This window comes from Quercus robur, chromosome 5, assembly GCF_932294415.1.
Source record: "Quercus robur chromosome 5, dhQueRobu3.1, whole genome shotgun sequence".
NCBI lineage: Eukaryota > Viridiplantae > Streptophyta > Magnoliopsida > Fagales > Fagaceae > Quercus > Quercus robur.
In genome coordinates this window covers 5256411-5328499 of record NC_065538.1, presented here as the reverse complement: position 1 = coordinate 5328499, position 72089 = coordinate 5256411, and the positions used below count along the sequence as shown (strand labels likewise).

At 35.7% G+C, this 72089-nt stretch overlaps 4 protein-coding genes across 4 annotated transcripts; 3 read left to right on the top strand and 1 right to left on the bottom strand.

Moving 5' to 3' along the window:
* Nucleotides 1-15116: 15116 nt before the first annotated feature.
* LOC126727708 (protein SIEVE ELEMENT OCCLUSION B-like) lies at nucleotides 15117-19819 on the top strand. Its single transcript, XM_050433632.1, has 5 exons — nucleotides 15117-15580; nucleotides 15687-15787; nucleotides 15887-15984; nucleotides 17584-18057; nucleotides 18973-19819. The coding sequence occupies exons 1-5, from the start codon at nucleotides 15117-15119 to the stop codon at nucleotides 19600-19602; spliced, it is 1767 nt and encodes a 588-aa protein (XP_050289589.1). The 3' UTR covers nucleotides 19603-19819.
* Nucleotides 19820-31683: 11864 nt separating this feature from the next.
* LOC126727707 (uncharacterized) lies at nucleotides 31684-32679 on the top strand. Its single transcript, XM_050433630.1, has one exon. It carries the CDS (start codon nucleotides 31684-31686, stop codon nucleotides 32677-32679), a length of 996 nt encoding a protein of 331 aa, XP_050289587.1.
* Nucleotides 32680-41930: 9251 nt separating this feature from the next.
* LOC126727706 (protein SIEVE ELEMENT OCCLUSION B-like) lies at nucleotides 41931-47686 on the top strand. The gene is made up of 7 exons (XM_050433629.1): nucleotides 41931-42101; nucleotides 42488-42574; nucleotides 43021-43463; nucleotides 43570-43670; nucleotides 43770-43867; nucleotides 45465-45938; nucleotides 46840-47686. The coding sequence occupies exons 1-7, from the start codon at nucleotides 41931-41933 to the stop codon at nucleotides 47467-47469; spliced, it is 2004 nt and encodes a 667-aa protein (XP_050289586.1). The 3' UTR covers nucleotides 47470-47686.
* An 8227-nt stretch (nucleotides 47687-55913) lies between these two features.
* LOC126727704 (uncharacterized) lies at nucleotides 55914-56834 on the bottom strand. The gene has a single exon (XM_050433628.1). The coding sequence runs from the start codon at nucleotides 56832-56834 to the stop codon at nucleotides 55914-55916; it is 921 nt and encodes a 306-aa protein (XP_050289585.1).
* Between the last annotated feature and the right edge of the window lie 15255 nt (nucleotides 56835-72089).

Here is a 72089-nt window from a genome sequence, read left to right as displayed (position 1 = left end):
TCTTTGCTTGTTACCTTAATCCAGTTCTGATGGCTATAAATAGGAGAGATTATTGCACAACACCACACACCAACATTCTCTCTTCTGCCCTAAACCTATTCGAGTTTCTAAAAACCCTTCTCCCTTTTTTATACCATGGCCAAGAGTAGTGATCTGAGCGTGTTAAACATGCCCAAGGAACTGATCATGACTCAAATTTTTGAAACCCATGCTCATGCAGACATAAAGTTTGATGTTTGCCCTGTTTTCACTATTGTCAAAAAGATTCTCAACCGTGCCAGTGATGTTGTTCAGCATGTTGTTATGGTATATATTCTTTTATTAGAAAACCATTTTTATCATCGTTTTCTATTAAACTTTTTTCCTTTGGAAGTGAAGATTGAGATATATTTATAGTGGTAACTCTTCCTTTATCAAATTATCAATAACATTCTCTGTCAAGCTCGTCTCTATGGCCTTATCAAATGGCATTGAGTCGAGCAGATGATGATATTTTTAATTTCAACTCAAGCAAGAAACAATTAGTACTTGTTTTTATGTTATTGAAATCCAACAATTACATTTCTTATCACACCATTTTGTAAGCGTTACATTATAATACTAGAAGTAGCATTACTACATTAGTGTTTTCCATATCTTCTGAAGGTTTTTTTTTTTTTTTTTTTTTTTTAACAATTACTAATTATGACTTACCGTAGGGTAATAAACTGGAGAACATGGAGGAAGAACCCCCAACAGCCAGTTTGGGTATATCATTGTGTACACTCAAGCATCTTTACTGCGAGGTAATTAATAATTTCAAAGAATAACACTCCAACAAACAAAATAATAAATATTAAAATTAAATATCTTGTACATTCATTAAATAATAAGAGTGAAAATTCTACATTTCACTCTTAGATTTACACTTTATATTCCATTGATTGTAGTTTATCAAATCTCTTCCCCTTCATATGAAATAACCAAATTTAAAATAAGGAAAAAAAAATTCCAGAACCATTTAAGGTAATCATTTTTGTTTATTGTTTTTGTTTTATTTGTGGGTGGCATGATTAAGGACTAAGATGAATTACACATGCGAAACAATAACTAAAATTATACTCCGTAACTTGAAGTCACAATTTCAAATTTTGTATAAATTTGTGTAACAGTTTTGAATATATATATATATATATATATATTTATGTTAGCATTCTTCATAATAACAATTATGACATATACATATTTTCAGATGGCATGCAAGCCTCCTGGTCAGGAAAGTAATACAGGGAAGAAAATACTTGAAAAACTCACAAAATATTCATGGGATGCAAAGGCAGTGTTGACACTTGCAGCTTTTGCTCTTGACTATGGAGATTTTTGGCTCCTTGCTCATCTTCACGCTTCAGACAAAAGTGCCAAATGGGTGGGTATCTTGAAGGGGGTACCAACCATTGTCACAGAATCATGGCTTCAGTCCACTATCCTGAGTGGTTGGCTAATGTGGTCATGGTAAAAAAAGCAAACGGGAAGTGGAGAATGTGTGTCGATTTCACAGATCTAAATCAAGCCTGCCCGAAGGATATTTTTCCCTCACCCAGAATTGATCAGCTGGTAGACATAAACTTCTCACTTTCATGGACGCATTCTCTGGATATAATCAGATACAGATGGCCGAAGAAGATCAAGAAAAAACTGCTTTTGTCACCAGTCAAAGACTTTACTGCTATAGGGTCATGCCCTTTGGATTAAAGAATGCAAGGGTCACGTATCAAAGATTGGTAAACCAGATGTTCAAAAAACAAATTGGAAGAAATGTGGAGGTGTATGTTGATGATATGCTCGTCAAGAGCAAAGAGGAGGAGGATCACCTGGATGATCTCAAGGAGACATTTAACACACTCAGACAGTACAGCATGAAGTTAAACCCGTCCAAATGTGCTTTTGGGGTTTCCTTAGGGAAATTCCTCAGGTTTATGGTGTCGCGAAGAGGAATTGAAGCAAATCCCGAAAAAGTGAGGGCTATCCTCGAGATGTCCTCACCAAAGACGATCAAAGAAGTATAATCCCTCATAGGAAGTGTGGCAACCCTCAATAGGTTCGTCTCCAAGGCAACAGACAAATGCCTTCCTTTCTTCAAGACCTTGAAGAAAGCGTTTGCTTGGACGGAGGAATGTGAAATAGAGTTTCAAGAGTTGAAGCGCTACCTAAGCAACCCCCCACTTTTAAGTCCATCCAAAGAAGGAGAAGACTTATTCTTGTACTTGGCAGTATCTGTCACGGCAGTCAGTGCAGCTTTGATCAGGGAAGAAAACAAAGTACAACTCCCTGTGTACTATGTCAGCCAGGCTTTCCAAGGTGCTGAGGCGCGATATCCGTGCATAAAGAAGATCACCTTCACCCTAATAGTGGCTTCAAGAAAACTTCGTTCGTACTTCCAAGCTAACCCTATCATAGTAATGATAGACCAACCCATCAAAAAAGTGATGAACAAACCCAATGTCACAAGACGAATGGTGCACTGGGCCATCGAGCTCAGCCAGTTTGATATAGTATACCGTCCACGAACGGCTATAAAAGCTCAAGCATTGGCCAATTTCATAGCAGAATTCACCACCCCCGAGAAGGCAGGCGACCAAGAAGACCTTTGGACGATAAACATTGATGGATCGTCCACTCAGAAAGGAGGCAGAGCGGGTGTTGTTGTCACCTCCCTTGAAAAGGATGTTCTCAAGTATCGGGTCCAGCTCAAATTCCCTATAACTAATAACGAAGCGGAGTATGAGGCCTTGCTGACAAGGCTAAGAATAGCTCGGGCACTTGGAGTTGAAAATATCGTGCTTAAGAGTGACTCACAACTCGTCATAGGGCAAGTCAGAGGAGATTTTGAAGCAAAAGATACAAGAATGCAGAAATACCTCAAATTGACGAACCGGTTAGTGAGTACCTTTCATCGTGCAGAGTTTGTTCAAATCCCACGGGATCAGAATGCAGAAGCTGATGAGGTAGCCCAGAGTGCCTTAGTAGATGACCAGGATAAGATGAATGATTGGAGGCTGGAAGAACAAAACTCCCCTAGCATCAAGGAGCTTTAAACTTTCCCCACGCACACCCGCTCAGGATGGATGAGTCTAATTTTGTCATTCCTTTGGGATGGATGATTACCACCAAACCCTGAAGAAGCCAAGAAAATCCAGAAGCGTGCTGCCCAGTTTACAGTTCTAAATGACGAGCTTTACAAAAGAGGATTCTCCCAGCCTTACTTGAGATGTATAGAAGAGGAAGAGGCCAGTTATGTCCTGGAGGAAGTACACGAGGGGGTTTGCAGAGATCATATGGGGTCAAAATCCTTTGTTAGGAAGATCATGAGGGCAGGTTACTTCTGGCCCATGATGCTGCAAGACACAGCAGATTTCGTGAAAAGGTGACAGTTGCTAAAGGTATGAGAATGTTCAAAGAGTTCTAGGAGAAGAAATGGCGACCATTTCCTCGCCCTGGCCGTTCGCACAGTGGGGGATCGACATTATGGGCTCCCTACCATAGGGAAAGAGACAAATGAAGTTCCTACTCGTCGCAATTGACTACTTCATGAAGTGGGTCGAAGCGGAAGCTCTTACAACGATCACAGAGGCAAAGGTATAAAATTTTGTATGGAAAAATATTGTTTGCAGGTTCGGGATACCAAGGATGATCATTTCAGACAATGGTCGTCAGTTCGACAGTCATGGGTTCAGATCATTTTGCTCGAGCCTAGGTATCAAAAACAAGTACTCATCACTAGGACATCCTCAGGCCAATGGACAGACAGAAGTAACCAACCGAACCTTGCTCAAAATTATCAAGTCCCGGTTAGTGGGGGCAAAGGGAGCATGGCCCGAGGAATTACCAAGTGTCCTGTGGGCTTACAGGACAACGGCACGAACACCAACAGGAGAAACACCATTCAACCTAACGTATGGTGCAGAAGTAGTCATCCCGGTCGAAGTGGGGCTCACTAGCATCAGGAGGGAGTTCTTTGACGAGTAAAGCAATGATGACTAGTTAAAGCAGAACCTGGATTGTCTGGACGAAGTCAGAGACCAAGCCTCCCAAAGAATGGCCAAGTACTAGCAGAAGATAGCTGAATACTACAATTAGAGAGTGAAGCTAAACAAATTCAGCATCGAAGATCTCGTCCTTCGGAAAGTGACTCCTGCAACAATAGATCCAACACAAGGCAAACTAGGTCCAACTTGGGAAAGGCCCTATAGAGTTGTCCACTATTCACACCAGGGAAGTTACCATCTAGAAGACTTAGAAGGAAAAAGGCTACCTCATCCGTGGAATGTCAAACATATAAAGAGGTATTAAGAAAAGGAGTCATAGCCTGATTGTAAGCAATTAACATAATTTGATTCCGTACTTTTTTATGTAATAAGTGATTTTTCAAAATTTCATAAGTTATTATTCAGCATGTCACAAGTATTATCCAGCAATTCATGCGCTTTAATTATTTCCTCCTCAAAAGACCAAAACGATCGTCCAAATTAGAAAGATGATAAGATTCCTTAAAAGGATGTACATCGTCCTGATCAAAAAGACGATAAAATTCCTTAAATGGATGTACATCATCCAAATCGAAAAGACGATAAAATTCCTTAAATGGATGTACATCGTCCAAATCAAAAAGACGAAAAAGTCAAAGATGACGATAAGATTTCTCAAAAGACCAAAATGGTCGTCCAAACTAGAGAGACGATAAGATTCCTTAAATGGACATCCATCGTCTAGATCGAAATGATGATAAGATACCTTGAAAGGAAGTACATCATCCAAACGAAAAGATGGTAAAATTCCTTGAACGGAGGTACATCGTCCAAATGAAATCCGGTCAAATTTCTTAGCTACATAAACATTGCCCAAATGAAAGAATTTTTACAAGGCATCGTCCTCTAACAAACCAAAATCTTGTAAGTCCATAAAAGGACGAGGATAAACAAATATGCCAACAAAATTTTTCTAAGTCCCCAAGGGAGAAGAAGAACATCCAGGAGTAAATTCTAGCAAAATACTGGCAGGAGATATCAACCAACCAGGAAGGTAAAGGCAAATGCATAGACATATTGTATAAAATAAAACTATTCAAAAAGCCCCAAAAACAGGTAGGGCATTCGAATATTAGGTGTCCAGTAGCCCTAAAACAAATAGGGCATAAAAAAATAAAAAAAAAACCTTTTATAAGGGGCAACAGGTTCAAGCTTGAGCGGCATCGTCATCGTCCTTGTTAGTCTGGGAAGGTTCTACACCAGTAGACGTCGCGGTCTAGGCCAATGCCTAAGCTACCTCGTCCTCCTCGATCTCTTTATCAATAACTTCAAAATCCAACTCCTCGAGATCCGTGCCAGGGCCGTGCTTAATCAGCTATCTCCTCAAAAGTTCGAAGCCTTTGAAATACCACGGAAACAATATAGTATTATATTCGTCTGTGGTCTGGAAGGCAGTGACGGCCTTAGCTATGGCAACCTTCATCCTTTGAGCAGCTATTGCAAAGAGTTCATCCTTTTGCTTCACTAACCACTTCTCAGACTCTAGCTGCTCAGTCAAAACTTTGATCTGTTCCTTGGAAGTGTTAATAGCATCCATAGCAGTGATCAAATATTTCTGTAGCCCCGAAGCTTCAGCCTCCAACGCCTCCACCTTTGAATTGGCCACGACGGCCTTCTCCTCATTTGCCAAATACTGGGTAGTGATATGCATTGTTTCTCCCAACACCTTACAATGAAAAGTTTCATCAAAGTCAATAAAGGCAATCAAATGCTTAAGGACGAAGCAAAAAAAAAAAAAAAAGGATGAGAATAAGAAGGATTACCCGCACGAGCTTATGAACGTGACGACTTACCATCTTGTGGGAGGGTACGCTGGAAATCTCTTTCATCTCCCCGGGAGTAAGGAGCTCATTGGCATGGCCCATAGCTGTCTCGGCATCGAACCAAACACTGGAGCCCATCTTGTCTTTTCCCTTGTTCCCTGTCTTCTGCTTCTTCAAAGGACGGTCGACCTCCTAAATAGAAACGCCAGGAGAAGCTGCTTGACCCTCCTCTAAATCCAAGGCAGGGGTGGACAAACCTCTCTCCACCGTTTCTTTCTCTTTCTTTTTTTCCTTGTTTGTAATCCTTAACCTTTTTTGGCTAATGTTGGAAAGGAGCTCGTTCTTCTTCTCCTTGATCTTCTTGTACATCTCCTTGTTAAACTTGGTCTTCATCTCTACACCAAAGAAAACAGAGAATTAAAACGAAGAAAAAGTGGAAAAGATGATCCCATATACCAAGGCAACTCACGTTTTTTCTCTTCTCGATCAAGCGTACTGAGGACGTAAAGAGAGGGCTTCGGCCCTAAGCAATGACGAGCTAACGTGCGTGGATCAACTAACTCATCAAAATCATCAATAGTTCTTGCGTACTTAATTGCTGCTTGAACCCGCTCCTTAAACTTACTCTCGAGCTCAAGACGCTCCTTTACTGCAAAATACAAAACCAAGAAAACATCAGTAGTAATGACCATTATGAACAAGAAGTTAGAAAAGAAAAAAAATCTTATGAAGGGCAAACGCACCAAGCAAAGGGGTTTCCCACCGGCGTAGCAACCTAGGGACGTCCCCCAAAAAATCATCAGAAAGAGTCTCCCAACCGTCGCCCGACACGAAGAAATATCTAGATTTCCAGTAATAGAAGGACGACAAAAGATCATGATAAGACGCGACTTTCTATCCCAAGGTACGAACTCATAATACCCAAAATCCTTGGATTCTTTCAAACGATAGAGATGGATGAACTCATTCAGCGTGATCATGTCCCTATCGGCAATGGTCGTCCAAATCACCATACAGCTTATGACGATTCTCCATGAATTGGGCATAAGCTGCCTTGGTGCAAGGTTTAGGTAGTGAAAAAGCTCCATGATAAATGTAGCCTCGTAAAAACAAACTTCCCCATGAGCAAAGGAACAAGCCTTCTCACCTTTTCTAGGAAAACGAGCCCTAGTCTCCTCGGGAAACTAGAACATATCCCTGAACTTGCTAAAGACCTCTATTTTCAAAGAACATTTCTCCTTAAGGGCATGGAAAGGATGGGGAACGGCCGGAGCAAGAGGATAAGAAGACGAAGGCATGTGAGAAGGCGCAAAGATGGCTGTGTTTACCCCAGCCCCTTCCCTGCCGACATTAGAAGACGAGCCTTTCTCTAAGTCACCTGACCTCACCTCAGACCCCATATTTTCCCTCCTTAAGACCCCTCGAATAGATTTAGACCAAACCTGAGATTTATGCAATAAAGGGTATAAATCACCCAAAACCAAACCTAAGCCACTACCACCAAAAACAAAACCCTTAATCTGTGGGTATAAATCACTGGATGAAAACACACCCAATGGGTCACTAGAAGATTCTACTAAAGCCCCTAAGCGAGCGAAAAGAAATGCAACACAGCGCGCAAATTTAAGATCAATTGAAGTTTACTATGTATGCAGGTTCAATATTCACACGCTAATAATGCCGTGCATGTGTGCTGTTGACAATATATGAAATGCTATTAGCCTATAACCGCATAAAAAAGGACAATGATAATCTTTCTGGTCTTTTTATATCAAAGCTTGAGTTAGTTGTAGTTTTCTATTTGGAAGTATGAACTATGACGTAGTTCTAATAACATCATGATCAACCAAATCTATGGAATTTCCAATTTAATTGCAAAGGAAAAAAAGGTGGTTGTTTGGATTTAAATATTACCATACTAATCTTTAAAATTAAATTTAGTTATAATTTGGCACTAGAATTGAATCTTTTGAAAGAGAGTTAAACAATGTTAATGATGTGGAAAGGCCTTATGATTTATTGAAAAAAGGAACATATGGATAACCTTTTAACTTCACTCAACTAATTTTCTCCCACTCCATCTTCTTCCTCTAATTTTCAGCTCATCTCCGCTCCACCATCGTGTCTCTAAACCAACTCTGTGTGTTTATAAAATAAAAAGTTGGTTGTTTAATTTTAAAGCGCCTCTAAACTATTAAGTTTAAGATGTAATTTAACTATAGGACAAATCTTAGGTAGAGTACCTTAGGTGCTGCTTTTTAAGTTTTTGTCTTAAAATTTAGCCATATATCTACTTAATTAAAAAATACACTTTCATTTTATGAGAAAAAATCTACATAACAGAATCTTAAGAGTGAAATTTAATAAACAACACCTAAGTATTGTACTTAAATCTTACTCTGAACTAAAAACTATAAAAGCTTAAACCACTTAGACTATTAGTATTTGGCGGTGCTCATGTGAAACAGTCAACCCCTTACCTACTAATTATATTTAGTAACTATTGAGTATCTGGTTGCTTTTGGAGAAGGGAAAATGCTATATATTAAGATAAATTCAAATCACTAACCAAATTAATTAACCACGTGCTAACTAATACGGTAATCATATTAGTTGCAATTGCTAAGTCAAGCTAGTCTTTCTTTAATAACAAGAGAGGGAGCAAGGTACGTGAGAATGCATGACACCGTGAATATATATTTAGGATTAATTGAAGTTGAAAATGAAATGCTTTTTTTTTTTTTTTTGAGAAATTTATTTATTTATTTATTTTGGGTAAAAATTGAAAATGAAATGCTGTTACCATATCATCGAAAGACAATGAGAATCTTTCGGTCATTTACTTTAATGGATGCTTTATATCTTATGTGGAAGAATTTCCATTTAGGAAGTATGACGTAATTATAATCACGTCATCAATGATGACTCAGGAATTTCCGAGAAGTACAAAAAAGAAATAAAAAATGTTGCATGTGTGTAGTGTTATCTGTACTTGCCTTTATAATATGATACTAGCTACTTGAAAAAAAATTATTTTTTATTTTTTATTTTTTATAATCGGTACTATTTGAAATTTATGAAAGGGTTTTTTTATTTTTTTTTATTTATATATATATATATAAATTATTTTAACACAAAAGATATATATATATATATTTTTTTTTTTTGGTGTTTATGTTTTTTGAGGACTATGAAAGAGGGACAAAATTTAGTTACAAAATTAGTTATAGTCTAAAATTATAATCTTAATCAATGAAATAAATATTACTGTACAGACTGAATTTTTAAACCTCCAACTTGTGAATAGTTGATGATGGCCCAATCAGCCCAACACAATGTATTTGTTAAAGAGTGGATCTTACAAGAAAGAACGTTTCAGCAAATCAAATATGGGTCTTAATTTAAAAGGGTTAAACTAGTTAGAAAAACACCACAATGTGAGAATGGCACTCCTCGATCAAGTCCGATGATGAGTTGTTCTTATATTGACTCAAGCTTTTTCTAAGTACAAGGTGTTCTTTCTTTTTCTCAAAGATAACATGCCCCATTTTTCATGGAGTCCATTCCCTTGTATAGTCTTACTCTTTTCGATCTCAACCTTCCATTTGTTGATTATGTAGGTGATCTCCTGGATGCTTGTTCTATTAAAACCCTCTTGGAAACTTTGTATGTAGCTGTAAGACTAAACATCACTGTTCAGACGTCATTTCCACATAAATGCGGCCAGTTGGTTAAGTGCAAAACATTTAATATGGTGGCAGCAGCCTTCTTCTTAGATATTTCTTAGTTTACTGTTGACTCCTTTCTTTGAATCTTAATTATACTTAGAAGTATGGTTGCCTCTCGCATGGTATTCTCTAGGTGGTCGGGCTCCAACCTTCCACAACACTTCCTGAGGAAGTTTGGTTCCTTAGGATACACCACTTGTTCGTTACTATCTGTCCTTGTCCTCGACCCATTAACCCACATACTTATTTTACTGTTCGACCATCCTCGGGCTCCCTTATATCCTCGGGCATGACCCATGGCCCAATACTCTTACTTGGTTCTTTATCTCCGCAATTACTATATATTAGCCAATAACCACATAAAAAAAGAGACAATGATAATCTTTCTGGTCTTCTTATATCAAAGCTTGAGTTAGTTGTAGTTTTCTATTTGGAAGTATGAACTATGACGTAGTTCTAATAACATCATTATCAACCACATCTATGGAATTGCCAATTTAATTGCAAAGAAAAAAAAGGTGGTTGTTTGGATTTAAATATTACCATACTTATCCTTAAAATTTAGTTATAATTTGGTACTAAAATTGAATCTTTTGAAAGAGAGTTAAACAATTTTTATAATGTGAAAGGACCTTATGATTTATTGAAAAAAGGAACATATGGATAACCTTTAACTTCACTCAACTAATTTTCTCCTACTCCATCTTCTTCCTCTCTTTATATTCCTTTAATAACGTGATAAAATTTCAATTTATGGTATTTGTTCTATAATAATTATTCTCTATCATCATAGCAAATCTAAATACGAATAACCTTTAGAAAAATAAAAAATGAATAATAATGCTTTGGACAAAACAAAACCTTTTCAATTACATGAGAATCTATAATCCGTATATCCAGCCTAATACAGATTCCAATAACATAAGAATGAGCCATATATATAAAATCTACAAGTAAGATCTATTTTCATATAAAAGGAGGATGTGGTATATCAAGTGTATTAAAAAATTTCATTGTATCAATGTAAAGAAAAATTTTCCTATTATATAAATGCTTTTTATGGTTTAAAGTCTATGAAATAAAGAAAAAAAAAATGTATTTAGAGGTCGCATTCTTTATGTAATAATTTAATATATTTAAAATGACAAAGTTTGGTTACAAATTTGATTATAGCCAATGACTACAATTTCCACTAAAAAAATTAACATGATTATATATTTTGAAAATCTAACCATTGAATTTCATGTTATTTATGTTTTTAACATGCATGTCAAATTTCTTGTTAATTGAATTTTAATTTATTATTCGATATATAAACTTATTTTTTACACATAATTTTAGACATTAAAAACTTGAAATTTAATCCAATAGTGTGATTTCTCAAAATTCACATCCAATAAAAAAATATGAATTGAAGTTGTAGTCATTGGCTATAATCAAGTTTGTAGCAAAACTTTCATTTTTAAATAAAAAATAAATATATTGTCGTAAATTTTGGAAATAATATAATATCCATGATTTGAGATGGACAAAATTAGGCTACAACTGACAATTCGAAAATGACATGTGTATATGTCATGTGCACTACACATGACTTTGTGCATTGCATTGACAATGGCACATGACATCTTCCTATTGTTGGCTACAAACTTCAAAACTTGGGTTCAAAACTTCCTGCCAGTATCATGAGGTCATCCCTAAAGGATTTTACCCTATAATAATCATGTGTGTGTAAGACGGGAGGACTGCATACACCCAAGGAAATAATTAGATATTCGAATAGATATTTGAAGAGCTCTAGATATTCTCATTTCTTTAAAAAAAAAAAAAAAAAAAAACTTATGAAGTGAAAGAGCACCACGTTACCATACTCTAGGAGTATTTAAAAATTACCCATGAAAAAGTATGACTTATTTTTATCCACCACATACTTTCCTTGAAAAAAACACCATGAAGTTATTTATTTATTTTTAGTTTTGGATTGATGAGATATAATTTTAATTTATGCAATTATATGATAATTGTTTTTTTTATCAATAGACTAAAATATAAAATGATTTTTGGTGTAGGTCAAATTCTAATGCTAAATCTCTTATTTGAGGACAAAAGACTTTAGCAATTGAGCTAAGTTAAACCCACACTAATTACAAAGTTTAAAAATGTAATTTAACAAATTAATATAAAATCTATTAAAATTTAAAGCAGTTGACTATTAGTATTTTGGCGGTGCTCTATGGCATGTGAGACAATAACCCCTTATATGTTAATTAGCCATTTACCATATTAAGATCAATGCAGATATCAGTTCAGTGCTTGGTCCTTCTTCTTCTTCTTTTTTCTTTATTTATTTATTTATTTTAAAAAATACTAAGTATTTTAACACACACATGAGAGAGGGAAGAAAGTTTTAAAGAAACTGACAGTGCTGTATATCTAAAAGGGTATAACTCTTGGATACATAGCACAGACTTTAAACCCCTTTTAACTCATACTCATCCCCTTTTAACTCATACTCATTTTTCGATGTAGGATTAACCTACTATTTTTTTTTTTTTTTTCAGAATACCAAGTATTTTAGCGCACATGGGATAAATGCTTGCTTAATTTGAAGGAAAATATTAATTATACCCACATGCAATATATTAAATTATTTCCCAAATATCGAGCTAATTACGATTAACTAATCACGTGCTAAATAATGGGATATATTTCTCCCACTTGCTAAGTCATGCTTGGCTATTTTTTATTTTTAATAACATGAGAAGGAGTAAGGTACGTGAGAATGCATGACACCGCGTATATTTAAGAAATCAAATGCTATGCATTTGCGCAGTTGAAAATGATCAAAATGCTGTAACCATAATCAATGTGATGTTATATCAAAGCTTGAATTAGGTGGATATTGCATTTAGGAAGCATGACGTAGTAATCATGACATCATCAGCGATGACTCAGGAATTTCTGATTTCTCCAAAAATAAATAATTAAAAAAAAAACAGGTTGCATGTGTGTAATGTTATCGGTACTTGCCTTTATAATATAGTACTGAACTACTAATTCAATTTATTTACTTATTTATTTATTTTTTACAGATCCTACACAGAAAGACTTAAAGACCATGAGAATCTTTTACATATTTTATAAATTGATTTTTTTTTTTTAAGGCGGGAGTTGAATTTCCGAATTCATTTTCTATAAGAAAAGATTTTACGAGTTAAACTAATTAGAATTCTAACTTAGTTTTAATTTTTAATATGTCATCAACAATGTCTGTGGATGTGGAGCTTTCAATTTGAAAAATAAAAAGAAGAAAAGGTTAAATGGATTCAATATTATCGTACTTATCCATATTAATAACTATACTACAAAAATTGAATGCTACGGAAGAGAGTTAAACATTTTGAACAGTGTTAAAAGATCTCTTGTGCTTTTGCTAAACAAAACTATGGATAACCTTTTAGAAGGAGGGGGAAAAATGAATGAATGAATGAAAAAGGAGAGTAGCCTTGCAGAGGACAAAAGTTTTCAATATTATAAATGCAACCGGATCAATGATATATAAGCAAAAGAATTGAACAAAAAAGTATCACAGATGAGATGATGACCAGGTTGAATGTTTAAACTACTTCGAATTATTACATAAAATTTCACTACAAAGTTTACACTCGATTTTATTGACGTAACAAGTACACAATTTGGCTTAAACATGGAACCAAACAAACAAACAACTTTCTGATAACATATTAGAACGTAGGAGAAAAGCCAGTGCACATTGTATATTTTACACACATTGCAAAAATACATTGAAAACAATTTTTTTAGTGTATTTTGATAGAGTGTATCTATGATTCTATATACACTGCGTGCAATTAACACTGCCTTAAAACATACAACACAACTTAAGCTATCAGCCTTTCAAAAAAGAAAAACACAATCTTAAGCTATCAGAAAGGATCGAACTGATAGTATATGGACCCATACAGAAATTCATTCCCAAATCAACGTAAAAACCAATGCAATGCTTGGGGTTAGCTATTCTTGAATCCTATGGGTTTTACGGAGGATTATTTTGTGGGTAAAAAAGTGTACCTAGAAGATAATTAAATGTGTAGCTCACGACTACTATATTATACTTCTTAAGTATTTGGCTAACCCTTTTATTTTGTGGTTATTGTACTAATTCTTGAATGCTATGGTTTTTATTAGCCGTTGAATCAGACAAACAAGGAAAGTCATTTTAAAATCATACGAAGTTGACAATCTGATCCATTAACACGCATGTGCATTGATGCATGAGTGCTACCTAGCTAGAGGGACCTCACCTAGATGGAACCTACTTGTGTTCCCTATCCAAGTCTTTGCTTGTTACCTTAATCCAGTTCTGATGGCTATAAATAGGAGAGATTATTGCACAACACCACACACCAACATTCTCTCTTCTGCCCTAAACCTATTCGAGTTTCTAAAAACCCTTCTCCCTTTTTTATACCATGGCCAAGAGTAGTGATCTGAGCGTGTTAAACATGCCCAAGGAACTGATCATGACTCAAATTTTTGAAACCCATGCTCATGCAGACATAAAGTTTGATGTTTGCCCTGTTTTCACTATTGTCAAAAAGATTCTCAACCGTGCCAGTGATGTTGTTCAGCATGTTGTTATGGTATATATTCTTTTATTAGAAAACCATTTTTATCATCGTTTTCTATTAAACTTTTTTCCTTTGGAAGTGAAGATTGAGATATATTTATAGTGGTAACTCTTCCTTTATCAAATTATCAATAACATTCTCTGTCAAGCTCGTCTCTATGGCCTTATCAAATGGCATTGAGTCGAGCAGATGATGATATTTTTAATTTCAACTCAAGCAAGAAACAATTAGTACTTGTTTTTATGTTATTGAAATCCAACAATTACATTTCTTATCACACCATTTTGTAAGCGTTACATTATAATACTAGAAGTAGCATTACTACATTAGTGTTTTCCATATCTTCTGAAGGTTTTTTTTTTTTTTTTTTAACAATTACTAATTATGACTTACCGTAGGGTAATAAACTGGAGAACATGGAGGAAGAACCCCCAACAGCCAGTTTGGGTATATCATTGTGTACACTCAAGCATCTTTACTGCGAGGTAATTAATAATTTCAAAGAATAACACTCCAACAAACAAAATAATAAATATTAAAATTAAATATCTTGTACATTCATTAAATAATAAGAGTGAAAATTCTACATTTCACTCTTAGAGTTACACTTTATATTCCATTGATTGTAGTTTATCAAATCTCTTCCCCTTCATATGAAATAACCAAATTTAAAATAAGGAAAAAAAAATTCCAGAACCATTTAAGGTAATCATTTTTGTTTATTTTTTTTGTTTTATTTGTGGGTGGCATGATTAAGGACTAAGATGAATTACACATGCGAAACAATAACTAAAATTATACTCCGTAACTTGAAGTCACAATTTCAAATTTTGTATAAATTTGTGTAACAGTTTTGAATATATATATATATATATATATATATTTATGTTAGCATTCTTCATAATAACAATTATGACATATACATATTTTCAGATGGCATGCAAGCCTCCTGGTCAGGAAAGTAATACAGGGAAGAAAATACTTGAAAAACTCACAAAATATTCATGGGATGCAAAGGCAGTGTTGACACTTGCAGCTTTTGCTCTTGACTATGGAGATTTTTGGCTCCTTGCTCATCTTCACGCTTCAGACAAAAGTGCCAAATGGGTGGGGATCTTGAAGGGGGTACCAACCATTGTCACAGAATCATGGCTTCAGAAACACAAGCTAGCGATTATTAAACTTGACCAACTGATCAAGTCCACAGTGGAGGCTATTGATTGCATCTTAGTGTTGGAAGGCCTATCTGATAGGTATGCTGAAGAGGATTTACAAGAATTGTCAGAAGCCATGTACTATATCCCATTAGATGTTTACTATGCTATCATAACTGTGGTAGCTTGCACAACTCAGATGTGTTGCCTCATTAACGATGAGTAAGCCTTGCCCCTAAAATTTACTATATATGTTGAATTCATCATTTGAGTAGACTCCACTAACATAAACCAAGCGCTAGGCCTAACTGTTGTTTCGAATTTTCAGGGGCAAACCAGAGGAACTATCACTATCGTCCTTCAGTTTGAAAATCACAGCCACTGTCGACTCATTGAATTTGGTTATAAAACGTACCAAGGAAATAATAGGTTAGCTTAAAAGGAGATATTCTAGCTTGGATATGTTGTTGCGTATAATGGCTTAAAAAATGCTCTGAAATTCTGACCAATGATTCTTGTTTAATGTAGCGAAATTGGAGGATTACGGGAAGCTCGTGAAAATCATGAATAATCCTAGAAAAATCACCGTGGTCTTTAACGAGATGGGCTTCACGTCACTTGTTAAGGTTAGATCTTGTAACATATACCTTTGGAGCTTTTAACTCTACCAGAAGTAGGGGCAAGTCATTATGAAAAAATCTATGATCTTGACCTTTCGTACCATAATTTTATCACAATTTTAATATGATAAACAATGAGTAATAGATAAAAAGTGATATATCTATACGAACGAAATTAGTAGTTAGTTACAATTTACAACATATGATAGTTGTAAGAAATATTGTGATAAATGTCATGGTCTTAAAACACTCAGAAATTATCCATAGGATTAGGTCAAGTTTTGTAAAGGTTCAAAGAAAAGTGGGTTGTTTAAAGAATTTTGAAGACCAAGCTGTATCTGGCAAGAGGCGAAGCTTATTTTTTATTTTTATTTTTATTTTTTTTCCTTTCTCTTAATCCTAAAAAAATGCGAGTAAAAATAATCTTACATTGGGTTACAGTATACCTAAAATAATGTTATATCATCTAATAAATTTTTATTGAATTAAAATTTAAAAAATTCCATTGTTAGATTATATTTTCTTATTATACGTAATATCCTTACAAAATTTCAAGATAATCATAGAATGATGGCTATTTCATTTATCAAATGTTTAAATTTTAAATTCTTTCATTTTAAAATTTTGTATAAAAGAATTGATAATCTGATATATATATATATATATATAGCAGTAGAAAAGGGAGACTTGAATTTTAGTTCTCTTTATAACGAAATGTAAATAATATATAATGCCATTAAATCTGAAACTCTTGACAATTAAAACAATATACTTCAATGAAAATAAAATATGAATAATATTAATTTAAAAATCTTACAAGTTTGTCTTTGGGAAGTTGTTAATCAATCTCGAGCCTAATCTAAATTCATATTTCTTTAAGTAAATAAAAAATTTGTAACCAAACTGAGCTCATAGCTCTTCAACTTTTTCAAAAATTTTAACTTTTTTTTTAATCTCTCTAACTTTCTTAACTTTCTTAATCTAATGATTTATATCAAAATATAATCTTTTAACTTTTTATTTAAACTATTCAAAATGTATTGCCCAGTGCAATGGATCTCAATCCTAACCAAATATCATGTGCATGGAAATGCTAAAAATATTATAAATTTTACGACAGTAAATTTATAATATTGTAATAATGAATGTAAATGATGTGAATTCAAAAACATAATTAATGAAGACATTAATTGGTTACTGTTGATTGGTGACACACAATTTGTAAAGTTTATTTAGTAAAATTTGTAATATCTTTAACCCCACTTATAATTTAATTAATAAATTTTTTTTCTTTAATTGATGACACATGAATTTGTAAAATTTGTAGAATAAATTTTGTAATTTCCTTATTGTAATCACTCTAAGGTCAAAACCCTCCTACGAAAAGTCAGAATTTGGAGCTGGGCCACGTTTGGTCTATGCTATATATGTCTAGTTACGCTTTGCTGTGCTATATATTTTTCAAGCATGTTCGTAATGTTCCCTTCATCGATGTACTTAAATAAAGTTTTAGTAACACCCTTACACTTGTTACAACTGAATATTAGGTATACCTCATCTAAAAATTAGTCCTAACAAGGCTCATTTTGGATAATTGTTTTGCAGCAACAGGTCAACCTTAAAGAAATTGAAACAGAGAATGTCTTTTTGTTCTTTTCCGACTTGGACATTAGCGAAAATGAAATTTCAATTCTCAATTCAATTGATAATAACAAAAGTATGAAGGATCAGTACAAAATTATATGGATCCCAATTGTGGACTGGACGGTTGATCAAATGCAAACAAAGTTCGAGAAGTTGCGGTCTAAGATGCCGAATACTTGGTACAGGTTGCCAAAATTTTCATTCGATTTAGGTATCCAGTACATTAAGGAGAAGTGGGAATTCAAGAATAGGCCTATCGTTGTGGTGATGAACTCGCAAGGGAAGGTGGTTCACCGAGATGCATATCACATGATTGCATTGGGAATAAATCCCCTCCGTCCGATTACTGGGGTTCCAGACTCTCCACTGCCCAATGGAGAGGATTCAGTTGGACAGATTTTGCTTGGCAGCCTCCATATAGATATACTAACTTGGGTAAATTTTTTAATTTTTCCAATAATTTAATGCATAAACATAAAAATGTCCCAGTGGTGATGAGAGGATTAAAGATACCTATTTTAAATAAATGGATTCATTTTATTGTTCAGTAAGCATATTTATAAATAATACCCAAAAAAATTTAAGTTATAATCCCATAAAAAAAAATTATAATTCTTCTAATATATATATATTTTTTGGTGAGTTCTAATATATATATTAAGTGAAGATACACATATATGATAGGTTAATTATATGTTTAGAATAAGTGTGTGTGTGTGTGTTTTTTTTTTTAAATATAAGAATATCTCTAATGTACCTCTATTACATTCCTATTATGTCATTTGGTTTTCCACTAATATTTTATTATTTTGATCACCAACGAATCTTTAAAGAAAGTGTTTCATATAATATTCACGTAGTTTATAAATAGCATATGAAATATGGGTTGAGATAATATATATATATATATATATATACCATTTTATAATAATAATATTTTTTACATCTAAAATTTTTCAAAAAAAAAAATTCAACTGCAAAAAGAATTCTATAGATTTAGATAATGATTTAAAATTTTTATTTATTTATGTGTGTAGTTTTATGATATTTAACGCATACATACTTATATAATTTCATATCTATACGAGTGAGATTAATCATCCTCCCCAAAGAATTTTTTTATTTTTTATTTTTTTAACTCAATCACCATCTGTTTATCTCATGTCATGACATTTAAAATTTAAATAATGTGGCATATATATGCACATTACTAAATACAAAAAAAAAAAAAAAAAAAAAAAAAAAAAATTATCATGCATGCAGCCTACGTAATCATGCATGCAGCCTCAAGCAAATTTAATTGTGTTCAATCAAATAAAATTCCTTCATTGAAATTTCTTGTTCAATCAGATGAAGCAGGAGAAGTACATTTTCTTCTATGGAGGCAAGGATACAGTGTGGATTAAACAATTTAAAGAGCAAGTATATGCCATGAATCAGGTCTTTAAGCCTGCAAGTATTTCCATTGAGTTGTTTTACGTGGAAGATAAAGGGGAGATTACCCTATGGAAATTCTGGAACGGCATTGAGAGCTTTTTCCTCGGCTGGAACTACATCAAGAACATTTTACTCTCTGGGAAAGATAAGAAAACCGAATCGTCCACCGTGATGTCAACAATCCTTAAGTTACTTTCCTACAAGACTGAGAGTACCGAATGGGTTGTGCTGTGCAAAGGGTCTAAATTGGTGGAAAGTGGTCATGGCACAACAATTCTGAAGGTCTTAAAGAAGTATGATCCGCCATGTACGATACCCATCACCCCCACGTTTGACTTTGCAAGTTCATTCTTGAATTACCATAGAGAGATTCTAAAGCTTCCAGCTGAAAAACCTGGTTGCTACCACTTCGACATCGCTGAGGATGCTGGAAAGATCACAGCAGCAGTAATGTGCCCTTTCTGTTCGGACCGCATGAAGTTGTCTAGCAGGTTTAACTGCTGCCACAGTGCTTATCGTTCTACCAAGAACGTACAACACTAGATGTCTGTGCTACTCTCTCTCTCTCTCTCTCTCCACTAGTACTTTTTCTACAAAATAATTGTTTTCTTGTCCAAGTTTGTTTCTAGTATGAGGAAGTTTAATTTTATGATGTGCAATGCTACAATAAAGAGCATCCTGATTTCGTTGCAAATCTGATGCCATCTATGTAATCGTTTAATATTTTCATGTTGTAATTGGAGGGAGTTTTTATTATGTATTCAGGACACTTTGCTTGCATTTGTAGACCCTTTATTATTATTATTATTATTATTATTATTTTTTTTTTTTTAATGATTAGTCTTTTGTTTGCTTTTCTCATGGCATATGCGAATTAGCCAAGCAACGACTACACTCTCTTTGTTTCACGTTTTCAAAACAACTATATCATATATTTTGATAAATAGATCACAATTGCTAAATGCAGTAACTCTTAATCTTAAGAAGAGGTAGATTTAATCGTAAAACATAGTTTGCTTTGACATATGCAAGAGTGGCATCTTCTATAATGAATACCTCAATACATTATTGGGTAATCACATATAGTATTGTGGGAACTATTCTTAAAGTTATAATCCATAATTTTGATAAAAAAACATAAAAATTTCTTTGAAATATATTTATATATTGAAAATTAATTATTCAAAAATCATATAATCATTTTATCAAGGGATTACTAAAATTTATATTTTATGGAATTGGATTCCTAAAATATAAGAGAAATCAAGAGATTAATTAGAGATTCAAAAATTTTAAATACGGTGTGTATAAATTGACAATAACTTTTGACACTGTTTCGTTGTGGTTGTTTTTTGGAGGCTTAAGATGACAGGTTGAAATCATCTTCATGAGTGTCGAAAGTTGGTCAATGAGTACTTCAAAATTACTTTTGGATTAATTTCCATCACATTTATTATTTGTTCTTATCTTTTTGTCTCTTTCTTTGCTAATTTTTTTTCCCTTATCTCTTATTTTCCTTCTTCTTCTTCTTCTTCTTCTCTCTCTCTCTCTCTCTCTCTCTCCCCCCCCCCCCCCCCCCCCCCTTCACTTATTGCATTCTCCATCATCACTTTTTCATTTGTTGTCCCTAGTTTAGGAGTTAATCCTTGATAAGGGTTATTTCGAGATAATAAATAATTGAAGGCCCAAAGGGGTGAGTAACTGAGTATATGGAAAAATGTTTAGGTGCTGGAATGATGACCTCTATTAATCTCAATTTGATCGTTAATAATTTGTGGGCACTCATAAAACAATAGCTACATGTTTAAATTTCATTTGAAAACCGAATGTATTATACCTAAAGTATTAAACTTAACAAATTAATTAACCACGTGCTATAATATGAAGACACGAGATTGAATTTTCTTCTAACCCATTGAAACTGTCCTTCAATTGTTTCAAGATCTATAATTTTATTCTTATAATTCAATATTTACAATAATAAGGGTGAGCTAATTGAACTCTCAACATCTTAGTTGAAATACTATATATAAGATGTTTGTTTAGCTACAAATTTTTTAACAAAGCTTAAAACATGATAATGAAGTACCAAGACATGAGGACCATGGACAAATCAGTAAAATAGGCATGAAAAGGCTAAAAAGTTACAGGTTAAATGGTCATGGCTGCTCTCTTTTGTTGGTCCAGGAAACAAAGATCTGCGGAACTTATTGAAACTATACAAAAGAAAACAGCCATTACATTCTTCAAAAGTAATTATTGCTACTTGCGTAAGAATATAACATGTGAACCAAGTAGTAAATCAATCATACATACTGACAGATAGAAGACATTTAACAATCATATAAGCCTATAAGTTGTTACATCATTCATAGATTTCGATTCGGATTAGCTGAAGTCATTTATATATTGGGATCCATTAGATTCTGGTAGTCTTGACTAATAGACTTGGATGATCGGAGATGGCAACTCATGAAAGTTCTGGGCAGAAATAGAAGAATAGATTTGATCAGTTCTCCTAGATTTTTAATGAGTACCCTTTCAAGTGAATTGAGAAGGAGCTTCAAAAACAAAAATAAAAAATAAAAAATTACTAGACACAACCTTATCTTGAATTCAAATTCTAAATCAGCCACATTTCTTCTTGATGTCTACCTCTACCCATCTTGTTTTGTGCATTTTACTTAAGCTATCGTGTGCTGCCACATGCAGTGATAGTCAATTCAAACTGTTAGGTTCTAAAAGTTTAGAATAATTAACAAATTGTGAGTACAAACTTATCTAGGTATAGATCTTAGAGTCTATAGAGTTTATTAAATAATGCTCAAGGTGTTACAAGTAAGAACACAAGAAAATACAAGCTGAAGAGAGGAGAATTCAAATTTAGTGAAATCTGACCAATCGAAAATTAGATTCGACTGATCAAAAATTGCAAACATGAAATTTCTGCAGAATTCTATTTCGGCCCAAACTCTGTTTAAACGTTTTGGGTTTCAAGTGAAATACTTCTAGTATATAAAGGAAAACTCTAACTACGTTTTCAAAGATTTTCAAGAAAGAAAAGAGTGCATTTTGTGCCTCTAATTGTAGATCTAGGGTTTTGTATCCAAAGCTCCTTCAAGTCTTCTACGGGCAATATTCTTTGAAGAAACTCAAGATCTAGTGTTGTAGAAGTTGCTGCATCAAGATCAATAAGTGAAGGTGATCTGAAACCTTTGAGTGGAGTCTCAAAGTCACAAGTAAGGCGGCTTGTGTTGCTGTAAATCTAAGAAGAGAAGGAGTCCGTGGATTCGTAATTCACATGTGGTCATATCAGTAAGTTATTACATAAGGTAGCATTAGATTTAGGGTTAAATCTTTTGTAAAAACTTCAATTCTCTTATAGTGGATTTGGTTTACCTAGAGAATAGTTAGTTTAAATTCTCCCTAGATTTTTACCATGAAATGGTTAATTTTATTGGTTTTCCTAAGTAATCATATCGTGGTGTTATTTACTTTTTTGCATTTTTCCATGATATGATTTATTTGTTTTTAACCTAGATTTGAAAATTAATCTAAATAATCACTTGATTAATAAATTATGTTAAAAAAATCTAGTTTAAGGGGTCTAAAAAAACTCTCACAAACTCATCAAGTTAAATCATTTTCAGTGTTGCATTAGGAGAGCATAGAAAATCATTAGCAAGTAAACATAAAAAGTACTTGAAAATAAGGAAAAGGTACTCTCTCTCTCTCTCTCTCTCTCTCTCTCTCTCTCTCTCTCTCTCTCTCTCTCTCTCTCTCTCTCTCTCTCTCTCTCTCTCTCTCTCTCTCTCTCTCTCTCTCTCTATATATATATATATATATATATTACTGGGGGTGTTCAAGAGGTGTGTTTGTAACGCCTAGGTTAGGGGAAAAAAAAAAGTCAAATTATTTTTTATGCCTCACATGTGACCCCACCAACCCCATATTTTCCAACCACTCATTCTCCCAAATGATCTCTCTCTCCCTTTTATTTTGCTTTTTCTTCTTTTCTTTTATTTTCACACATCACTCTTCTCTCACACTCCCTCACTCTCCCACCAATACCCACTCCTCACCACCACCTCCACCAACTTTTTCCGGCCAAGTTTACCGGAAAACTCTAAAAAAATAGTTAAAGGCTCACTCATCCCTATTATTTGAGGTAAAAATTCATAATATTTATATTCTTTTGTTAGAGGTTCTTTTAATCTAATTTTTGGAAATGATATACATGTGATTTATGAGCTTCTTGGGTGATATTCTTGTGATTATGTATATGGGTTTTTGATTTGTGGACTTATTTGATGAGTGTATTTATGGTTATTACAAATAGTGGCTAACTAAGGATTCTTATGGTGAAGATTTAGGGGTTTTAGCTCTCTAATGTTGTTAGGACATATGTGATTTAATGTTAGGAACATATGTCAACATTTTATGTAATTAGCTAATCCTTTGACAAAATGCACTTTATTTGTAATTGGGTAGATCTAGGATGTGTTTAATGCTTCAAAAAATAAGGTTTCAAGTTCAAGTGTTAAAGTCATACAAGTTTGTCCAGGAACCAAGTCAGAAAGTATTGTTCATTAAAGCTTAACAGCTAGCATCTATCGAGATTTAAAGAGAGTTGTTTCAGGTCAAGGCTCGACAACTGCTCGACAGATAAGATATCTGTCGAGGTTTATGAAGTTCAGATTTTCAGTTCGGATTTTCATCCAATCCGTGAATGTATGTTTGAGCTTTTTTTTCTCACAACCCTAAACATATATAAGGATTATTTTAAGGACCGTAAAAGGTTACGCACAGCTACACAAGAGCACAATTTCACAAGTGTGAAGAAGAGTGTAATCAGAAACCTAGTTTGCCCTAGTTTTTCATTCTCTTCAAGAAGTTGATGTGTTTTGTACACCGTAGAGTTTTGTGACCAAGTAACTTCATGATTTTCATCGTGTGATGAATAGAAGAACTTTGTAGCCAACATCTTTCTCAAGTTGGTGATCAAGTTTCTAATATATCATAGTATCAAACACTAGAAAATGTAGAAAATATTATTTGCCAAAACAAACAAATCGTATGCTACTAACGTAGCTATTACAGAATATGAGAGAAATGGCTAGTTTCAAGTCCTTTTGGAGTTTTGACCATAGCTTTTCCGAGCTTTGGTCAAAACCTATGCAAATGATGTTCCTTTCTGATTTCCCAATATGTTGTAGAGTGGAAAAAGTATAGATATTGGTGTTGGATCTTTTCCCATGACCAGTCATAAGATAGTCAGACTAGAAATTGTAAGAATGGGTTTTTGAATTTTCTGGATTGATTTTCTTAGTTAGCATCCAACAGGTCCAGAGTTGGTCACTCCATCCTTCTTTTTGCTCCATTTTTCTTTCCCTTTTATTTTACTCAGTCGGCTATAGTTTCCTTGGGTTCACCTTTTTGTGCTTGAGACAGAACCTGGGCCTTATATTTTAGTGGCCCATTTAATTCTTTGGGTGGCCCATTTTATGGGGCCCAATACATGCAGCCATATATATTTTTTTGTGGGTCTTTAAGGCCAGGTTTTGTATTTCGGAGATGTGGGCTCTTACATCCAGTGTGGGAATCTTACCTTAAAAACATTGGAGACACTGTAGAAAGACCTTTGCTGATATTTATCCATATAATTTTAGTACTTTAATTGAGTGGTTTTAAAAATAAATTAAAACAATAAAAGTCGTGTAAGTAATATAATGGCCTGTTTGGAAGTTTTGAGAGGAAGGAGAGTAGAGGGGAGTAGAGGGGAGGAGAGTAGTGGGGAGGAGAGTAGAGAGGAATGATTCCCCTCCACCTTGTTTGGATGTTTTTAAAATTAGTAAGGGGGAAAAGAGTAATTAGCCCTTCCTCTTGTTTGGATGTTTTAAAAATTAAGATGGAGAGGAGAGGAAATGATTAAAATAGATAAATTTACCCCTATTTGAAAATGAACTTGCAACATTGATTTATGATTAATTTGTTAGTATATTTTTTTGTTGATAATTTTTTTATGTGAATTAAATAATCAACATTAGTATATGATTAAATATTTTTTCTACTTTTTTATTATATTAAAAAAAAACCATCTTCAATTGATAATAATTAAAATAAGAAAAAAAATGTTTGGTTTGTTTGTTTACTGAAAAAATCAACAAAATATTGAATTTTGACTATTTCAATAATCACAACCATCCCACCAGGTTGAATATTACGGCAAGGGCTTACAATGACATTGAAGCATAAGAGTTTTGGTTAATAAAAAATATCTATTCTTTATTTTTAGAATCAATTGAATGGTATCTCAAATAAGAAAAATCTGAAATAATAAGCTTTGAAATTGCTTTTAACTGTACTATCTTGACCACACAACCAAGAATAAAATGCAATCATATCTTATATTCTTATGGAATAAATAAATTGTTATCCATTTATTCCCCTGTGTTTTCATAGTGTCTCAAACCATCACTCTTCCTTTTAGTATACACACATTACACAACATAAATAACTGAAAATCCAATAGTGCTAATGCTAATATAACTGCTATTAACGTAAGAAAAAGAGCACATTGGTGGGCTCTTAAAGCCTCACTGTAGAAGCCTAGAGAGCAAGAGCTTGCGGTGATGTGATCCTCCTCCTTAGGCGCTCAGCAATAATGAAGGCAAGCTCAAGAGATTGTGAGCATTGGCAGTACAGCCAATTTTTGAATCAAAGGCCTCGCATGACATTGTATCATGCCTGACAACTAAGAAGTGAAAAGCATAAAAATGAATGTAAGCAGACAAAGTTTTCAAGCCACTGAAAAAAGGACACTGTTACAATGAGCTATGACCATATTTTTTTTTTATAAAATGCAAACAAAAACATTGAATTAACAAAAACACTGTTACAATGAGCTATGACAATGTAAGCAGACAAAGTTTTCAAATTGACAAGCTCTGTATCCAAACTTGGTCCACCAATACCAATTCTTGCCACTATTTTTTTTTTCTTTCTGGTTTCGGGACAAGAAATTTCAAAAAGAAAAAATAATTTCAATACATTATCAACAACCAAAAAAAAAAAAATCATAAAAAAGGCTCACAATTACAATACCAACACAAAACCATACGCGTACACAAATCTTTCAGCATAATACAATTGTTCTGAAATTGCAAACAAACACTTTTTTTTTTTTTTTTTTATAAAATGCAAACAAAAACATTGAATTAACATCAAACTCATGGACTGTTTGAGAAGGAAGTTTAGGAGCTAGACTGACACTCTGACAGTGACGTTGAAGACTCCTGTAAGAGCATTCAATAGCTCCTCTACTTCTGTTTCATCACTGGCTCACTAAATTACTTATAAAAGGCACATAGTTGGTATCAGATTTGAGACATAACATTTTACTAATGGCAAAGTTCCTTCAAGTCACCATGATGGAAATTTTGCAGCTCACAAACTAGCAATTTGGGCAGAAAACTACAAATAGGGAGCTTCCCATTTTATGAGTACTGTTAATGGTTATATGCACCTCATGCTCATAGCTTTCATTTCAATCTGATCTTTAGGATTTACTATTCCCAATATAAGCACGCAATAACAGTTGAAAGCCTGGATAATTGGAATTTTGGATTACCATAATTGGTTTGTTGAAATGCTAATCACACACACACACACACATACACACACTTATCAAATCAAATATCACATGCATTAGAACAAATGTGCCAGAGACCAAATATTAGACAGAACCATTCAAATCTTTGGGTAGCCAAACTCAACCATATGACCATATATACTCAACAAATCATTAACAAACCTTTTTCTGTGAAACATAAACCTGTATTTTCATTGAATTCTTTTTATCAAACACTTTAACCCTAAAACTAGATTTTGATTATAGACACAAAGAATTGTATCATCTTTACAAGAATCAGCATCAAGAAAATGCAATCGATTTTTGTTCTATTACTGCAAAAGCCAAAGCAAGAAAGCAAAGACCAAGAAAGACCCAGCTCTCACGAAACCAGTTTGGTGATTGATGATTCCATTGCACCCACACCCAGAGAACTCGATCTTGTACTTCTTGGTCATATTCGGATACACTAAGCTATAAACACTAAGCTATTATTTATGCTATAAACACTAAGCTATTATTTATGCAAGTTCACAATCTAGACTCACTCAAGCACTTTATCAAACATGTTATGAGCAATACTTTGAAACTTTAAAATTTTTTTAAAAAAGCCCTCAAATTCGAAACCCACCCACAAATAACATGTTATTACCCCATAAAATCACAATTAATAAGAAATTACCCAATAAAATCACAATTTTAAGAACATAGTTATTTGATTCAACTTAAAAGAAACCCATGAAACAGAAATTAAAAATAGAGTTTACCTTTGTGAGAGAATGGTAGGCGTGAGAGAGAACAGTGAAGAAGTTGTGAGAGAGAGAGAGAGCCAGTGTAAGCTGAGAGAGCCAAGAGAGCTTAAGCGCCGAGAGAGCTTGAGAGAACACAGAAAACACAGAGAGCTTGAGAGAACTGAGACCTTGAGGGTTACAGTGTTTTTTTTTTTTAACGTTAAAATGCCTTGTAATATTTTTAATATAATAAGGGTAAATTAGGTAATTTACATATTTAATAATTTATGTGCTTTACTCTCCCTTCAAATCTCTCCAATTTGGGGGAATTAAAAATGAGGGGTTGGAGGTAGTTGAAACCCCTCCAAATCCCTCCCCTTCCTTCCTTAAAAAACTTCTAAACAAAGTAAATGAATTACTCTCCTTCCCTCTACTCTACTCCCCCTCCATTTTTTAACATCCAAACAGGCCATAAAGTTTTTTTCTCTTCTCACTTAAGCAAACGAGGTCATTTGCATCTTTTGCCTTGTTCTTCTAAAATGCTGCCATTTCCTCTGTTTCATTTCTTTGCTTTCCTTCAGTTATAGCAAAAAGTTTCATATATTACATGTCCAATTCGCCAAAAAGATTTTTGTATTTCTCAACTTTAAAAAAAAAAAAAAAAAAAAAAAATTTAAGAAAACTAGATGTTTTGAACTAAGTCAATTTTTATATTATTGTCAAATATTTAGTAAATAGAAGCCGTTTGATATGACATTTTAAACAATAATTTTCAGTTTTTGAACAACATTATACGTATTTTTACACATTTTTTTACTCACACGTATTTCCAAAATATACAAACAACGTTATTAGAACAGCGTTACCAAGGGTTACCAAAAAATTATATCTTTTATCTCGTATGTAACAAATAAGCTACTAAAAAACTATAGGATACCAAACTTATACTATATGCTATAATCTGTCCTGCTTGTGAAATAGAGAGACCTAATACATATATCCATATTAAAGTTCGCTAAAATCCAAAAAATCCATATTAAAATATACGCTCAATCACGTTGGGGCCCGGGGCCAGGGCTCCCCTGCCCCAAATGTCTCCCGCTTCGAATTTATTACAAAGTAAGCTAAATTGTTCAAATTCAGCTGAATTTGATCAATTGCCCCCCTCCTCCCAAACATCTCGCATTTTTTTAAAGCATAAATAGGGCAGACTACCAGTTGGGTCATTTACTACTATGTGGGTTGCTTTATTTTTTGCTAAACTCGTCCGTGGGTTGCTTTATTTCTAACAAGTAAGCTTCTGTTTCATCAGACCCTTTGAGTGTATTGAGAAGTTAGTTTAATTGTGAAAAACTCACTCTTTTGGGTGTTAGACGGTCAGAGCGATGAAAGCCATCCACTACAATTGTGTATGGGCATTTTGAGACAGGCTTCTCCAAATATTCCAACTCTTTTTCTCTACTCCCAAGATCACCTTTCAAAGGCATAGCTGTCACTCCAATGCTTTCTCCCCTAGGGACATCTACCACCATTCTCATATATATTCACTCACATATAATATAATACTCCCACGTGTATCTTGGTGTCATGAATGCAAAATTTAATGTTAGCGTAATATATTCTCTATTAAATAGTAAAAAAATTACACACAATTACCTTTTAACATAAACCAGTTCTTAAAAAAAAAAAAAAAATGCTAGTGGATGCTCTTAAGACAATAATTAATAATCTATTTAAAAAAATATTTTATCGGAAAAGGAAAAAAAAAAAATATATTTTGACAGTTTTTTTTCATTTCTCATAAAAATGATATTAAAATTTTCCTAAAATAGATTGTTAACCATTGCCCTAAGAGTACTAGTTAACTTGACTACTCTTTTATTTGCATTTTAGTTCTTATATGTGCAATGGCAGAGTTAGGAATTTTTTTTTTTTTAAGGTAAAACGGAGAAATATATTTTTGATGCCTTTATACATATTTTAGTACATGAGAGAGAGACTTTTTATCATATTTTTATTTATTAATTAATTATTAATTTAATTTTCGTGGAGGAAAGACTTTGTATCATCTTATGTTTATAGATTGACCCGTATAACAGGCATCTCAAAAGGAAAATGGGTAGTGTAGGGAGATCCCAAGATTCAAGATCAATTCAGATCTCGTATACTAAATTGATATTAATTAAATATCTTCCCAACTATTTTAGCATCTGATATTGTTCCTGGAAATAACGGGAAAGGACAAATTCTTTGTAGGAAATATTTTTATATTAATCACTTGCTATATATTAACATAAATTCAAATAATTGCCCGATTATCATGATAATTGAGATTAATCACGAACTAAATAATAGGGTAATCACATTAGTAGAGATTGACAAATGACAAGTAATGAATACAGTCTTTCTTTATTAGTATTTGAAGTAACCATGCAGGTGAATCACGTGCTATTCATGTAAGTCTGTAACGATTTAGAAAGACAATGAGAATCTTTTCGGCCATTTGTTTTTAATGGAAGCTTTTATTCTTTTTATGTCAAATATTGAATTAGTCTAGTTCCATTCAGGAAGTGTGACGTAGTTATAATAACATCATCATCAACCAGCTGGATCTTCCTTTCACAGGTTGAATAAATAGAGCATTAGATCTACATTAAATAATTACATCAAAATAGGTTACTCTCCCACTAACCTACTTTTTCAAAACAACTATATATTTACTTTTTTTTTTTAATAGAAAAATAATTTAAACAACCCGCGTTCATGTTGTTTCTTTTCCTTACAAAAAAAAAAAAAAAAAAAAAACCCTACCCTTCTAATACTTTATTATTATTTAAAAAAAAAAAAAAAAACACCCCATGTTTATCTAAAAACAAAACTAAATATCAATAAGAAAAAAACTAAATAGTTCTAAAAAACCTACTGTTCTAATATTTAATGTAATTTTTAAATTTGAATTTATCTATTGTCAGTGAAGTTACACATTAAGAGATTTTTAAGAAACTAAAATTTAGGATTTGAAATGGAATAAATTGTTGGGTTTAGTATGTGCTAGTTTTTAGGAATACACACACACACACACACACACACACACACATATATATATATATCTAAATAGAGAATGTGTTAATTTTTAGGAAAAAAAGGTTTCTTGGGTAGTATTTTCTTTTTTATTTTTGAATTTTGTTGAATTGCAATTTTAACCCTATTTTTTATTTTTTAAGAATAAAGATTATCTGCAAAAATCTAATTAGATTAAAGGTATTTTTGACATTTTTTGAAATCATAACTAACTTTCTAAATTCTCTTAACATATAGAGATTATTGTTCAAAAAGAAACACCCCACATTTATCCAAAAACAAAACTAAATATTAATTCTTATAAAAAAAAAACTAAATTGTTATCAAAAAACTAAAGTTATATATATATATATATATATATGTATATATTGATAGACCCGATCATACCGTTGTAGTCCATAATCATGGGCAAGGACGAAGGTGATTCCCAAATTCGTCCAGCCAGTAATGGTCACCAAACAAGGAAGAACTAATCCATCCTCGCTCATTAATGAACCGTTACAAAGTAATGATTAGCCTCCATACCATTGGGAGGATAACCCGCCATTAACAACTTGTAGAGGCGTTACCAGGAGAGAATAAAGTCACCATTAAGGCTCTACCAACGGCTAGAAGGAAACACCTGTGTACATGTATATATAGCCATGAAATCCAAAAAGAGAGATACATATACAAAGAAATAATCTAGCCTTTTCATACTGATTTCTGAACATTCTTTGGCTGATTTTTCTAACTTTGGCATTGGAGGCTCTGTGGCAGGTACCACACCAGTGACCCACATTTCTTCTTTTCACTATTCACTTTTCAAGGTCGGATTGGCTAAGGACGACTCCAATCTGGACGATCACACTTGATTGACGATTCGGACTTCATCAGTTTGGCGTCGTCTGTGGGGAACGATTACTCTTCAACACATGATTTGAGAGTACTGTTCCATTCAACTCACAAGTCCAGATGGAATCCAATACTAGCCAAGATCCTGCTGCGTTGGCCCTGCAAATTCAGTCACTCGCACCCACTGTGGAGGAACTTACCAGGCAAAACCAGGAGATGAGGTAGCGGCTGCAATAGGAAGACAACCGTACAGACGTCAACAGAGATGATGATGAAAACAATAACAAGAGACGAAACAACACTCCAGAAGAGGCGAACTTAGATCTCCTCAGGAAGTTGAGAAAGGAGATGAACGAATTGAGAAACGCCATTAAAGGAAAGACGGACCAGAGTTTGGACAGGATAGTCAGGAAGACAGATTCACCTTTCACCGTGGCCATCCAGGAGTGCCTGGTGCCCTCTAAGTTCCGTCTGCCTCAACTTGAGCCCTTCGACATGCTGAAAGACCCGCTGGATCACCTGAATACATTCAAGACAACTCTGGGTCTTCAGCAACCCCCTGATGAGATTTTGTGCCGCTCCTTTCCCACTACCTTCAAAGGGGCAACCAGGGAGTGGTTCAACAAGTTGCCAACGTCATCCATTGATAATTTCGAGCAGCTAAGCAGCTACTTTGTCCGTCATTTTGTCGGCGAACAACGTCCAAAAAGGACTGTTGACCATTTGCTCACCATCAAACAAGGAGGGAAGGAAACTTTGAGGTCTTATGTAACACGCTTCACCCTAGGAATGCTAGACGTGGATGAAGCTGACGATAAGGTGCAGCTTACGACCTTTAAGGCAGGGTTGAAGTCTAGAGATTTTGTGGCTTCCTTGGCTAAAAATCCTCCCAAGACGATGGCAGAGGCGTTATTAAAAGCACAGAAGTATATGAATGCTGAAGAAGCTTTGGCAGCCATAAATGGAGCAGAAAAAACCAAGGAAAAGAAGAAGGAAAATGAGGAAAATCGAAGAGGACAAAAAAGAGATCGGGCTGATCGACGGAATGACGAAGGAAATAGATGGAGAGAAGACAAGAACCCTCATCCAATGAAGTTCACACCATTAGTGATGCCTGTTGACCAGATTTTGACCGAAATAAGAGTCGAACCATCTCTTAAATGGCCTAGGCCACTCCACTCATCACTTAGTATGCGCGATAAGAGAAAATATTACCGTTTTCATAAAGACCACGGGCATTATACAGAGGATTGCAGGGATCTGAAGGAGCAAATAGAAGAACTTATACGGAAAGGGAAACTACAACAGTATGTGAAAAGGGGAGATTTTGGCAAATACGGTTAAAAGGATCAGCACGGAGGTTCCCGACGAGATGAGGACCACCCACCACCTCATCCACAAAATGCACTAAGGGAAATAAAAACTATCACGGGGGGACCAACCACAGGGGGATCGTTCAGATCCCTCAGAAAGTTACACCAAAGGCAGGTAAACAGTGTTCACAGCCTACCTTCTTTGAAGCAAAGATGGACGAACCAAGACATGTACTTCTCAGAAGAAGATGCCAGGGGAGTGAAGCAACCTCATGATGACCCATTGGTCATTATGGTCATGATCGAAGGGTTCAATACAAGGAGAGTTTTGGTAGACAATGAGAGCTCAGCTGACATTATCTACCTTTCTGCCTTCCAGCAATTAAAAGTAGACCCTAAAAGGCTTCGTCCTTTCGAGTCACCCCTCGTCAATTTCAGTGGAGATAAGGTATACCGCAGGGGGATAGTGACGTTGACAGTCACGGCCGGTTCATACCCCCTCTAGGTAACCAACAAACACAATTTTCTGGTGGTAGACTCACCCTCGTACTACAATGTGTTCATAGGACGACCTACCCTCAACCGCTGGAAAGTTGCTACCTTCACATACTGTTTGAAGGTAAAATTTCCAACAGAACAGGGGGTCAGAGAGATAAAAGGAGACCAGATGTTGGCAAGGGAGTGTTACCAGGCCATCCTGGCCTCAAAAGAGAACCACACGTGGATAATCGAGGAAAAAACACCAGAGATCATCGAGAAGCTAGAAACGATAGAGTTGGTTGAGGGAAGTCCAGCGAAGACAACCTAAATAGGGACAAATCTAAGTCCAAGGACGAAGGAAGGGACCATCAACTTCCTGAAAGACAACCTTGATGTATTTGTTTGGAGCCACGAGGATATGCCAGGGATCCTAGCAAGCATCATCCAGCACAGCCTGAATGTAAATCCCAAGAAGAAGCTCGTCCAGCAAAGAAGAAGAGTCTTTGCCCCTGAACAAAACAAAGTAATAATGGACGAAGTAAATAAGCTGCTTACTACAAATTTTATTCGAGAAGTCCACTATCCTGAGTGGTTGGCCAATGTGGTCATGGTCAAAAAAGCAAACGGGAAGTGGAGAATGTGTGTCGATTTCACAGATCTAAATCAAGCCTGCCCGAAGGATATTTTTCCCTCACCCAGAATTGATCAGCTGGTAGACATAAACTTCTCACTTTCATGGACGCATTCTCTGGATATAATCAGATACAGATGGCCGAAGAAGATCAAGAAAAAACTGCTTTTGTCACCAGTCAAAGACTTTACTGCTATAGGGTCATGCCCTTTGGATTAAAGAATGCAAGGGTCACGTATCAAAGATTGGTAAACCAGATGTTCAAAAAACAAATTGGAAGAAATGTGTAGGTGTATGTTGATGATATGCTCGTCAAGAGCAAAGAGGAGGAGGATCACCTGGATGATCTCAAGGAGACATTTAACACACTCAGACAGTACAACATGAAGTTAAACCCGTCCAAATGTGCTTTTGGGGTTTCCTTAGGGAAATTTCTCAGGTTTATTGTGTCGCGAAGAGGAATTGAAGCAAATCCCGAAAAAGTGAGGGCTATCCTCGAGATGTCCTCACCAAAGACGATCAAAGAAGTATAATCCCTCATAGGAAGTGTGGCAACCCTCAATAGGTTCGTCTCCAAGGCAACAGACAAATGCCTTCCTTTCTTCAAGACCTTGAAGAAAGCGTTTGCTTGGACGGAGGAATGTGAAATAGAGTTTCAAGAGTTGAAGCGCTACCTAAGCAACCCCCCACTTTTAAGTCCATCCAAAGAAGGAGAAGACTTATTCTTGTACTTGGCAGTATCTGTCACGGCAGTCAGTGCAGCTTTGATCAGGGAAGAAAACAAAGTACAACTCCCTGTGTACTATGTCAGCCAGGCTTTCCAAGGTGCTAAGGTGCGATATCCGTGCATAAAGAAGATCACCTTCACCCTAATAGTGGCTTCAAGAAAACTTCGTCCGTACTTCCAAGCTAACCCTATCATAGTAATGATAGACCAACCCATCAAAAAAGTGATGAACAAACCCAAGGTCACAAGACGAATGGTGCACTGGGCCATCGAGCTCAGCCAGTTTGATATAGTATACCGTCCACGAACGGCTATAAAAGCTCAAGCATTGGCCAATTTCATAGCAGAATTCACCACCCCCGAGAAGGCAGGCGACCAAGAAGACCTTTGGACGATAAACATTGATGGATCGTCCACTCAGAAAGGAGGCAGAGCGGGTGTTGTTGTCACTTCCCTTGAAAAGGATGTTCTCAAGTATCGGGTCCAGCTCAAATTCCCTATAACTAATAACGAAGCGGAGTATGAGGCCTTGCTGACAAGGCTAAGAATAGCTCGGGCACTTGGAGTTGAAAATATCATGCTTAAGAGTGACTCACAACTCGTCATAGGGCAAGTCAGAGGAGATTTTGAAGCAAAAGATACAAGAATGCAGAAATACCTCAAATTGACGAACCGGTTAGTGAGTACCTTTCATCGTACAGAGTTTGTTCAAATCCCACGGGATCAGAATGCAGAAGCTGATGAGGTAGCCCAGAGTGCCTTAGTAGATGACCAGGATAAGATGAATGATTGGAGGCTGGAAGAACAAAACTCCCCTAGCATCAAGGAGCTTTAAACTTTCCCCACGCACACCCGCTCAGGATGGATGAGTCTAATTTTGTCATTCCTTTGGGATGGATGATTACCACCAAACCCTGAAGAAGCCAAGAAAATCCAGAAGCGTTCTGCCCAGTTTACAGTTCTAAATGACGAGCTTTACAAAAGAGGATTCTCCCAGCCTTACTTGAGATGTATAGAAGAGGAAGAGGCCAGTTATGTCCTGTAGGAAGTACACGAGGGGGTTTGCAGAGATCATATGGGGTCAAAATCCTTTATTAGGAAGATCATGAGGGCAGGTTACTTCTGGCCCATGATGCTGCAAGACACAGCAGATTTCGTGAAAAGGTGACAGTTGCTAAAGGTATGAGAATGTTCAAAGAGTTCTAGGAGAAGAAATGGCGACCATTTCCTCGCCCTGGCCGTTCGCACAGTGGGGGATCGACATTATGGGCTCCCTACCATAGGGAAAGAGACAAATGAAGTTCCTACTCGTCGCAATTGACTACTTCATGAAGTGGGTCGAAGCGGAAGCTCTTACAACGATCACAGAGGCAAAGGTATAAAATTTTGTATGGAAAAATATTGTTTGCAGGTTCGGGATACCAAGGTTGATCATTTCAGACAATGGTCATCAGTTCGACAGTCATGGGTTCAGATCATTTTGCTCGAGCCTAGGTATCAAAAACAAGTACTCATTACCAGGACATTCTCAGGCCAATGGACAGACAGAAGTAACCAACCGAACCTTGCTCAAGATTATCAAGTCCCGGTTAGTGGGGGCAAAGGGAGCATGGCCCGAGGAATTACCAAGTGTCCTGTGGGCTTACAGGACAACGGCACGAACACCAACAGGAGAAACACCATTCAACCTAACGTATGGTGCAGAAGTAGTCATCCCGGTCGAAGTGGGGCTCACTAGCATCAGGAGGGAGTTCTTTGACGAGTAAAGCAATGATGACTAGTTAAAGCAGAACTTGGATTGTCTGGACGAAGTCAGAGACCAAGCCTCCCAAAGAATGGCCAAGTACTAGCAGAAGATAACTGAATACTACAATTAGAGAGTGAAGCTAAACAAATTCAGCATCGAAGATCTCGTCCTTCGGAAAGTGACTCCTGCAACAATAGATCCAACACAAGGCAAACTAGGTCCAACTTGGGAAAGGCCCTATAGAGTCGTCCACTATTCACACCAGGGAAGTTACCATCTAGAAGACTTAGAAGGAAAAAGGCTACCTCATCCGTGGAATGTCAAACATCTAAAGAGGTATTAAGAAAATGAGTAATAGCCTGATTGTAAGCAATTAACATAATTTGATTCCGTACTTTTTTATGTAATAAGTGATTTTTCAAAATTTCATAAGTTATTATTCAACATGTCACAAGTATTATCCAGCAATTCATGCGCTTTAATTATTTCCTCCTCAAAAGACCAAAACGATCGTCCAAATTATAAAGATGATAAGATTCCTTAAAAGGATGTACATCGTCCTGATCAAAAAGACGATAAAATTCCTTAAATGGATGTACATCATCCAAATCGAAAAGACGATAAAATTCCTTAAATGGATGTACATCGTCCAAATAAAAAAGACGAAAAAGTCAAAGATGACGATAAGATTTCTCAAAAGACCAAAATGGTCGTCCAAACTAGAGAGACGATAAGATTCCTTAAATGGACATCCATCGTCCAGATCGAAAAGATGATAAGATACCTTGAAAGGAAGTACATCATCCAAACGAAAAGATGGTAAAATTCCTTGAACGGAGGTACATCGTCCAAATGAAATCCGGTCAAATTTCTTAGCTACATAAACATTGCCCAAACGAAAGATTTTTTACAAGGCATCGTCCTCTAACAAACCAAAATCTTGTAAGTCCATAAAAGGACGAGGATAAACAAATATGCCAACAAAATTTTTCTAAGTCCCCAAGGGAGAAGAAGAACATCCAGGAGTAAATTCTAGCAAAATACTAGCAGAAGATATCAACCAACCAGGAAGGTAAAGGCAAATGCATAGACATATTGTATAAAATAAAACTATTCAAAAAGCCCCAAAAATAGGTAGGGCATCCGAATATTAGGTGTCCAGTAGCCCTAAAACAAATAGGGCATAAAAAAAAAAAAAAAAAAAAAAAAAAAAAAAAAAAAAAAAAAAAAAAAACCTTTTATAAGGGGCAACAGGTTCAAGCTTGAGCGGCATCGTCATCGTCCTTGTTAGTCTGGGAAGGTTCTACACCAGTAGACGTCGCGGTCTAGGCCAATGCCTAAGCTACCTCGTCCTCCTCGATCTCTTTATCAATAACTTCAAAATCCAACTCCTCGAGATCCGTGCCAGGGCCGTGCTTAATCAGCTATCTCCTCAAAAGTTCGAAGCCTTTGAAATACCACGGAAACAATATAGTATTATATTCATCTGTGGTCTGGAAGGCAGTGACGGCCTTAGCTATGGCAACCTTCATCCTTTGAGCAGCTGTTGCAAAAAGTTCGTCCTTTTGCTTCACTAACCACTTCTCAGACTCTAGCTGCTCAGTCAAAACTTTGATCTGTTCCTTGGAAGTGTTAATAGCATCCATAGCAGTGATCAAATCTTTCTGTAGCCCCGAAGCTTCAGCCTCCAACGCCTCCACCTTTGAATTGGCCACGACGACCTTCTCCTCATTTGCCAAATACTGGGTAGTGATATGCATTGTTTCTCCCAACACCTTACAATGAAAAGTTTCATCAAAGTCAATAAAGGCAATCAAATGCTTAAGGACGAAGCAAAAAAAAAAAAAAAAAAAAAAAGGATGAGAATAAGAAGGATTACCTGCACGAGCTTATGAACGTGACGACTTACCATCTTGTGGGAGGGTACGCTGGAAATCTCTTTCATCTCCCCGGGAGTAAGGAGCTCATTGGCATGGCCCATAGCTGTCTCGGCATCGAACCAAACACTGGAGCCCATCTTGTCTTTTCCTTTGTTCCCTGTCTTCTGCTTCTTCAAAGGACGGTCGACCTCCTAAATAGAAACGCCAGGAGAAGCTGCTTGACCCTCCTCTAAAACCAAGGCAGGGGTGGACAAACCTCTCTCCACCGTTTCTTTCTCTTTCTCTTTTTCCTTGTTTGTAATCCTTAACCTTTTTTGGCTAATGTTGGAAAGGAGCTCGTTCTTCTTCTCCTTGATCTTCTTGTACATCTCCTTGTTAAACTTGGTCTTCATCTCTACACCAAAGAAAACAAAGAATTAAAACGAAGAAAAAGTGGAAAAGATGATCCCATATGCCAAGGCAACTCACGTTTTTTCTCTTCTCGATCAAGCGTACTGAGGACGTAAAGAGAGGGCTTCGGCCCTAAGCAATGACGAGCTAACGTGCGTGGATCAACTAACTCATCAAAATCATCAATAGTTCTTGCGTACTTAATTGCTGCTTGAACCCGCTCCTTAAACTTACTCTCGAGCTCAAGACGCTCCTTTACTGCAAAATACAAAACTAAGAAAACATCAGTAGTAATGACCATTATGAACAAGAAGTTAGAAAAGAAAAAAAATCTTATGAGGGGCAAACACACCAAGCAAAGGGGTTTCCCACCGGCGTAGCAACCTAGGGACGTCCCCCAAAAAATCATCAGAAAGAGTCTCCCAACCGTCGCCCGACACGAAGAAATATCTAGATTTCCAGTAATAGAAGGACGACGAAAGATCATGATAAGACGCGACTTTCTATCCCAAGGTACGAACTCATAATACCCAAAATCCTTGGATTCTTTCAAACGATAGAGATGGATGAACTCATTTAGCGTGATCATGTCCCTATCGGCAATGGTCGTCCAAATCACCATACAGCTTATGACGATTCTCCATGAATTGGGCATAAGCTGCCTTGGTGCAAGGTTTAGGTAGTGAAAAAGCTCCATGATAAAGGGATGGACGGGGAATCTGAGGCCGCACGAAAATGTAGCCTCGTAAAAACAAACTTCCCCATGAGCAAAGGAACAAGCCTTCTCACCTTTTCTAGGAAAACGAGCCCTAGTCTCCTTGGGAAACTAGAACATATCCCTGAACTTGCTAAAGACCTCTATTTTCAAAGAACATTTTTCCTTAAGGGCATGGAAAGGATGGGGAACGGCCGGAGCAAGAGGATAAGAAGACGAAGGCACGTGAGAAGGCGCAAAGATGGCTGTGTTTACCCTAGCCCCTTCCCTGCCGACATTAGAAGACGAGCCTCTCTCTAAGTCACCTGACCTCACCTCAGACCCCATATTTTCCCTCCTTAAGACCCCTCAAATAGATTTAGACCAAACCTGAGATTTATGCAATAAAGGGTATAAATCACCCAAAACCAAACCTAAGCCACTACCACCAAAAACAAAACCCTTAATCTGTGGGTATAAATCACTGGATGAAAACACACCCAATGGGTCACTAGAAGATTCTACTAAAGCCCCTAAGCGAGCGAAAAGAAATGCGACACAGCGCGCAAATTTAAGATCAATTGAAGTTTACTATGTATGCAGGTTCAATATTCACACGCTAATAATGCCGTGCATGTGTGCTGTTGACAATATATGAAATGCTATTAGCCTATAACCGCATAAAAAAGGACAATGATAATCTTTCTGGTCTTTTTATATCAAAGCTTGAGTTAGTTGTAGTTTTCTATTTGGAAGTATGAACTATGACGTAGTTCTAATAACATCATGATCAACCAAATCTATGGAATTTCCAATTTAATTGCACATGGGATAAATGCTTGCTTAATTTGAAGGAAAATATTAATTATACCCACATGCAATATATTAAATTATTTCCCAAATATCGAGCTAATTACGATTAACTAATCACGTGCTAAATAATGGGATATATTTCTCCCACTTGCTAAGTCATGCTTGGCTATTTTTTATTTTTAATAACATGAGAAGGAGTAAGGTACGTGAGAATGCATGACACCGCGTATATTTAAGAAATCAAATGCTATGCATTTGCGCAGTTGAAAATGATCAAAATGCTGTAACCATAATCAATGTGATGTTATATCAAAGCTTGAATTAGGTGGATATTGCATTTAGGAAGCATGACGTAGTAATCATGACATCATCAGCGATGACTCAGGAATTTCTGATTTCTCCAAAAATAAATAATTAAAAAAAAAACAGGTTGCATGTGTGTAATGTTATCGGTACTTGCCTTTATAATATAGTACTGAACTACTAATTCAATTTATTTACTTATTTATTTATTTTTTACAGATCCTACACAGAAAGACTTAAAGACCATGAGAATCTTTTACATATTTTATAAATTGATTTTTTTTTTTTAAGGCGGGAGTTGAATTTCCGAATTCATTTTCTATAAGAAAAGATTTTACGAGTTAAACTAATTAGAATTCTAACTTAGTTTTAATTTTTAATATGTCATCAACAATGTCTGTGGATGTGGAGCTTTCAATTTGAAAAATAAAAAGAAGAAAAGGTTAAATGGATTCAATATTATCGTACTTATCCATATTAATAACTATACTACAAAAATTGAATGCTACGGAAGAGAGTTAAACATTTTGAACAGTGTTAAAAGATCTCTTGTGCTTTTGCTAAACAAAACTATGGATAACCTTTTAGAAGGAGGGGGAAAAATGAATGAATGAATGAAAAAGGAGAGTAGCCTTGCAGAGGACAAAAGTTTTCAATATTATAAATGCAACCGGATCAATGATATATAAGCAAAAGAATTGAACAAAAAAGTATCACAGATGAGATGATGACCAGGTTGAATGTTTAAACTACTTCGAATTATTACATAAAATTTCACTACAAAGTTTACACTCGATTTTATTGACGTAACAAGTACACAATTTGGCTTAAACATGGAACCAAACAAACAAACAACTTTCTGATAACATATTAGAACGTAGGAGAAAAGCCAGTGCACATTGTATATTTTACACACATTGCAAAAATACATTGAAAACAATTTTTTTAGTGTATTTTGATAGAGTGTATCTATGATTCTATATACACTGCGTGCAATTAACACTGCCTTAAAACATACAACACAACTTAAGCTATCAGCCTTTCAAAAAAGAAAAACACAATCTTAAGCTATCAGAAAGGATCGAACTGATAGTATATGGACCCATACAGAAATTCATTCCCAAATCAACGTAAAAACCAATGCAATGCTTGGGGTTAGCTATTCTTGAATCCTATGGGTTTTACGGAGGATTATTTTGTGGGTAAAAAAGTGTACCTAGAAGATAATTAAATGTGTAGCTCACGACTACTATATTATACTTCTTAAGTATTTGGCTAACCCTTTTATTTTGTGGTTATTGTACTAATTCTTGAATGCTATGGTTTTTATTAGCCGTTGAATCAGACAAACAAGGAAAGTCATTTTAAAATCATACGAAGTTGACAATCTGATCCATTAACACGCATGTGCATTGATGCATGAGTGCTACCTAGCTAGAGGGACCTCACCTAGATGGAACCTACTTGTGTTCCCTATCCAAGTCTTTGCTTGTTACCTTAATCCAGTTCTGATGGCTATAAATAGGAGAGATTATTGCACAACACCACACACCAACATTCTCTCTTCTGCCCTAAACCTATTCGAGTTTCTAAAAACCCTTCTCCCTTTTTTATACCATGGCCAAGAGTAGTGATCTGAGCGTGTTAAACATGCCCAAGGAACTGATCATGACTCAAATTTTTGAAACCCATGCTCATGCAGACATAAAGTTTGATGTTTGCCCTGTTTTCACTATTGTCAAAAAGATTCTCAACCGTGCCAGTGATGTTGTTCAGCATGTTGTTATGGTATATATTCTTTTATTAGAAAACCATTTTTATCATCGTTTTCTATTAAACTTTTTTCCTTTGGAAGTGAAGATTGAGATATATTTATAGTGGTAACTCTTCCTTTATCAAATTATCAATAACATTCTCTGTCAAGCTCGTCTCTATGGCCTTATCAAATGGCATTGAGTCGAGCAGATGATGATATTTTTAATTTCAACTCAAGCAAGAAACAATTAGTACTTGTTTTTATGTTATTGAAATCCAACAATTACATTTCTTATCACACCATTTTGTAAGCGTTACATTATAATACTAGAAGTAGCATTACTACATTAGTGTTTTCCATATCTTCTGAAGGTTTTTTTTTTTTTTTTTTAACAATTACTAATTATGACTTACCGTAGGGTAATAAACTGGAGAACATGGAGGAAGAACCCCCAACAGCCAGTTTGGGTATATCATTGTGTACACTCAAGCATCTTTACTGCGAGGTAATTAATAATTTCAAAGAATAACACTCCAACAAACAAAATAATAAATATTAAAATTAAATATCTTGTACATTCATTAAATAATAAGAGTGAAAATTCTACATTTCACTCTTAGAGTTACACTTTATATTCCATTGATTGTAGTTTATCAAATCTCTTCCCCTTCATATGAAATAACCAAATTTAAAATAAGGAAAAAAAAATTCCAGAACCATTTAAGGTAATCATTTTTGTTTATTTTTTTTGTTTTATTTGTGGGTGGCATGATTAAGGACTAAGATGAATTACACATGCGAAACAATAACTAAAATTATACTCCGTAACTTGAAGTCACAATTTCAAATTTTGTATAAATTTGTGTAACAGTTTTGAATATATATATATATATATATATATTTATGTTAGCATTCTTCATAATAACAATTATGACATATACATATTTTCAGATGGCATGCAAGCCTCCTGGTCAGGAAAGTAATACAGGGAAGAAAATACTTGAAAAACTCACAAAATATTCATGGGATGCAAAGGCAGTGTTGACACTTGCAGCTTTTGCTCTTGACTATGGAGATTTTTGGCTCCTTGCTCATCTTCACGCTTCAGACAAAAGTGCCAAATGGGTGGGGATCTTGAAGGGGGTACCAACCATTGTCACAGAATCATGGCTTCAGAAACACAAGCTAGCGATTATTAAACTTGACCAACTGATCAAGTCCACAGTGGAGGCTATTGATTGCATCTTAGTGTTGGAAGGCCTATCTGATAGGTATGCTGAAGAGGATTTACAAGAATTGTCAGAAGCCATGTACTATATCCCATTAGATGTTTACTATGCTATCATAACTGTGGTAGCTTGCACAACTCAGATGTGTTGCCTCATTAACGATGAGTAAGCCTTGCCCCTAAAATTTACTATATATGTTGAATTCATCATTTGAGTAGACTCCACTAACATAAACCAAGCGCTAGGCCTAACTGTTGTTTCGAATTTTCAGGGGCAAACCAGAGGAACTATCACTATCGTCCTTCAGTTTGAAAATCACAGCCACTGTCGACTCATTGAATTTGGTTATAAAACGTACCAAGGAAATAATAGGTTAGCTTAAAAGGAGATATTCTAGCTTGGATATGTTGTTGCGTATAATGGCTTAAAAAATGCTCTGAAATTCTGACCAATGATTCTTGTTTAATGTAGCGAAATTGGAGGATTACGGGAAGCTCGTGAAAATCATGAATAATCCTAGAAAAATCACCGTGGTCTTTAACGAGATGGGCTTCACGTCACTTGTTAAGGTTAGATCTTGTAACATATACCTTTGGAGCTTTTAACTCTACCAGAAGTAGGGGCAAGTCATTATGAAAAAATCTATGATCTTGACCTTTCGTACCATAATTTTATCACAATTTTAATATGATAAACAATGAGTAATAGATAAAAAGTGATATATCTATACGAACGAAATTAGTAGTTAGTTACAATTTACAACATATGATAGTTGTAAGAAATATTGTGATAAATGTCATGGTCTTAAAACACTCAGAAATTATCCATAGGATTAGGTCAAGTTTTGTAAAGGTTCAAAGAAAAGTGGGTTGTTTAAAGAATTTTGAAGACCAAGCTGTATCTGGCAAGAGGCGAAGCTTATTTTTTATTTTTATTTTTATTTTTTTTCCTTTCTCTTAATCCTAAAAAAATGCGAGTAAAAATAATCTTACATTGGGTTACAGTATACCTAAAATAATGTTATATCATCTAATAAATTTTTATTGAATTAAAATTTAAAAAATTCCATTGTTAGATTATATTTTCTTATTATACGTAATATCCTTACAAAATTTCAAGATAATCATAGAATGATGGCTATTTCATTTATCAAATGTTTAAATTTTAAATTCTTTCATTTTAAAATTTTGTATAAAAGAATTGATAATCTGATATATATATATATATATAGCAGTAGAAAAGGGAGACTTGAATTTTAGTTCTCTTTATAACGAAATGTAAATAATATATAATGCCATTAAATCTGAAACTCTTGACAATTAAAACAATATACTTCAATGAAAATAAAATATGAATAATATTAATTTAAAAATCTTACAAGTTTGTCTTTGGGAAGTTGTTAATCAATCTCGAGCCTAATCTAAATTCATATTTCTTTAAGTAAATAAAAAATTTGTAACCAAACTGAGCTCATAGCTCTTCAACTTTTTCAAAAATTTTAACTTTTTTTTTAATCTCTCTAACTTTCTTAACTTTCTTAATCTAATGATTTATATCAAAATATAATCTTTTAACTTTTTATTTAAACTATTCAAAATGTATTGCCCAGTGCAATGGATCTCAATCCTAACCAAATATCATGTGCATGGAAATGCTAAAAATATTATAAATTTTACGACAGTAAATTTATAATATTGTAATAATGAATGTAAATGATGTGAATTCAAAAACATAATTAATGAAGACATTAATTGGTTACTGTTGATTGGTGACACACAATTTGTAAAGTTTATTTAGTAAAATTTGTAATATCTTTAACCCCACTTATAATTTAATTAATAAATTTTTTTTCTTTAATTGATGACACATGAATTTGTAAAATTTGTAGAATAAATTTTGTAATTTCCTTATTGTAATCACTCTAAGGTCAAAACCCTCCTACGAAAAGTCAGAATTTGGAGCTGGGCCACGTTTGGTCTATGCTATATATGTCTAGTTACGCTTTGCTGTGCTATATATTTTTCAAGCATGTTCGTAATGTTCCCTTCATCGATGTACTTAAATAAAGTTTTAGTAACACCCTTACACTTGTTACAACTGAATATTAGGTATACCTCATCTAAAAATTAGTCCTAACAAGGCTCATTTTGGATAATTGTTTTGCAGCAACAGGTCAACCTTAAAGAAATTGAAACAGAGAATGTCTTTTTGTTCTTTTCCGACTTGGACATTAGCGAAAATGAAATTTCAATTCTCAATTCAATTGATAATAACAAAAGTATGAAGGATCAGTACAAAATTATATGGATCCCAATTGTGGACTGGACGGTTGATCAAATGCAAACAAAGTTCGAGAAGTTGCGGTCTAAGATGCCGAATACTTGGTACAGGTTGCCAAAATTTTCATTCGATTTAGGTATCCAGTACATTAAGGAGAAGTGGGAATTCAAGAATAGGCCTATCGTTGTGGTGATGAACTCGCAAGGGAAGGTGGTTCACCGAGATGCATATCACATGATTGCATTGGGAATAAATCCCCTCCGTCCGATTACTGGGGTTCCAGACTCTCCACTGCCCAATGGAGAGGATTCAGTTGGACAGATTTTGCTTGGCAGCCTCCATATAGATATACTAACTTGGGTAAATTTTTTAATTTTTCCAATAATTTAATGCATAAACATAAAAATGTCCCAGTGGTGATGAGAGGATTAAAGATACCTATTTTAAATAAATGGATTCATTTTATTGTTCAGTAAGCATATTTATAAATAATACCCAAAAAAATTTAAGTTATAATCCCATAAAAAAAATTATAATTCTTCTAATATATATATATTTTTTGGTGAGTTCTAATATATATATTAAGTGAAGATACACATATATGATAGGTTAATTATATGTTTAGAATAAGTGTGTGTGTGTGTGTTTTTTTTTTAAATATAAGAATATCTCTAATGTACCTCTATTACATTCCTATTATGTCATTTGGTTTTCCACTAATATTTTATTATTTTGATCACCAACGAATCTTTAAAGAAAGTGTTTCATATAATATTCACGTAGTTTATAAATAGCATATGAAATATGGGTTGAGATAATATATATATATATATACCATTTTATAATAATAATATTTTTTACATCTAAAATTTTTCAAAAAAAAAAAATTCAACTGCAAAAAGAATTCTATAGATTTAGATAATGATTTAAAATTTTTATTTATTTATGTGTGTAGTTTTATGATATTTAACGCATACATACTTATTTAATTTCATATCTATACGAGTGAGATTAATCATCCTCCCCAAAGAATTTTTTTATTTTTTATTTTTTTAACTCAATCACCATCTGTTTATCTCATGTCATGACATTTAAAATTTAAATAATGTGGCATATATATGCACATTACTAAATACAAAAAAAAAAAAAAAAAAAAAAAATATCATGCATGCAGCCTACGTAATCATGCATGCAGCCTCAAGCAAATTTAATTGTGTTCAATCAAATAAAATTCCTTCATTGAAATTTCTTGTTCAATCAGATGAAGCAGGAGAAGTACATTTTCTTCTATGGAGGCAAGGATACAGTGTGGATTAAACAATTTAAAGAGCAAGTATATGCCATGAATCAGGTCTTTAAGCCTGCAAGTATTTCCATTGAGTTGTTTTACGTGGAAGATAAAGGGGAGATTACCCTATGGAAATTCTGGAACGGCATTGAGAGCTTTTTCCTCGGCTGGAACTACATCAAGAACATTTTACTCTCTGGGAAAGATAAGAAAACCGAATCGTCCACCGTAATGTCAACAATCCTTAAGTTACTTTCCTACAAGACTGAGAGTACCGAATGGGTTGTGCTGTGCAAAGGGTCTAAATTGGTGGAAAGTGGTCATGGCACAACAATTCTGAAGGTCTTAAAGAAGTATGATCCGCCATGTACGATACCCATCACCCCTACGTTTGACTTTGCAAGTTCATTCTTGAATTACCATAGAGAGATTCTAAAGCTTCCAGCTGAAAAACCTGGTTGCTACCACTTCGACATCGCTGAGGATGCTGGAAAGATCACAGCAGCTGTAATGTGCCCTTTCTGTTCGGACCGCATGAAGTTGTCTAGCAGGTTTAACTGCTGCCACAGTGCTTATCGTTCTACCAAGAACGTACAACACTAGATGTCTGTGCTACTCTCTCTCTCTCTCTCTCTCCACTAGTACTTTTTCTACAAAATAATTGTTTTCTTGTCCAAGTTTGTTTCTAGTATGAGGAAGTTTAATTTTATGATGTGCAATGCTACAATAAAGAGCATCCTGATTTCGTTGCAAATCTGATGCCATCTATGTAATCGTTTAATATTTTCATGTTGTAATTGGAGGGAGTTTTTATTATGTATTCAGGACACTTTGCTTGCATTTGTAGACCCTTTATTATTATTATTATTATTATTATTATTATTATTTTTAATGATTAGTCTTTTGTTTGCTTTTCTCATGGCATATGCGAATTAGCCAAGCAACGACTACACTCTCTTTGTTTCACGTTTTCAAAATAACTATATCATATATTTTTGATAAATAGATCACGGATTACATTGTACGTACAAAGTATGTTGATGAGATTAACATGTAGAAAATCTAAACTATAATTCCTTGTGACTCATAAATTTTAGCTTATGGACTTTTTCTCTAATAAGAATAAAATATATCAATCATAATTATCTGTCTTGATCATGAAATAGAGATTTTTGATTGATAGGTTGAATTATTTGCAATATATTGACCGAATCACTATGAATCATTCCATAAACTACCTTTACTTGAACAATCAACCTCACAATTGCTAAATGCATTAACTCTTAATCCTAAGAAGAGGTAGATTTAATCGTAAAACATAGTTTGCTTTGACATATGCAAGAGTGGCATCTTCTATAATGAATACCTCAATACATTATTGGGTAATCACATATAGTATTGTGGGAACTATTCTTAAAGTTATAATCCATAATTTTGATAAAAAAACATAAAAATTTCCTTGAAATATATTTATTGAAAATTAATTATTCAAAAATCATATAATCATTTTATCAAGGGATTACTAAAATTTATATTTTATGGAATTAGATTCCTAAAATATAAGAGAAGTCAAGAGATTAATTGGAGATTCAAAAATTTTAAATATGGTGTGTATAAATTGACAATAACTTTTGACACTGTTTCGTTGTGGTTGTTTTTTGGAGGCTTAAGATGACAGGTTGAAATCATCTTCATGAGTGTCAAAAGTTGGTCAATGAGTACTTCAAAATTACTTTTGGATTAATTTCCATCACATTTATTATTTTTTCTTCTCTTTTAATCTCAATTTGATCGTTAATAATTTGTGGGCACTCATAAAACAATAGCTACATGTTTAAATTTCATTTGAAAACCGAATGTATTATACCTAAAGTATTAAACTTAACAAATTAATTAACCACGTGCTATAATATGAAGACACGAGATTGAATTTTCTTCTAACCCATTGAAATTGTCCTTCAATTGTTTAAAGATCTATAATTTTATTCTTATAATTCAATATTTACAATAATAAGGGTGAGCTAATTGAACTCTCAACATCTTAGTTGAAATACTATATATAAGATGTTTGTTTAGCTACAAATTTTTTAACAAAGCTTAAAACATGATAATGAAGTACCAAGACATGAGGACCATGGACAAATCAGTAAAATAGGCATGAAAAGGCTAAAAAGTTACAGGTTAAATGGTCATGACTGCTCTCTTTTGTTGGTCCAGGAAACAAAGATCTGCGGAACTTATTGAAACTATACAAAAGAAAACAGCCATTACATTCTTCAAAAGTAATTATTGCTACTTGCGTAAGAATATAACATGTGAACCAATTAGTAAATCAATCATACATACTGACAGTTAGAAGACATTTAACAATCGTAACATCATTCATAGATTTCGATTCGGATTAGCTGAAGTCATTTATATATTGGGATCCATTAGATTCTGGTAGTCTTGACTAATAGACTTGGATGATGGGAGATGGCAACTCATGAAAGTTCTGGGCAGAAATAGAAGAATAGATTTGATCAGTTCTCCTAGAGTTTTTATGAGTACCCTTTCAAGTGAATTGAGAAGGAGCTTCAAAAACAAAAATAAAAAATAAAAATTTACTAGACACTACCTTATCCTGAATTCAAATTCTAAATCAGCTACATTTCTTCTTGATGTCTACCTCTACCCATCTTGTTTTGTGCATTTTACTTAAGCTATTGTGTGCCGCCACATGCAGTGACAGTCAATTCAAACTGTTAGGTTCTAAAAGTTTAGAATAATTAACAAATCATGAGTACAAACTTGTCTAGGTATAGATCTTAGAGTCAATAGAGTTTATTAAATAATGCTCAAGGTGTTACAAGTAAGAACACAAGAAAATACAAGTTGAAGAGAGGAGGATTCAAATTTAGTGAAATCTGACCAATCAAAAATTAGATCCGACTGATCAAAAATTGCAGACATGAAATTTCTGCAGAATTCTATTTCGGCCCAAACTCTGTTTAAACGTTTTGGGTTTCAAGTGAAACACTTCTAGTATATAAAGGAAAACCTTAACTACGTTTTCAAAGATTTTCAAGAAAGAAAAGAGTGTATTTTGTGCCTCTAATTGTAGATCTAGGGTTTTGTATCCAAAGCTCTTTCAAGTCTTCTACGAGCAATATTCTTTGAAGAAACTCAAGATCCAGTGTTGTAGAAGTTGCTGCATCAAGATCAATAAGTGAAGGTGATCTGAAACCTTTGAGTGGAGTCTCAAAGTCACAAGTGTAAGGCGGCTTGTGTTGCTGTAAATCTAAGAAGAGAAGGAGTCCATGGATTCGTAGTTCACATGTGGTTGTGTCAGTAAGTTATTACATAAGGTAGCATTAGATTTAGGGTTAAATCTTTTGTAAAAACTTCAATTCTCTTACAGTGGATTTGGTTTACCTTGAGAATAGTTAGTTCAAATTCTCCCTAGGTTTTTACCTTGAAATGGTTAATTTCATTGGTTTTTCTAAGTAATCATATCGTGGTGTTATTTACTTTTCTGCATTTTTCCATGATATGATTTATTTGTGTTTAACCTAGATCTGAAAATTAATCTAAATAATCACTTGATTAATAAATTATGTTAAAAAATCTAGTTTAAGGGGTCTAAACAAACTCTCACAAACTCATCAAGTTAAATCATTTTCAGTGTTGCATTAGGAGAGCATAGAAAATCATTAGCAAGTAAGCATAAAAAGTACTTGAAAATAAGGAAAAGGTACTCTCTCTCTCTCTCTCTCTCTCTCTCTCTCTCTCTCTCTCTCTCTCTCTCTCTCTCTCTCTCTCTCTCTCTCTCTCTCTCTCTCTCTCTCTCTCTCTCTCTCTCTCTCTCTCTCTCTCTCTCTCTCTATATATATATATATATATTACTGGCGGTGTTCAAGAGGTGTGTTTGTAACGCCTAGGTTAAGGGAAAAAAAAAAAGTCAAATTATTTTTTATGCCTCACATGTGACCCCGCCAACCCCATATTTTCCAACCACTCATTCTCTCAAAAGATCTCCCTCACCCTTTTTAGCCGGCCCTCTCTCTCCCTTTTATTTTTCTTTTTCTTCTTTTCTTTTATTTTCACACAACACTCTTCTCTCACACTTCCTCACTCTCCCACCGGTACCCACTCCTCACCACCACCTCCACCATCTTTTTCCAGCGAAGTTTACTGGAAAACTCTTAAAAAATAGTTAAAGGCTCACTCATCCCTATTATTTGAGGTAAAAATTCATCATATTTATATTCTTTTGTTAGAGGTTCTTTTAATCTAATTTTTGGAAATGATATACATGTGATTTATGAGCTTCTTGGGTGATATTCTTGTGATTATGTATATGGGTTTTTGATTTGTGGACTTATTTGATGAGTGTATTTATGGTTATTACAAATAGTGGCTAACTAAGGATTGTTATGGTGAAGATTTAGGGGTTTTAGCTCTCTAATGTTGTTAGGACATATGAGATTTAATGTTAGGAACATATGTCAACATTTTATGTAATTGGCTAATCTTTTGACAAAATGCACTTTACTTGTAATTGGGTAGATCTAGGATGTGTTTAATGCTTCAAGAAATAAGGTTTCAAGTTCAAGTGTTAAAGCCATACAAGTCTGTCTGGGAACCAAGTCAAAAAGTATTGTTCATTAAAGCTCGACAGCTAGCATCTATCGAGATTTAAAGAGAGTTGTTTCAGGTCGAGGCTCGACAACTGCTCGATAGATAAGATATTTGTTGAGGTTTATGAAGTTCAGATTTTCAGTTCGGATTTTCATCTAATCCGTGAATGTATGTTTGGGCTTTCTTTTCTCACAACCCTAAACATATATAAGGATTATTTTAAGGACCGTAAAAGGTTACGCACAGCTACACAAGAGCACAATTTCACAAGTGTGAAGAAGAGTGTAATCGGAAACCTAGTTTGCCCTAGTTCTTCATTCTCTTCAAGAAGTTGATGTGTTTTGTACACCGTAGAGTTTTGTGACCAAGTAACTTCATGATCTTCATCGTGTGATGAATAGAAGAATTTTGCAGCCAACATCCTTCTCAAGTTGGTGATCAAGTTTCTAATATATCATAGTATCAAACGCTAGAAAATGTAGAAAATATTATCTGCCAAAACGAACAAATCGTATGCTACTAACGTAGCTATTAGAGAATATGAGAGAAATGGCTAGTTTCAAGTCCTTTTGGAGTTTTGACCATAGCTTTTCCGAGCTTTGGTCAAAACCTATGCAAATGATGTTCCTTTCTGATTTCCCAATATGTTGTAGAGTGGAAAAAGTATAGATGTTCGTGTTGGATCTTTTCCCATGACCAGTCATAAGATAGTCGGATTAGAAATTGTAAGAATGGGTTTTTGAATTTTCTGGATTGATTTTCTTAGTTAGCATCCAACAGGTCCAGAGTTGGTCACTCCATCCTTCTTTTTGCTCCATTTTTCTTTCCCTTTTATTTTACTCAGTCGGCTATAGTTTCCTTGGGTTCACCTTTTTGTGCTTGAGACTGAACTTGGGCCTTATATTTTAGTGGCCAATTTAATTCTTTGGGTGGCCCATTTTATGGGGCCCAATACATGCAGCCATATATATTTTTTTGTGGGTCTTTAAGGCCAGGTTTTGTATTACGGAGATTTGGGCTCTTACATCCAGTGTGGGAATCATACCTTAAAAACATTGGAGACATTGTAGAAAGACCTTTGCTGATATTTATCCATATAATTTTAGTACTTTAATTGAGTGCTTTTAAAAATATATATATATATATATATATTTTTTTTTTTGAGAATCCAAAGCTGAAGCATTTCATTAAGGAAGGCTGTGTAAGTCAGCCAAGAATACAGGTGTAAGGTCTGGTGGTACTTCTTCCATCCAGACGGACATTTGTTGAATAATGGATGCACGTCTAGCTAATGAATGTGCTAGCCTATTACACTGTCTCCTTACAAAAGAAAATTGAACCCTGGAGAAGTGGGAAGTAAGGAAAAAGATATCAGTTGTCAAGTTGCCGTAGTGTGTGAGTGAGTTTCTACCATCTTTTAGGGTCTTCACAAGTACTTCAGAGTCTCCTTCAAGTATCACATCGTCAAAACCAAGCTCTAAAGCAAACTCCATGGCTCTTCTTGCTGCAAGAGCCTCTACCTCAATGACTGATGCGGGCAGAGGAATCCGTTGGGAGAGTAAGGCCATGACCAGTCCAGCTCTATTGCGAATCACCACCCCTATTCCAGTAGTACCGTCCTCGGTAAAGGTTGCTCCATCAAAATTCAATTTGTAGCTGTGTGCCCCGGGTGTAGTCCATGTAGCTGCTGTGCGTTGTGCAGGGGGCAAAGGCAGTTCGGCATCGTCATCAGTATTGGGATTCAAATTGTGCCTTTGTGCCCCTGTTGTAGAGTACGAAAACAGAGTGGTACTCGTGGCAGCTTCAGTCAACCTTTCCCGGGCAAACTCAATTACCTTATTGAGAGGTAATGCAGGTTTACCCAGTCGTAGGTTATTGCGCCGATTCCACAATGTCCAGATCACAGTCATAAACAAGTCCGGGTCCTTATTACCTGCAAAAATACAATCAAAGATGTCAATAAAAGAGGTGCACGCCCTGAGCGTGCCATGATTCCACTTTGGCATTGAACTCCATAGGGGCCGTAGGTTAGGACATAGGAATAAGGCATGGACTGCATCCTCCTGCTGTGTTTTACAAGCATCATAGCAACCATCCGTGATGATTTTATGGCGGACTAGATTCAATTTAGTGGGCAGAGCATTTTTGCATGCCTTCCATGCGAGGTGTTTGATTTTATTGGGAACATGAAGACCCCAAATCCTCTTCCACAACGGCTTCAAAACTTCCACTTCAGACGGGCTTGGCTGTTTCCTGCATTGTTCATCATACAAGAATCTATATCCGGATTTGACCGTATACACCCCATCCGGATTGAAGGGCCACAGCAGTACATCCTCTTGAATGGACCTACAGATCGGCATGGTTTTTATAGTGGCCGCCTCAAAAGCCAAGAAATTTCTATCAATTGCATCCTCATTCCACACCTTATATACCAGGTCAATCAAATCACTAACCATAGTTAGGCCACTCCCCTCCACCTTTGGTGAGACAACCTTTGGTGTAGCTTTGGAAGGCAACCAATTGTCCCCCCAGATATATACTGATATGCCCGAACCTATTCTCCACCTTGCACCACGCTTGATCACATCACGCCCCTTCATAAGACTCTTCCAAGCATATGAAGCATTGGTTGGCACTTTGGCTTCCATCACAGATGTATTAGGGAAAAATTTAGCTTTAAAAACTTTGTAAAATAGGGAGCTCGTGTCATGAAGAAGTCTCCATGTTTGCTTGGCCAAGAGTGCTTCATTGAAAAGGGAGAGATCTTTAAACCCCAAGCCTCCTTGAGTTTTTGGCTTGCACAAATCTAGCCACTTCACCCAATGAATTTTGCGATTTTCCCCATGTTGTCCCCAAAAGAACCTACGGATCAAGCCTTCAATCTCATTACAAAGTGAAATAGGCAATTTGAAACAAGCCGTGGTGTATGTGGGGAGAGCCTGTGCTATTGCCTTTATTAAAATTTCTCTTCCCGCTTAGCTAAGTAATTTAGCTTCCCACCCTTGAATCTTCTTCCACACTTGTTGTTTAATATGTGTAAAACTCTCCTTTTTTCTCCGGCCCACAAGAGAGGGAAGGCCTAAATACTTCTCATATTGACGAACAACATTGACACCAAGCATGTCCTTGATCACCCCTTGCACCTCTTCGGAAGTGGAATTGCTAAAAAATAGAGTGGTTTTAGCTCTATTAATTTGCTGCCCCGAAGCACGCTCATATTTGGCCAATATCTCAAGCAAAGTTTGACATTCATCTTCCTTAGCCCTGCAGAAAATTAAGCTATCATCTGCAAACAGGAGGTGTGTTAGTTTAGGTCCATAACGACAAAGGGAAACTCCATGAATAGCACCTTCTGTGGCTGCCTTATTAAGTAATCCATGAAGACCCTCGGTGCACATGAGGAAGAGGTAAGGTGAGAGAGGATCCCCTTGCCTTAAACCTTTTGTAGGAGTGATGTGTCCGTGGGGTTGCCCATTAATCAACACGGAGTATGAGTCAGTGGTGATGCAAGCCATCATGAGGTGCACCCACCTATCTTGGAAGCCCATTTTAATCAAAACTCTCTCCATGTATGACCATTCAACCCTATTATAGGCCTTGGTCATGTCAAGTTTCAAGGCCATAAAGCCCAATTTTCCCGTATTGTGATTCCTCATGTAATGCAAAGTTTCAAAGGCTACCAAGATATTGTCTGAGATCAACCTATCTGACATAAAGGCACTCTGATGATCTGAAATGAGCTGAGGCATTATATCTTGCAAACGATTGGTTAGAACTTTAGCAAAAATTCTATACAAAATATTGCTCAAGCTAATAGGTCTAAATTCCGTTACATATTCTGGATCTTTTACCTTGGGAATCAATGTAATAAAAGAATGACAAAGAGTTTGAGGTAAAATACCAGAATTAAGGTAGTGCAAAATAGTAGTTGAGACATCTGAACCAACCAAGGACCAATAGCTCTGGTAGAACAAAGGAGGCATCCCGTTCGGGCCGGGTTCTTTCAAGGGGGCCATTTGTTTCAAGGCAACCTCTACTTCCTCAATGGTGAAATCTGCCTCAAGTTTCACATTCATTTCATTTGTCACCACATGTGGGATTGTATCAATTACTTCCTCAAAATTGCTTGGTTCTTCCGAAGTGAAAAGTGTCTCATAGAAGCTAACAATTGTATCACATATTTGATCTTGGCTAGAGCACCATCTCCCTTCTGCATCATATAATTTTGTGATATAGTTCCTTCGGCGTTGCTGGGACGCTTTAGTGTGGAAGAATCGGGTATTTTTATCACCATCAGAAAGCCATAATGTTTTTGCCCGCTGCCTCCACATAATAGCTTCTTTATCAATCAGCAAATTTACCTCATCCTCCAAGAACTTCATCCGGCTTGAGTCCCCAGTTCGAAGAGCTACCTGTTTAGCCCTCTATAATTGTTTACGTTTTACTTCAAGCTGTTTTCGAACGTTGCCAAAACACTTCTTGCTCCACCGAGATAATTCCTGTCCACATTTATCAATTTTTGTTATCACCCCTGAGTCCCATGGTTCAGAATTTCTCGCACTCCACACAGCCTCTATAGTCTCAGTGCACCCTTTGTCTGTCATCCACATTTGTTCGAATCTAAAGGGTTTTTGAAAGCTGCAATCCATACCTTCCATAGAGATCCAAAGGGCCTTATGATCAGATGTTGTAACATCAAGGTGGTGAACCTTTGTACCCGGAAACATTAGGAACCACTCATTGGTAGCTAAAGACCGATCGAGTCTCTCCCACACAGTGAAATCTAAGTAGTGTTTATGCCAAGTAAAAGGGAAGCCCACAAATTTTAAGTCTATGAATCCACATTCGTCCACCACATCCCTAAAAGGTTGCATCTGGTTGTGTGGACGTGAACGCCCTCCTTGTTTTTCTGATTGGCGTGTGATCTCGTTGAAGTCACCGGCACATAACCATGGAGATGATCCACGGTTTTTTAGAGAACGTAACTTTGCCCATGATTCATGTCTCTTGTGTGTCTCGGGTTCACCATAGAATCCTGTGAAACGCCACTCATTCTCCTTATTTTTGTTAATCGTGGTGTCAATGTGATTTATAGAGAAAGTCTCAATGTCCAAGGGAAACCCTTCCTTCCAAAAAATTGCCAAACCCCCTGCTTTATTCTTCCTTGGAACTTCAAACAAATTCTTAAATTGGATTCGTCTTTGTACCTGTTCTAGCCTAGCTTTATCTGTCCATGTTTCGGCTAAAAACACGACAGAGGGATCTTTTGCCCACACCAAGTCTGCAAGCTGATCTTTTGTACGTAGGTTCCCAAGCCCACGATAGTTCCACACTATCAAACTCATTGCTCTTGGCGGGGCTGAACACCAGCCTCCGCCAATATCTGGATGTTTTCTTCATCAGTCTGGGAAACCACATGTCTTTTTTTGGGCAACTCAAATTGTTGTTGTGTACTTGGTAAAGCCCTTTTCATGCCCTTCACTACTTTTTCTGTTGATGTATGTTCCACGGCAGCCCTAGGAATACGTTTCCAAGTAGGTGAGGGTTTAGGGGTGGGTGATGATGTGGCCAATTTTATGGTAGTGTGAATATTGGGGGATGGAGATAGGGTCGGGTTGGAATTTTGAGTGGGATTGAGTGGCAATGTGGTCAAGTTAAGGGTAGTTTGAGATGGGGTCAGGTTAGGATTGTGAGTGGGGTTTAGTGGTGTTGTAGCCAAGTTAAGGGTAGTTTGAGTATTGGATGATGGAGGTGGGGACATGTTAGAATTTTGAGTGGGACTAGGGGATGATGTGGCCAAGTTATGGTTCGGTTGATTATTGAAGGGTGAATTTTGAACTGCGTTAGAGGACATAGGACAATTGGGAAGGTGTGTGTTTGGTTTAGGAAGGGTGTGGTTTTCTGAGGGTGACGTGGCTTCCTTATTAAGTATGGGTAAGTCAAATTTCTGTAACTCACGATCAATCTCTTCAATATGGCTATCAAGCTGATTCTCGGACATAAAGGTGGGCATTATTTTCGGACATTGATGATTTGGGTCAACCGTGTGGTGATCATTATGGGAAGTAAATGCAGAATTTGAAAGATTTGTAACGTTTCCATGATTAGCGCTTACCATATTTGTTCTCCGTTGAGCTGTATCAGCCCTGGTGGTCGGCGCTTTTCCTTGGTCACTGGACTTCCCCTGTTCTGCCGAGATACCTCCCTTTTTGGTGTAGAAACCTGGCACCGAAACTACTGATTTACGGTTGCCTAGCATAGGGGGTGCTCGTAACCATGCTCCATATTCTCTGTCCGCCTCAGTTAAAGTTCCTTCACTATCAATCCATGTCTCACAGTCCTGATCGTTATGGTTGAGGTGCCCACACTAGTAGCATATAGTAGGGAGCCTCTCATATTTGAAAGACACCCATAGTTCTTTATCATCATCCAGCGATATCACTCTTCCTCTGCTTAGGGGCTGAGTCACATCCACCAAAACTCGCACTCGCATAAACCCTCCACACTCCTCCGTCTGTGGTTGTTTTTGCACTTGCCCAACTGTTTCGCATAAGCTCTCTGCAACTACTGTGGTCATGAATTTTGCAGGTATTCCATGCACTTGAACCCAAAAAGGAGTATGGGTAAATTCAAGTTCATGGACCTCACGAACTCCATCATACCGCTGCAAAACCATGAGGTGTTTATCAAAACTCCATGGTTCATTAGCGAGTATATTATCTACCTCAGTCTTACTCTCAAATGTGAATAGGACAATATGGTTTCCGAGGTTCTTGATTTTAAATCCATTTTTCAAGCGCCACAAGGGTGTAAAGGTTGCAGCAATGGCATCAATATTCAACACTCTCTTCGTAAGAAACTTGGCAGCAATGATAAAAACTGGAGCAGCCAACTCATTATGCAATTTGAATTTTGGTCCTTCTCTGTTCGAAATGGACAAACCAGTCCATCGCTTCGTGAGATCTTCCATCGGAGGTAGAATATGTGTTTCCCAAAACCCCGAAGTAAAAAACCCTACTAGCCTTAGAGTAACCGTGTTACACTAAGGGACTACAACACCTCCTAACAGGGACGGCAATTCTACTGTCTAGGATAAGATGGGGAACCCAACTTTCCGATCAACAGAGAAACGGTAGCCTCTGTTTTTAGAAAATCCGGATTTGAATCCTCCTCTCGATTGTTACAACAATTGAATTACTAGAAAAAAAAAAAAAATTTAACTAAACCATTGAACGATGAAAATCTGTTTAAGATTATTTCACAAAAGAAAATATCTGGACAACCATCAGAGAAAAAAATAGCAATACTGCAATAGTCACAACAAAAGCTTCTCAATATTTCAAAAGCAACAATGATATACAAGAAAAAAAAAAAAAAAAAAAAAAAAAAAAAGAAGAAAAAGAAGAAGAAGAATTGAACAAAAAGTTCTATAAATAAACTAAAATTTCTTATTACCCAAAGAAAGAATGAGAGAGGGTGAATGAAATAATTACAAGCTCTACTATTTATACTACAAAAAAGAGCAGTTACTTCATCAAAAAAAAAAAAAAAACAGAGCAGTTACAAAGAACGGAGAAAAAGGGTGGGAAAACTAAATACTATAATGTGTAATAGTACACAAGAACTGCCAATGGCTTTGTGAAACCTATAGATTTCTTGTTAACAGACTCCAATTCTCGCACGTGTTGAACGTGTCTATCACTTAAATGAGACGGTGTCATTTCTCGCAAGTTTTTTTCTCTTCTCACTTAAGCAAACGAGGTCATTTGCATCTTTTGCCTTGTTCTTCTAAAATGCTGTCATTTCCTCTGTTTCATTTCTTTGCTTTCCTTCAGTTATAGCAAAAAGTTTCATATATTACATGTCCAATTCGCAAAAAAGATTTTTGTATTTCTCAACTTAAAAAAAAAAAAAAAAATTTAAGAAAACTAGATGTTTTGAACTAAGTCAATTTTTATATTATTGTCACATATTTAGTAAATAGGAGCCATTTGGTATGACATTTTAAACAATAATTTTCAGTTTTTAAACAACATTATACGTATTTTTACATATTTTTTTACTCATACGCATTTTCAAAATATACAAACAACATTATTAGAACAGCGTTACCAAAATATTATATCTTTTATCTCGTATGTAGCAAATAAGCTACTAAAAAACTATAGGATACCGAACTTATACTATATGCTATAATCTGTCCTGCTTGTGAAATAGAGAGACCTAATACATATTTCCATATTAAAGTTCGCTGAAATCCAAAAAATCCATATTAAAATATACGCTCAATCACGTTGGGGACCCGGGCCAGGGCTCCCCTGCCCCAAATGTCTCCCGCTTCGAATATATTACAAAGTAAGCTAAATTGTTCAAATTCAGCTGAATTTGATCAATTGCCCCCCTCCTCCCAAACATCTCGCATTTTTTTAAAGCCTAAGTAGGGCAGACTACCAGTTGGGTCATTTACTACTACTATCTGGGTTGCTTTATTTTTTGCTAAACTCGTCCGTGGGTTGCTTTATTTCTAACAAGTAAGCTTCTGTTTCATCAGACCCTTTGAGTGTATTGAGAAGTTAGTTTAATTGTGAAAAACTCACTCTTTTGGGTGTTAGACGGTCAGAGCGATGAAAGCCATCCACTACAATTGTGTATGGGCATTTTGAGACAGGCTTCTCCAAATATTCCTACTCTTTTTCTCTACTCCCAAGATCACCTTTCAAAGGCATAGCTGTCACTCCAATGCTTTATCCTCTAGGGACATCTACCACCATTCTCATATATATTCACTCACATATAATATAATATAATACTCCCACGTGTATCTTGGTGTCATGAATGCAAAATTTAATGTTAGCGTAATATATTCTCTATTAAATAGTAAAAAAATTACACACAATCACCTTTTAACATAAACCAGTTCTTAAAAAAAAATTGCTAATGGATGCTCTTAAAATGGAAAAGGAAAAAAAAAAAAAAACAATTAATATTTTGACAGTTTTTTTTTTCATTTCTCATAAAAATGATATCAAAATTTTCCTAAAATAGATTGTTAATAATTGCCCTAAGAGTACTTGTTAACATGACTACTCTTTTATTTGCATTTTAGTTCTTATATTTGCAATGGTAGAGTAAGGAATTTTTTTTTTCTAAGGGAGCCAAACTATATATAATAAAATTATTAAGTTGAAAAAAAATCATGACTAAAAAAGGTCAACAATCTTTTATTTCATAAATTAACTTTAACTCAACAAAGTTCTACCTTACCTTCTTTTATGCTACTAAATTATTAATAATTGATTTTTAGAATCAGATTATTTTTAATCCTTACTTCTATTTTGATATGGCTCAAGTTTGAAATGTTCATCAAGTTGATTAATGTGGATATTAGTTGTTGTAATCCAAGATCACATTCTAAGAAAACAAGATCTATTATTTTTTTTTTATTCACAACTTTGGGTCTTTCTAGAGTTTCAACATCTAAAATTTCAACATTTGAAATCTAGAATGAGCGATAACCTCTAAATCTTAAAATCTTTTTCTCTTCGTATGTGAATATGAATCTGTGGATGATTTTCTGTAAATTACATTAACTATAAATTCTAAATTAAATTTTATAATCTAGTTATATATGTAGTCTTAAGAAAATTGTAGAATTGAATAGCTCACTATAATAATTCCATATGCTAGTATCATATAATCTATATATATATATATATATATATAAAACCGAAATCTATGAAACTCCCACAAATTTCCATGTCAGCACAATATTTAAATAAAATTATTTTTGTTTAGTCCAAACTTAATAAGGAGTGAATTTCTAACAAGTCTAAATTAAATTCAAAATCATCATTATCATTAATATTTAAATAAAATATAAAACCGAAACTTTTGAAGCTCTCACAAATTTCCACGTCAGCACAATATTTAAATAAAATATAAAACCAAAACCTCTGAAGCTCCCACAAACTCATTGTAGGGACACGATTCTTTGGTGGCCCAACAACGACGTTGGGCTCGCGCGTGAAAGATCCCCCACAATGATATTTGTAGAGAGTGGGCTTGAAAGACTAGGGTTGGGTCACGGGGCGTTAGTTCAGGCCGGGCTTTAGATGAACCAAAACAAGAAAAGGCTTTAGTTTGGATATTCAGGCCTTACACCTTTGTAACTTGAGAGATTTGGCTCCTCGGATCATGTCCGAGGAGCACTAATGTTTTCTCCGGTTACCCGACGGTGGGTTCTTGATGGTGGAGCGCACATACTATTCGGGCATTCTCATTCCTGGAGTTTTTTCCAGGAGGTGAGATGGGGATCCCTTCCTTATTAGTTTACCTTTCCTTTTATACTAGCCTACGTTTGTTGTCCCTCGTCCACGTGTAGGGTCGATCTTTCCAGGACAGATATCTGTCCCATCAATCTAATCCCGAAATTGTTGGAGATGATCAATAAAGCCTAAAAATCCGGCTCTGTTAGGTGCAGTGTCATATCAGTGAAGGGTATTAAGGACAACTGTCCCAAGATATTTTCTGATCTCTCAAGTTAGCTTGTATTCCATTTTAATCCCGGAGACTTTGGGTCTGCCGAGGACTAAACTGTCCTCGGCTGTATCTTCGGGTCACTTTGGGCTTCCTATTTTTGGACTTGGACCCTGACCTCCTTTAGTTTGGGGCCTGTGGACTCCCCATAAGCGAGCGAGCCGGGCCCCTAAATTATTGGGCCACACAATAGCCCCTCAAAACCCTGCTGTCCAACGTCTTGGTTGGAAAGGTGGGTTTTGGTAATACCGAGCCTTTATTGCGGCTCATTTAATTCAGCCCTTGACCAACGTGGGCGACTCTTCACCTTCCCGAGGAATGCGCCGGTCTACAGGACGTTTCCCTCAATTTACGCGTGATGCGTTTATGCCGTTTGGTTATCCGAAGCGCGCCTTCAATGTCTTCCTTTTACGAGACCTCCCAGATCTAACGGTTACTGATGGCGTGAGGAACGAAACGGATGTACATTGATCTGCAGGTTTCCTTGGGGATTAGGACGTGTTAGGCACCCTCGTCTTCCTCCCCTATATAAAGAGAGATGACAAAAAGTGATTCTCTCATATTCGAACCCTTCAGGCTCTTCCCCGAGTTTACTTCTTTCCTTTGGTTATACCCTATCCAATAATACATCCACCATAGCAGTCAGCCATGAATAAACCCTTCCTTTCCCAGAAACGCCATGTCTTAACAAAACTTGAGATGGCTCGGTCGGGGCAAGGATGGCGGAGACTCAAGATTTGCCTCCCCCCTCTTTTAGCCAAAATCCGAAGCAGGGACTCGTCACATCTCACTTCCGGTGTGACTGAGTCGAAAACCTCCCTTGTCATTTCCATCCGCTCTCTCATGAGCATACCTAATATGGCTCCCCTTTTCCCTCTTTTGCTCCTTTTACTTTCTTTTCATTGCTTCCCTCTTCTTCTCCTCCTTCCTACTCATGTCTTCCATCTTCTTTTTCCTTTGCACTCCTCAGCGACAAGAGCTTGCTGAAGTGCTTCCATGTGTTCCAATTCTTCTTCCTTCCCCTTCTCCCTTTCTATACAAAGTTCTTCTTCTGATATAAACAGTACTGAGGCAGAGATTTTAGAGAGACTTTGAAGGCGAGTTTAAAGGACACCCGGCGGTTTACTTATCTATATTACGGATGTTATTACTGCTTCAACAGTTCATTTTTTGTATAGGCTTGCTTAAGCCCTTCCTTGTACGTTGTAATAATTTTTTATATTAATAAAAGTTACTGTTATTCTATTTCGCATGTTCTGTTTATATGTTCTAATAAATTTGCAAGTTCTGCTCGGCACAGTAGTATAGCATTTGAACCAATGACAACTAAGGCCAAAATACTTGCTAATAAAAAGACGCCATAATAACGTTAACAAAATTATTATTCGACATAACAATCCGACCAGTGAGGAACGAGATTTACCTTGAAATTAATCGCGATGGGGATTAAGTGCTTGATAAGGTGCAAAAAGTAATTATCCGAGGACGTGTCACCCTTTCAATGAGCAATTTCTTTAGGCTAACGATCATCAGTTCGTTTCGCCATCTTCTTAACACACTGGCCTTAACCTTTTCCAGTATTTAAGCCGAGAAACTTCTCCATCCGAGTAGTTGATTTCCCAAAAGGCCTGAGTCCGAGGACTTCGCACAACCAGGGTTTTGTTTAGGACTTATACTTTTTCTTTTAGGTGCTCGGTTTCCCCATAGGCTTGAGTCCGAGGGCCATGCAAGTCCTAGGTTCTGTCCAAGACTTATAAGATATCTTTTTTACGTTCCTGGTTTCCCTCTAGGCTTGAGTCCGAGGACCATGCAAGTCCTAGGTTCTGTCCAAGACTTATAAGATATCTTTTTCGTAGTTGGTTTTCCATAGGCTTGAGTCCGAGGACCATGCAAGTCCTAGGTTCTGCCCAAGACTCTTTGAGTTCAGATTCTCCCTTTCATAAGGCATTTCCCAAGGCGCCGAGCAGGGGTTGTCCTCGGCCACGGCCATTGCTCGGCGTGGGCCACAGTACCTGGGCCCTCACGCAAAGCGGGCCTGGGCCACGAATCCACTTAGCCCATGAATTAAGAGATATTTCTGCAACCTCTGGCCACGCGGTACTCTCTGATGTCACAGTGACCGAGGTGCGCCTTTACGAGGCTCTTTAATATTGTGGTTGCAGTTGATGTTGGAAGTTGAGCCAGAATTGTTTTGTCTGTAGCGTTCCTTGGGACGCCGCATGAGTTGACTGCCATCACCTTATCTTTTCAAATAAATGGGAGGGAGAGAAAGTTGCTTTATATACGCATAAATCTTTCAGTTTTCTCCCACATCACAGCTTCCATATCCGGAGCTCTCCTCCCTTAGCATAACATGTCTAAGGCAGTGGTTCGGAAGAAAGAACTCTCTCCGCCGCAGAAGCACCGTGTCCTCATGAGACTCAAAGTAGTAAGGTATGGGCACAGGAAGCATAAGTTTAGGAGAACACTCCATTTCGACCGAGGGGGAAGGGGGTCTCTCCCTCTTTTAGTCAAAATCCGAAGCAGGTTCTGTCCATGCCAGAATTTTGGTGTGGCAGAAGAAAGGTTTTCCGCCATCAGCGCCTCTGCTTTGCGGCAGACGTATATTTAGAGAAAACCCCTCATCCTCCGACTCCCTGCCCCTTTCCTCCAACGGTGTCAGGCTCAAGTTGGGTCTCTTTTGCTGTTTGAGTTGTGGGCATGTGAAAGCATTGAGGAAGAACAAGGTCTTGGGGCTGTAGCCAACCTCTCCTCTGACCTACTTCCTCAGCTTCATTTTATTCTCTTGTATCTTCCTTTCTTTTCGGTTATGTAATGAGCTTTGACGCAAACTGATTCCAGTTTTTCATTGTACGCTGTACTATTTCTTTGTTTTAGTGATAATGGAAATTTCTTTACTTGTTTTGGATACTGTTCCTTTGACTACACTACTTCGTGAGTGAGTGCGTCCCATGCGTGTGTTTCTTTCAGAATATTTAGAGCAAGATAGCTTGAAACATAATCTAACCAACTCCAATTTATCAACACCACCAGGCATTATATCGATAATTCATAGTAAATCAAACTTAGGAAACTAACCGGGATAACAGTTGAATATTCTGTGATAAGCGCGTGAACGCCGTCAAAGGCTGATAATCTCTAAATAATCAATCTGAGCAATCGACTGGGAAGTAGGGAACTTCGATGGTGCTTTTGTGTACTTGGTTTCCCCATAGGCTTGGGTCCGAGGACCATACAAGGCCTTGGTTCTGTCCAAAACTTGTAAGATTTCTTGCTTGTACTTGGTTTCCCCATAGGCTTGGGTCCGAGGACCATGCAAGGCCTTGGTTCTGTCCAAAACTTGTAAGATTTCTTGTTTGTACTTGGTTTCCCCATAGGCTTGGGTCCGAGGACCATGCAAGACCTTGGTTCTGTCCAAAACTTTTAAGATTTCCTTTTTTAGTAGTCTTTTCTCTATACTTACTTATTTTTCGCAGGCTAGCCCCTAGGCCAGGGAGGGGAGAGCTGGTTTGAGTCCGGAAGCCCCTAGAGCTGCCCGCGCCGTTAGCAGTGTAAGGCGTAGCCCCTAGCAGAAGCTTATGGCGGAGCAACAGCTGCACGTCGCCGGAGGTGGAAAGAACTCGTGAATCTCTGCTTGCGAGAGAGCTGACTCATGCGCCACCCGTGCCAACGCGCAAGCCTTTCCCATAGATGGCGCCAATTGTAGGGACACGATTCTTTGGTGGCCCAACAACGACGTTGGGCTCGCGCGTGAAAGATCCCCCACAATGATATTTGTAGAGAGTGGGCTTGAAAGACTAGGGTTGGGTCACGGGGCGTTAGTTCAGGCCGGGCTTTAGATGAACCAAAACAAGAAAAGGCTTTAGTTTGGATATTCAGGCCTTACACCTTTGTAACTTGAGAGATTTGGCTCCTCGGATCATGTCCGAGGAGCACTAATGTTTTCTCCAGTTACTCGACGGTGGGTTCTCCATGGTGGAGCGCACATACTATCCGGGCATTCTCATTCCTGGAGTTTTTTCCAGGAGGTGAGATGGGGATCCCTTCCTTATTAGTTTACCTTTCCTTTTATACTAGCCTACGTTTGTTGTCCCTCGTCCACGTGTAGGGTCGATCTTTCCAGGACAGATATCTGTCCCATCAATCTAATCCCGAAATTGTTGGAGATGATCAATAAAGCCTAAAAATCCGGTTCTGTTAGGTGCAGTGTCATATCAGTGAAGGGTATTAAGGACAACTGCCCCAAGATATTTTCTGATCTCTCAAGTTAGCTTGTATTCCATTTTAATCCCGGAGACTTTGGGTCTGCCGAGGACTAAGCTGTCCTCGGCTGTATCTTCGGGTCACTTTGGGCTTCCTATTTTTGGACTTGGGCCCTGACCTCCTTTAGTTTGGGGCCTGTGGACTCCCCATAAGCGAGCGAGCCGGGCCCCTAAACTATTGGGCCACACACTCATTATTATCATTTTTTTTTAAACAAATTTTTTTTTGTTTAATCCAAACTTAATTGAGGATTGAAACTATGTCTCTCTAACAAGTTCAACTAAAACTCGAACTCATCATTATCATTTTTTTAAAAATATTTAAATAAAATTATTTTTGTACCGAAACTTCTGAAACTTCTACAATTTTCCATGTTAACAAAATATTTAAATAAAATTATCATATATTTAAATAAAATTATTTTTGTTTAGTCCAAACTTAACAAGGAGTGAAACTCTATCTTTCTAACAAGTCTAAATTAAACTCAAACTCATCATTACCATTAATATTTAAATAAAATTATTTTTGTTTCTTCCAAACTTAACAAGGATTGAAACTCTATCTCTCTAACAATTCCAACTAAAACTCAAACTCATCATTTAAAAAAAAAAATATTTAAATAAAATTATCATTTTATTTAAATAAAATTATTTTTATTTAGTCCAAACTTAACAAAGAGTGAAACTCTATTTCTGTAACAAGTCCAACTAAAACTAAACTCATCATTATGATTTTTTTAAAACAATTTTTTTTAATCCAAATTTAATAAGGAGTGAAATTCTATCTTTCTAACAAGTCAAAATTTAACTCAAACTCAAACATTGATAATTTATCTCAAAATTTACAAGGTTAATCATGAACACTATAAAAACAAAGCAAACCCCAATATATATATATATATATATATATTGTTTGTTTTTTAAAAGCCAAGTAGAGGTATGAGCTATTCTTCTCCTCTATTTTGTTTTTTTTTTTTTAAATTATTTTATGGTTTTTCACGTATTTTTTAAAAAGTAATTTTCTTACATGAACCTTACAAGATAAAAAAAAAAAAAAGTTGCAATAATTGAAAATTGTCTTTTGAATGTAACTCATTTTTCTCTTTTATTTCTCTATTGTTTAGTCATATATATTTTGTTTTGTTTCAATAATTTCTAAGCAGTGAATCATCTGATTCTTTAATATATTTTGGTCTTTCAGAAGTTTTAATATCTGAATTTTTGAGTTACTTTTTTTGCTGTATTTGAAATTGACAAATTTTTTGTAAGTCATTCTAAGTTCAAGCAATGGCTTCTTCATCAAATTGTAACACAAGTTGAAGTCACAAAAGAGCAAATCATGCAATGATATAGCTTTTTAATTTTTTATAAAATTATTTTAATCTACCTCACAAATAAGTAGGTTTCTGTGAATAGCATGAGTTAGCGACTAGTATAATAATATAAGCCAATCAATATGATCAAATTTGGAATATAAATAAAATATAATAACTTTTTTTTTTTTTTTGGGTGAAGGTAATGAACTTACTTTAGTATTTCAAAGAAACAAATTTTCAATATGTATTAAACCTAACCAAAAAAGAAGTCACTGCTTCTTTCAGGGGAGAAAAAATAGTTAGTGCAAACTAGTTGTAACCCACTTGCCGATTTTAATAATAATAAAAATTCTAGAGATGAGCCAGTCTAATCATACAAAGATGAGCAAGACTTAAAATTACCCTCGAAACATTAAAAAATTACCCTTGAAACCTTAAAATTACCAAAATACCTCTGAAACCTATAAAATTACCGAAATAGTCCCAAAATATAATTATTACTGAAATACCCCTAAAACCTAAAAAATGACAAAGATGCCCCCTCGTAATCTAAAAATGACTAAAATACCCTTAGAATCTAAAAAATGATCAAAATAATCCCGAAACCTAAAAAATTACCAAAATTCCCTCAAAACCTACAAAATAATTGAAATATTCTTAGAACCTTTAATCTTGACAAAAATACCCTCGAAACATCCAAAATACCCCAACCCTCTATTTTGGTAATTTAAGAGGTTACAAATGTATTTTGGTCATCTTACAAGTTTAAGGGTATTTTGGTTACTTTAAAGGTTTCAAGGGTGTTTTGGTCATTTTAGATATTTTCTAGGGGTATTAGGTTGTTTAAGAGGTTTAGGGCTATTTTGGTCGATTCATAGGTTTTGGGGTATTTTTGGTAATTTTAGAGGTTTGGGGAAAAATTTTGGTCATTTTAGATGTTTTGGGCGTATTTGGTCATTTTACAAGTTTAGAGTGTATTTTGGTCATTTTATTGGTTTGAGGGTATTTTAGACATTTTTTAAGTTTAGGGTGTATTTTTACCATCATATAAGTTTTAGGGGCATTTTTGTCATTTTATAGATTTCGGGGTATTTTGGTCATTTTATAGGTTTTTGGGGGTATTTTAGTCATTTTTCAGGTTTACGGGGCATTTCAGTCAATTTTTAAGTTTCAGGGGTATTTTAGTAATTTTCAAGTTTCGGGGGTGTTTCAGTAAGTTTTTAGGTTTTAGGGATATTTCTGTCATTTTCTAGGTTTAGGGGTTATTTCGGTCATTTTTTTAGGTTTCGGGGGTATTTTAGTAATTTTTAAGTTTTAGGGGTATATCAGTCATTTTTAAGGTTTTGGAGGTATTTTTGTCATTTTTTAAGTTTAGGGGGGTATTTTGGTAATTTTATGTTTCAGGAGGTATTTCAGTCAAATTATAAGTTTCGGGGGTATTTCGATAATTTTTTAGGTTTAGGGGGTATTTTGGTAATTTTTGGGTTTTGGGGGTATTTTGGACATTTTTTAGGTTTCGTGGGTATTAAGTCATTTTTTAGGTTTCGGGGGTATTTTGGTCATTTTTTAGCTTTAGGGGATATTTTGGTAATTTTAAGTTGTTTTTGAGCATATTTGGTGATTTTGGGGGTATTTTGCTCATTTTAGAAATTTAGAAATATTTTGATCATTTTAGTGGTTTTTGAGCATAACTGGTGATTTTAGAGATATCAGGGGTATTTTGGTCATTTTTGAGGTTTCATGGATATTTTGCTCATTTTAGAGATTTTGAGGATATTTTGGTCTTTTTATTGGTTTTTGAACATATTTGGTGATTTTATAAAAATCGGGTTTGGATAGGGTATGGATATTCATGGGTAAACAAACTGGATAACAATTGGATATATATACTAATTGGATAAGGTAATTGGGTATTCATGGATAAATTAATTGAGTTGGGTATGGGTATACCCTACCCATTATACCCATACCCATGGCCATCCCTGTAGGAGCATTATCATCTTTATACTCAAAAGAGAGAACAATTTACAAAAGATTTACAAAGACGTAAAATGTCTTTGGAAATGGCTTTAATACTTCAGTGGAGGATCGCATAAGGGCTTCTCAGCCAATCAATAAAATTCCAAGCGTCTCCTTCAATAACAATATTATTGAATCCTTCCTTAACATATTTTTTAACTACAAAATAAGGCCGCCTTTGCTTCTTCCAACAGAGGATTACTAGGCTTGAATTGCTCAGTTCGGACTAATAATAATTTCCTTTTCTCATTTCTAGCTATTAGTGCAATTATGGTTTTATCCACTCTAATTGCTGCATCGAAGTTGAGCTTGACCCAATTCTTTGGAGGGAGCTTCCAACCTTTCTCCTTGTGCTCCATATATAATTTGAAAATATGCCTAGATAAATCAGTTGGAGAACTTTTAATGTCATCACTCTAGCTTTGCTTTTTTCCATCCAAATATGATCACACAAACCGCTTTAGGTTTAAGATTGAGCTTGACCCATTCTTGGATAGAGAGGTTCACCATGTTGCTAAAATTTAAAGGCCATGTGGCTAACCGCCATAGTTGCTTCACCCAATCCCATTAGAGACATAGGTGCTCTAAAGTTTCAGGAGAATTGTTACAAGGGAAGGAAAAAGAGATAGGAGAGGAAATTTATTATTAAGAATCGTTCTGGAGGAGATAATTTCCCAAGCTAACTTTCGGTCGAGGTTCTTGAGGCGAGCTTGGATTTTCATCGTCCACAGAGATTTCCAATTATTAGTGTTGAAGATAGGATGGCTAGGGAGATTGGAGCATCTGATTGCATTGTATGCTGATTTAATAGCAAATTCACTTGATGGGGGATAAACACCAAATGACCTGATCTTGGGAAGATTATTGAGTCCAAATGAATATTTATGATTCTATTGATTGTCTTAGGTTCAAATAATTCAGTTAGCTTACCGCTATCCTACTGTCTGGTATCTTGGTTAATCAGGTTAGCCACTAGATGAACTTCACAAGTTGCCCCATGTTTCAACTTGGAATAAAATTTGGTTCAGTTGGAATCCACGGATCTTCAAGGATCCATGTATTCCAACCATTCCCAATTCTGTGGCATTATAGCTTCCTTTTAATTATATCTCTATAAGCAAAAATACTTTGCGATGACCATGGAGGAATGCATAGACATAAAGTTTCTATTGCGAATGTATTTCTTTTTGAAAACTTCAACCCACAGTCTTGTTTTTTTTTTTTTTTTTTTTTTTTTTTTTGTAATTGCTAGCTACCTCCCAAGTCAGGTTAGCTACAAGAGGTTTGGCCATATCTTCAGTTTTTTAAGACCCAAATCTCCTTGTGCCTTTGGGTACAAATAGAGTCCTAGCTTTTAAGGCAATAGCCAAGACTGTTTCCATTCTTTGCTTCCCACAAAAATTTATATTTAAATTATCCAATTTAGAGCATACCTGATTTGGGAGAATAAGAGAAAAGGCTTGGTATAGTGGCATTGAGGCAGCCACAGAGGCAACGAGAGTAGTTATGCCCGCTTGGGGACAAGGTCTACATGAAGCCTTTGTTTAACTTTGGTTATGATTTTCTCAAAAGCTGCTTTTTTTTTTTTTTTTTTTTCCCCTAATAGAGGCAATAGGGTTGCCCAAATATTTATATTTCTTGTTTGAAACATTTATGCCTATAAAATTGGGCAACCTTGATCTAGTACCCTGAAGGGTGTTCTTGCTGAAGATTATCGTAGATTTCAATAAGTTCACTTATTGACCCGACCATTTAGAGAAAGTATCCAAGTAGGATTTTATTCCATCCAAATTCTCCTCATTTGCTTGAGCAAAGATGAATAAATTTTATGCATACAAGAGATGAGTGATGGGGTTAGGTCTTCGTTCAGTTTGAAACCTTTGATTTTGTTGAGAGAAGCTTTCCTGCCTTGATAGAAATTCCAAGGCTAAAAAAAAAATGAATGGGGATAGAGGAAAAAGAAAAAGAGGTACCACTAGAGCTGAGCAAAGGCTAGAGTTTCCAGACACCTTTGTTGTGGGTTTCCTGTCGCTGACTAGAACTGAGTGGACAACATGAGGCTCACACAATGAATCGGGGTGGGAACCTAAGCAACGATGATGCTGTAAGGAGTTTTTTTTTTTTTTTTTTTTTCTTTTCCTCTTCAGTTTTTGTTTTTGAGTAAATGACAACTATTAGTTATATAACGATGCTCTTTTTTTCGCATTTGGAGGAATCCTAATTTACACTGAATAGGAGTCTAAATCTTTCATCTCATTTTTTCTGTTCCACTCTATACTACACAAATAAAAACATGTCGCGTATTCACCTATTTAATTAAATACTAAATTTATGCCTTTTATTATTTTAATTACCTAAAAATAAAACCATCACATTCCCACTGCCCCACCACCACCTTTGCTGGATGCCAATGGTTCACGAACTTCAAACGTATCAATGTTGCTTATTATTATTCAACATTAATTAT

What these genes read in the sequence shown, in the direction of transcription:
- LOC126727708 (XM_050433632.1), top strand. Translation starts at nt 15,117, where the DNA reads ATGACATATACATATTTTCAGATGGCATGCAAGCCTCCTGGTCAGGAA. An exon ending in ACGTACCAAGGAAATAATAG is followed by an intron (nt 15,788 to 15,886) that starts GTTAGCTTAAAA and finishes TGTTTAATGTAG; the next exon opens with CGAAATTGGAGGATTACGGG. An exon ending in ATATAGATATACTAACTTGG is followed by an intron (nt 18,058 to 18,972) that starts GTAAATTTTTTA and finishes TTGTTCAATCAG; the next exon opens with ATGAAGCAGGAGAAGTACAT.
- LOC126727704 (XM_050433628.1), bottom strand. Translation starts at nt 56,834, where the DNA reads ATGAGTTTGATAGTGTGGAACTATCGTGGGCTTGGGAACCTACGTACA.
- LOC126727707 (XM_050433630.1), top strand. Translation starts at nt 31,684, where the DNA reads ATGAACGAATTGAGAAACGCCATTAAAGGAAAGACGGACCAGAGTTTG.
- LOC126727706 (XM_050433629.1), top strand. Translation starts at nt 41,931, where the DNA reads ATGGCCAAGAGTAGTGATCTGAGCGTGTTAAACATGCCCAAGGAACTG. An exon ending in TCAAGCATCTTTACTGCGAG is followed by an intron (nt 42,575 to 43,020) that starts GTAATTAATAAT and finishes ACATATTTTCAG; the next exon opens with ATGGCATGCAAGCCTCCTGG. An exon ending in ACGTACCAAGGAAATAATAG is followed by an intron (nt 43,671 to 43,769) that starts GTTAGCTTAAAA and finishes TGTTTAATGTAG; the next exon opens with CGAAATTGGAGGATTACGGG.